The sequence below is a fragment of the Pongo abelii genome, chromosome 2 (assembly GCF_028885655.2).
Source record: "Pongo abelii isolate AG06213 chromosome 2, NHGRI_mPonAbe1-v2.0_pri, whole genome shotgun sequence".
NCBI classification, from domain to species: domain Eukaryota; kingdom Metazoa; phylum Chordata; class Mammalia; order Primates; family Hominidae; genus Pongo; species Pongo abelii.
This window is the reverse complement of record NC_085928.1, coordinates 196,753,770-196,824,323: the sequence shown is the minus strand read 5'-3', so window position 1 is coordinate 196,824,323 and position 70,554 is coordinate 196,753,770. Positions and strand designations below refer to the sequence as shown.

The window sequence follows — 70,554 nt, the reverse complement described above, 5'->3', positions numbered from 1 at the left end:
CAAGGCGGCAGCTCTTCTCCCAACATTTTAAATGGTCAAACTGTATTTTTGTTTTGGTTCCCTCTCTCGTTTAATGAGAAAGAAAGGTAAACATTGCATATGCAAATTTCAGGACCATTTCATTTTGACTGAAAGAGCTGGAGCTGCCTTAAAGAAACTTCCTGGGCCGGGCGCGGTGGCTCATACCTGTAACCCCAGCACTTTGGGAGGCCTAGGCGGGAGGATCACGAGGTCAGGAGATCGAGACCATCCTGGCTAACACGGTGAAACCCCATCTCTACTAAAAATACAAAAAATTAGCCAGGCGTGATGGTGGGCACCTGTATTCCCAGCTACTCAGGAGGCTGAGGCAGGAGAATGGCGTGAACCCGTGAGGCAGAGGTTGCAGTTAGCCGAGATTGGGCCACTGCACTCTAGCCTGGGTGACAGAGCAAGACTCCATCTCAAAAAATAAAAAATAAATAAAAATACAGAAAAGAACCTTCTTGGCCGGGCGTGGTGGCTCATGCCTGTAATCCCAGCACTTTGGGAAGCCGAGGCGGGCAGATCAGGGGGTCAGGAGATGGAGACAATCCTGGCTAACACCGGGAAACCCCGTCTCTACTAAAAAAAATACAAAAAATTAGCCGGGCGTGGTGGTGGGCACCTGTAGTCCCAGCTACTTGGGAGGCTGAGGCAGGAGAATGGTGTGAACCCAGGAAGCGGAGCTTGCAGTGAGCCAAGATCGCACCACTGCACTCCAGCCTGGGCGACAGAGCGAGACTCCGTCTCGAGGAAAAAAAAAAAAAAAATTTCTTATTCATTGTCTGAGGGGCTGAGTTCGGGCTTTATCCTTTAGAGAAAACTTGGCCAGTACCATTGTCCTAACATTAGTGAAACTTTACTCTGAGCCAGGTGCTGTGCTTCTCCCATCTCATTTACTCTTCATACAGAGACTAGAAGGTGTCACCTCCATTTTCTAAAACAAAAGATTAAATATTTGGCCAGGCGTGGTGGTTCACGCCTGTAATCCCAACCCTTTGGGAGGCCAAGGCAGGCAGATAGCTTGAGGCCAGGAGTTCGAGACCAGCCTAGGCAACATGGCAAAACCCCATCTCTACAAAAAATTAGCCAGGCATAGTGGCACACACCCGTGGCCCCAGCCACTCAGGAGGTTGAGGTGAGAGGACCACCTGAGCCTGGGAGGCAGACGTTGCAGTGAGCGGAAATCATGCCACTGCACTCCAGCTTGGGTGACAGAGAAAGACCCTGTCTCTAAATAAATAAATAAATAGTATTTAAGGCACTGAAATAAGGTAACTTATCTAAAGGGACAAAGCTGGTCTTGAGCCTGATCTGCAGGGTGTCAAGCACTTCACCACCATGCTACTGCTGCTGCTTCATGGGTGGTGAACTGCATGGCTAATTTCTGCCTAATCTGCCCCACTAGCAAACCAGGTCTCATGAAAGGAGGAGTCTCAAGATGAATCTAGGTTACTGGGCTACATCAGGACCTTTTGCAAAGTTTTGCTCTGTGAACCAGAGTTTAAACTTGTACATTTAGACTGGTGTATCTCTGGTGTATTTCTTTTCCAAACCAGTGTAGGGCCAAAAGGAATCAGAGTTGCTAGTAATCACTGAGAGAGAATAGTATCTTTCTTTTTTTGTTTTGTCTTGTTTTTTTTTGTTTGTTTTTGAGATGGAGTCTTACTCTGTCACCAGGCTGGAGTGCAGTGTTGCTATCTCGGCTCACTGAAACCTCCGCTTCCCGGGTTCAAGCAATTCCCCTGCCTCGGCCTCCCGAGTAGCTGGGACTACAGGTGTGCACCACCATGCCTGGCTAAGTTCTTGTATCTTAGTAGAGACAGGGTTTCACCGTGTTGGCCAGGATGGTCTCGATCTCCTGACCTTGTGATCTGCCTGCCTCGGCCTCCCAAAGTGCTGGGATTACAGGTACGAGCTACTGTGCCTGGCCAAGTATCTTTCTTATAAAAATAAAAAATACCAGCTGGGCGTGGTGGCTTGCACCTGTAATCCCAGCACTTTGGGAGGCTGAGGCAGGCAGATCACTTGAGCTCAGGAGTTTTAGACCAGCCTAGGCAACATGGAAAACCCCTGTCTTTACTAAAAATACAAAATTTAGCTGGGCATGGTGTAATCCCAGCTGCTTGGGTGGCTGAGGCAGGAGAGTCACTTGAACCTGAGAGGCAGAGGCTGCAGTGAGCCAAGATCGTGCCACTGCACTCCAGCCTGGGTGACAGAGTGAGACCCTTTCTCAAAAAGAAAAAAACTTAAATTAAGAAAAAATTAAAAATACCTTGTAGTAAGCGTAGAAAATCAGTAATCTGCATGAACTCGCAAAACATTTTGCTGAGGCAGGAGGATTGCTTGAGCTCAGGAGTTCAAGGCTGCAAGGCGCTATGATTGTATCACTGCACTCCAGCCTGGGCAACAGAGTAAGACCCTGTCTCTAAAATGTGTGTGTGTGTGTGCGCGTGTGTGTGTGTGTAGTGTCTACCCAAGCCAGCAATTTTTGCATGTTTCACACAGAGACTTATTTCAGGCTGAAAGGAAAAAAAAATCAGCACTCAAATGGAAAACAATTTTAACTTACTTTATATATACACCTATTTGAGTAAGCAAGTATTAAAGGGACTAGGCCACCACACACATAAAATACTGTTACCACGTATTTACATGTATATATTTGATCTTCTTTTCTCTTTCATAACATTCAGAAAAAGTTGCTTCAGTCCCTGGCTCACTTGGTCCTGGCATCCTCTCCCACTTCTCCAGCCCATCCTGCTGAGTTCCCTTCATGCCTTGATTAGAGTCCAACCAAGTTTTAACAGCCAGCTCTGTTCATATGGAGTTAAGCAGTATCAGTATGCCCACCAAATTCTCCAATCTTCTATGTGTTGCAAAGAGAACAGAAATGAGCCCAAACTGTGTAAGTTTGTGGAGGAAAACTCACACATCCCCAGGACAGTGATCATATTCTTTGTTCACGTGTTGTCTCAGGTCTGCAAAGAAAGCCATCTGTGAGCTCAGCCTCCAGGGACTCCGCATTGCCTACAACAGCACAAAAGCCAAACCCTTCAGCCCAATATTTGAGGCCTACCTACCTGCCCTCAGTCTTATTTCCTGCCACCCTATCCCTGACTCTCCCAGGCCAGGCTCAGATCATCACTGAATGTGCTCACTTCGAGGCAGCTCTGTGATTTTCAAGGTTCCTGGCCCCACTTTTTACTCCCGATGTGACTGCCACGTGTTGCCCCGTTGCTAGGATGGGACCGTGGCCTTGATTTCTGCCAGGACTGGGGCTTTGCCTTGTTCCCCACCCACCCTGCTGTCTGCCCCTGCACTCTTCTGGGTGGGGCCTTATCTTTCCCCGCAGTCTCCTTACACCTCCCGATCACAGGTAGTCATGCCACAGCCAAGGAGCTTGTCCCAAACCTCAGTGCCTGCCTCTCTCCTCGGCTTCTTGTGCTGCTGTGTCTCACCCATCAGTGACGCTCTTCTCTTCCCTGCCCAAGCCCTAGCTGACTCCATACATCTGGTACAATGTCCTCTTCTGCCTGGTTATCTCTGAAAGGGCCTCTCTCTACATCCCTCATTGGCTCCCAGTGTCCTTCCTCTCACCCATAGCCCTGAGGTCCCTGTATGCTTTGCCCAGTGTATAGGGTTATTATGCTTAAAAATTCCCAAAAGTTGATAGGTATTGTAGGGTGGTGTAAGAATGAACTGAGGTGATAATATTTATATGTTAGAGCTTTGTAAAGTGCTAGACAGATGTGAGGTACTGATATTTCCCAGTATTCCTGATCTTGGAATCTTGGACACCACTCTCCCACCATTGCCTGGACACCCCTGAGACTGCATTCTGCTCCTAGAGTCTCATCCCCTTTTAGGCACTGGCTCCTGCTCCCTCACCATCCACTGTGGATCCCTGCTGAATTCTTAGAGCCCTCGCTGTTTGCATCACTCACCATGACATATCATCAGACCCTGCTAGTGCACCAGGCACAGGAGACTCCGCTCTGCTGTCTACAAGTTGTATGAAATTGACCCCCCGCCTGCACTTCTGTAAAAGGAAGGGTCTGGGACAATACCTCTGGGCCTTTTAGTTACAATGATTTACATACAGTAGCCCCCTCTTATCCGCAGTTCACTTTCTGCAGTTTTAATTACCCTCAGTGAACCACAGTTCAAAAATGTTAAATGCGGCTGGGCGCGTTGGCTCATGCCTGTAATTCCAGCACTTTGGAAGGCCGAAGCGGGTGGATCACCTGAGGTCAGGAGTTCAAGACCAGCCTGGCGAACATGGTGAAACCCCGTCTCTACTAAAAATACAAAAATTAGCCTGGCATGGTAGTGCGCGCCTGTAATTCCAGCTTCTAGGGAGGCTGAGGCAGGAGAATTGCATGAACCTGTGAGGAGGACGTTGCAGTGAACCAAGATCACGCCATTGCACTCCAGCCTGGGCAACAGAGTGAAACTCTATCTCAAAACAAGCAAACAAACAAAAAATATTAACTGGACAGTACAGTACAGTAAGATATTTTGAGAGAGAGGCCACATTCACTGACCTTTTATTACAGGATGTTGTTATGATTGTTCTGTTTTATTATTATTGTTGTTAATCTGTTACTGTGCCTAATTTCTAAATTAAACCTTATCAGAGGTATGTACGTACAGGAAACAACATAGTATATGCAGTGTTCAGTGCTAGCCGTGGTTTCGGCATCCACTGTGGGTCTTGGAACACATCCACCAGAGACAAGGGGGGACTACCATATATCGATTTTTTTTTCCTCTTCATCTAAACTTCATGCTTTTGATTTCTACCCACAACCTAGAACACAATGCCAGGCTCACATGGGACCCTGTAAATGAGGTTCTCTATTGGTAAGTGAATAGTGGATTTGTCCAACTGATATAGTTTGGACATTTGTCCCTGCCCAAATCTTATGTTGAAATGTAATCGCCAGTGTCGGAGGTTGGGAAGTGTCTGGATCGTGGGGGCGGATTCCTCATGGCTTCGTGCTGTCCTCACAATAGTGAGTGAGTTCTCACAAAATCTAATTGTGTGGCACCTCCCCCACAACCCAACCCCCTTGCTGCTGCTTTCGCCACGTGAGATGCCAGCTCTCCCTTTGCCTTCTGCCACGAGTAAAATCTCCCTGAGGCTTCCCCAGAAGTGAAACGAATCCTGTTGCCATGCTTCCTGTATAGCCTGCAGAACCGTGAGCCAATTCACCTCTTTTCTTTATGAATTACTCCATCTCAGCTATTTCTTTATAGCAATGCAAGCATATCACCTACTGATATGGTAAGGTGATTTTTTTTTTTTTTTTTTTTTTTTGAGACAGAGTCTCCCTCTGTCACCCAGGCTGGAGTGCAGTGGCGCGATCTCAGCTCACTGCAAGCTCCGCCTCCCAGGTTCACGCCATTCTCCTGCCTCAGCCTCCTGAGTAGCTGGGACTACAGGCGCCCACCACCATGCCCGGCTAGTTTTTTGTATTTTTAGTAGAGATGGGGTTTCACCGTGTTAGCCAGGATGGTCTCAATCTCCTGGCAAGGTGATTTTTCAACACACCTACTGATATGGTAAGGTGATTTTTCCATTTGCATGTACCTAATTTATATTTTCATTTTCCATCTCATAACAACCGAATTGTTTTCTGGGAGAAATTTAGTTGGAATATTGAATCGTGTTGTGAAAGGCCACTCTCTTAGTCCATTTTGTGCTGCTATAAGAGAATACTTGAGACTGGGTAATTTATAGTGAACATAAATGTATTGGTTCACAGTTCTGGAGGCTGGAAAGTTGAGGATCAAGGAACCAGCATCTTTCAAGGGCCTTCTTGCTTAGTCATCACAGGATGGACGGGGGAAGGGCAAGTGTGCAAGAGCAAAACCACTCCCCAAAGCCCATTTTATTACAGCATTATCCATTCAGGAGGGCACAGCCCTCATGATGTAAACACCTCCCACTAAGCCCTACCTCCCAACACTGTTGCATTGGGAAGTAAGTTCCAACATGAGTTTTGGAGGGGACAAAAACATTTAAACCATAGTAACCACTAACTCAAAACCTCCACGTTGCATAAATACAGATTCCCAGACACCACACCTACAGATTCTGATTCATTATGCCTAGGTGGGGACTGGAAATCTGCACTTGTGACAAGCCCCATAAGTGATTCTGTTGCGGTGGCCCTAAACCATTCTTTGAGAAACACTAGGAAGTAAGGATTTTTTAAAACAATCCGGACAGCAGAATTTTGTTTTTGGAGGAAACAACTAAAATTTTCTTTCTGTCTGTGGAAAAGGTTGGTTGATCTCATTGAGGGGTGATGCCACAGGGGAGAGGGGTGGTCATCCCTGGCTTCTGTATATGTTAGGAATTGCAGCAGTGACAGTTCTTTTGTTTTTTGAGATGCTCTGTTGCCCAGGCTAGAGTTCAGCGGCGCGATCTCGGCTCACTGTGACGTCTATCTCCCGGGTTCACGTAATTCTCTTGCCTCAGCTTCCCCAGTGGCTGGGATTACAGGCGTGTGCTACCATGCCCAGCTAATTTTTTTTTTTTTTGAGATGGAGTTTCACTCTTGTTGCCCAGGCTGGAGGGTAATGACACGATCTCAGCTCACCGCAACCTTTGCCTCCCAGGTTCAAGCGATTCTCCTGCCTCAGCCTCCCAAGTAGCTGAGGGATTACAGGGGTATGCCACCATGCCTGGCTAATTTTGTATTTTTAGTAGGGACAGGGTTTCTCCATGTTGGTCAGGCTGGTCTCGAACACCCAACCTCAGGTGTTCCACCCGCCTCGGCCTTCCAAAGTGCTGGGATTATAGGCATGAGTCACTGCGCCTGACCATATTTTTGTATTTTTAGTAGAGACAGGGTTTCACCATGTTGGCCAGGCTGGTCTCAAACTCCTGACCTCAAGTGATCCACCCACCTCAGCCTCTCAAAGTTCTGGGATTACAGGTGTGAGCCACCATGCCCGGCTAGCAGTGAAAGTTCTAACATATACAGTCTAACCTTCTGTCAGGTTAGACTATCAGTAGTGCAGTAGCTATAACAATTCATGCTGTTGGATTCATGTATAGTGTCCATCTTTGCCACCATGACTACCATGTTCATGAAATTATTATGCCAACACTAGGGCAGCTGAGGGAAGAAGGTGGCTGAGAATAACTGGAAAAGCCATTCTGTTTCATTGCTTGATGAGTGCCTCCCCCATAGGAAATGCTGTCTGCTGGGTGTTAACATATGTTACAAAGATGTTCACATTCCATTCCCGCTGCCTTAGTGCACTTGCCACACATCTCTTCCCCAGACACCTTCATCCCTGATCTTCCAATCTTCCTCCTTTCAAGTCCCTGACCAACTGGCCAAGTTACTCACCCTGCCCATGAGTCTTCGGTATGACCTTGCCTCAGGCCCCTTCTCTGCCTTCACAAAGTGAATGAACAGATGCACTGTGTGCTGCTCTGTCATTAGGAGGACACTCCTTCACTGCTGCCCCTGAGGTCTACCCTTAAGTGAAGCTGTAGCACAGCAGCTGCCCATTTTTTTCTGATACCTACATACCAACAGACCCATCCATGAACCAGGCTTAGCCTTTTTCTCCTCTGTCAGCTGGTCGTAGGAATCCTCCAGGAGCCAGGCAGACTGTAGAGGAGCTCTCATGGTCCCTACCTCCAGGTGTTCACACTTGTGGGTAATCACCTCCCCTTCAGTGCTGGTGGAGTGGAGAAGAGGTTGAAATGATGGGGGATGAGGGGAGATATGTGTTGTCTTACAAGGCAGAAGCTTGTACATATATCCTTAAGAGAGGAGCATCAGCACTTAACAGACAGGAGTGGGCTACTTCTGTAGATCAATAGCATTCAGAGGAATCTGGAAATTTATGATTTTCAAATGCATTGACCCAGATGGCCCCATTGCAAGTCTCAGCGTCTCAGTTTTTTTTGTTTCCCACCAGGGTCCTGAACTTGGTATGGCAGATTTACTGGAGTTGAGAATTTAACCTTCTCTCAAACCCTGCCACTAATATAATTGATTTTTGGGGTCTGGCTCACAGATTGTTTTCCCCTCTGGTTGCAGGATATGTGAATAATTTTATATGCTGCCAAATAGACCTTCTGGCTTTTTTTTTTTTTTTTTTTTGAGATGGAGTTTTTCTCTTGTCGCCCAGGCTGGAGTGCAATGGCATGATCTCGGCTCACTACATCCTCCGCCTCCCAGGTTCTAGTGATCCTCATGCCTCAGCCTCCTGAGTAGCTGGAATTATAGGCACACACCACCACGCCCGGCTAATTTTTTTTTTTTTTTTTTGAGGTGGAGTCTCGTTCTGTCGCCCAGGCTGGAGTGCAGTGGCGCGATCTCGGCTCACTGCAAGTTCCGCTTCTCGGGTTCTGGACATTCTCCTGCCTCAGCCTCCCGAGTAGCTGGGACTACAGTTGCCTGCAACCACGCCCGGATAATTTTTTGTATTTTTAGTAGAGACGGGGTTTCACCTGTTAGCCAGGACCGTCTCGATCTCCTGACCTTGTGATCCGCCCGCCTCGGCCTCCCAAAGTGCTGGGATTACAGGCGTGAGCCACCGCACCCGGCAATTTTTGTATTTTTAGTAGAGACAGGGTTTCACCATGTTGGCCAGGGTGGTCTCAAACTCCTGACCTCAGGTGATCTGCCCACCTCAGCCTCCCAAAGTGCTGGAATTACAAGCATAAGCCACTGCTCCCGGCCAGACCCTCTGGTTTTCATCCTTGGTCTCATTGGCAATTGGTGACACTCGACCCTTCATTATCTTTAAGGAATTAATAACATCCCCCCAGCCATGTCCACCCAATTCCAAAGTTCTTATAATTACTCTTTCTTACAACCCCTGAGATATTACGTCTGCTATGCATTTCCTTCCACTGGCACTGATGAACGTTTTAACAATTGCCATAGGATGCCAGGGGCCATGGGAGCTCCACCACCACCAGTGATGGGGTTTCCATTACCAACAGGTTGGGAGGGGATACGGCTTCAAAATCCCATCTTAGAGCCTTTTTCAAGGACCACTTCTGGGTTGGATTCCTCGGGAAACAGATTTTGCGATTTGCCTGCAGGCTTTTAATGGTGTGGTACTCTAAGAAACAACACATGAGAGGGATGAGGGAGGCAGGACTGGGCAGAAGAAGTTGTATTGTGATGCAGGTGCAACGAAGATCTGGAGCTTGAATAACGCATAAGAACTGTGCCACCTTAAGACAAAGGGCTAAACCTTTATAGCCCTCTGTCTTTGTCCATTTTGTCACTATAACAGACTGTCAGGCCGGGTAATTTATTAAGAAAAGAGATTTCTTTAGCTCACAATTCTGGTAGCTGCAAAGTCCAAGAGCATGGCGCCAGGCTGTTCAGCTTCTGGTGAGGGCCTCATGCTGTCTTATAACATGGAGGAGAAACAGAAAGGTGAGCAGACATGTGCTGAGTAAGGGGACCAAGGAGGCTGACCCACTTCATAACAACTTGCTCTCTCAGGAGCTAATCCATTTCCATAAGAATGAATCCAATCTCCCAGGAACAAGAACTCACTATCTCGAGAATGACACCAGTCTATTCGTGAGGGATCCACCCCAGTGGGCCAAACACCTCACACTAGGCCCCACCTCCACACTGGCAATTAAACTTCAACATGAGTTTGGGCGAGAACAAACCACATCCAAACTATAGCATCCTCCTAGACTAGCCCTTGGAGGTGGGCTGCCTCCACAAAAGGAATGCAATTTTTGATAAAGTGGTTTTGTTGGCTGAAGACAGTTGCTGGACAGGTACTTGTTCAAGAGTTGGCCGGCAACCCTCCCAGCAGGTGGGGGAGTGAGTATCTCAGTCCTGAAAGGTAGCATACCAGAGCATCCACTACACCTGCATTTTCTGATTTTTTTTCTATTTTATTTATTTGTTATTTTTCTAAAGATGGGGGTCTCACCTGTGCTGCCCAGACTGGTCTCGAACTCCTGGGCTCAAGTGACCCTCCCACCTGGGCCTATCGAAGTGCTCGGGTTATAGGCATGAACTACTGCACTCAGCCTGCATTTTCTGATTTCAAAATGACACTATCATCCACTCTCTGATCTTTTCCACTCCTGACAGCTCTCTTTTTTCATTTGCTACCCAATTCTTTTCCTTTCCTAGTGACCTTATAAAATATCATCCAGGCCAGGCACAGTGGCTCACGCCTGTAATCCCAGCACTTTAGGAGGCTGAGGTGGGAGAATCGCTTGAGGTCAGGAGTTTGAGACCAGCCTGAACAACGTGGTAAAACCCTGTCTCCACTAAAAATACAAAAGTTAGCCAAGTTTGGCAGAATGTGTCTGTAATCGAGTGGCTGAGGCACAGGAATCACTTGAATCCAAAAAGTGGAGGTTGCAGTGACCTGAGTTAGTGCCACCGCACTCCAGCCTAAGCAACAGGGTGAGACTCTGTCTCAAAAAATTAAAAAAAAAAAAACATAATCCAGGGCCAGAGGCAGTGGCTAACACCTGTATTCCCAGCACTTTGGGAGGCTGAGGTGGGAGGATCCCTTGAGCCAAGGAGTTCAAGACTAAACATAGGAAGATCTCGCACTCTCTCTCTCTCTCTCTCTCTATATATATATACACACACATACACACACACACACACACACACACACACACACACCATGCAGGTACAGTTTTGTATCATCTGTTTCAAAGGGCAACGCACTAAATAAAGCTGTACTCAACTTTTGAAAGCCCTCTTTTAAGATTAAAAAACTTCACAGGGTTCAGGCACGGTGGCTCACACCTGTAATCCCAGCACTTTGGGAGGCCAAGATGGGCGGATGCCGAGGTGGGCGATCACGAGGTCAGGAGTTCGAGACCAGCCTGGCCAACATGGTGAAACCCCATCTCTAAAAAAAAAAATACAAAAATTAGCTGGGTGCAGTGGTGCACACCTGTAGTCCCAGCTACTTGGGAGGCTGAGGCAGGAGAATCACTTGAACCTGGGAAGCGGAGGTTGCAGTGAGCCAAGATCAAGGCACTGCACTCCAGCCTGGGTGACAGAGACTCTGTCTCAAAAAAAAAAAAAAACTTGCCGGGCGCAGTGGCTCATGCCTGTAATCCCAGCACTTTGGGAGGCTGAGGTGGGCGGATCACATGGTCAGGAGTTCGAGACCATCCTGGCTAACACGGTGAAACCCCATCTCTACTAAAAATACAAAAAAAATTAGCCGGGCATAGGTGATGCATGCCTATAGTCCCAGCTACTCGGGAGGCTGAGGCAGGAGAATGGCATAAAACCCGGGAGGCAGAGGCTGCAGTAAGCCGAGATCGTGCCACTGCACTCCAGCCTGGGAGACAGAGCGAGACTCATCTCAAAAAAAAAACCAAAAAAAAAAACTTTACAAATCTCCACGTAATAGTATCACAGTAGTAACTGAATGAATGCCCATTACAATAAATAATAAAAGCCATTATAAACTTGTTAAACTGGTTTAATCATGTGAACACCCATGTATGTATGACACAAAAAATGATACGTATTTATATAAGGACATTTCTTGTTCTGGTGAGAGAGACAATGCTTGGTGTGCACATAAATTCTTCAACTACCTGGATTAGGATGCTGCCTATAGTTGTGTACAATAACGGAGTAGTCAGCTGAGGGGGCAAGTGGAGATAGAAATCCAGCCCAATCTCTTATCACCAAGTCTTTCATCCTACCAAGGGCTGAATGTACCTGCAGAAAGGTGGCACTTTTTTTAAACCAATTGCCAGAACAAGACACCACTCAGGTCTCTCTTTTCTATTTAACATTAAGGCACCTCTATGCCAGCCCTGAACCTGCCCAGTGACTGATCACAAGCTTTGAGTCTGGAGTCAGACAGTCCAAGATGTGGATTATGGCTTTGCCACTTACTTGCTATTAACCTTTGTTGTAGTCTGAATGTTTGTCCCCACACCCCCAAATTATAGTTATTGAAATTATGACTCCCAAGGTGATGGTATCAGGAGGTGGGGCCTTTGGGACGTGACTGGGTCAATAGAGTGGAACCCTCATGAATGGGAGAAATGCCTTTATAAAGGAGATGGCTGGAGAAAACTAGTTAGCCCTTTCCACCAAGTGACGTTACAGCAGTACGACAGCTGTCAATGAGGAAGTGTACCCTCACCAGTCACTGAATCTTACGGTGCCTTGATCTTAGACTTCTCAGCCACTAAAACTGTGAGAAATAAATTTATGATGTTTATCAGCCACCCAATCTATGGTATTTTGCTATAGCAGCCAAAATGGACAAAGACCACTTATCCATCACCTTGTCTGTTTTGTTGTTTGTTTTTGAGACGGAGTCTGGCTCTGTCACCCAGGCTGGAATGCAATGATGCGATCTCGGCTCACTGCAACCTCCACCTACTGTGTTCAAGCGATTCTCCTGCCTCAGCCTCCCAAGTAGCTGGGATTACAGGCACCCGCCATCATACCTGGCTAATTTTTGTATTTTTGTAGAGATGGAGTTTAACCATGTTGGCCAGGCTGGTCTTGAACTCCTGACCTCAGGTGATCCGCCCGCCTCGGCCTCCCAAAGTGCTGTAATTACAGGTGTGAGCCACCACACCCAGCCCAGCTTGTCTGTTAAATGAGATCATAACATCCCCCTCTCTGTGGTTGTGCTGTTCCTTCAGGTAGCAAATGGATACCATCTATTTTCATAGATCTTTGTTTTATCAACTGTATTGTGGTATAATTTACATACAATAAAATGTACAAGCATTAAATATACAGTTTGATGAGTTATGGTAATGTAAACCAGTGACCAGATAAGTAACCTGTGTGTTTTTTATACTGTCCAGAGATTGTATCAGACCCTTTGGAAATTACAAAGTAGCATAAAGCATCCTTACTCTGGTTAAACCTTTGATTGGGTTAGGCCTGGGATGTAAGTTCTCACAGCCCCCTACTTCCTCTGCATAACCACACATCACATTGTCTGTCACTCTCCTAGTCTGTAAAGCTACTTGAGGGCATCTTCTAGCGTTTTCTCTGCTGTATCTGCAGGTATCTAGCACAGTGCGTGGACATTCCGTAAGCATTTGTTGCAAGATAAATGAAGAAAACGTACAAAGTTAACAATGGATATCATGCTGAGTTTGTGCCGAACAAAACAGTCATTTGAAGAAAACCCGGAACAACCTTATGGGTTAGTAATTAGTAAAGGCCTGTAGAGAAGGTGGCCCGTGGCCTTTGAGAAGGGTCAGGTTTCAATAGGATTAAGGAGCATTTCAGAGCTAAACCAAGTACTTGGAAGAGATAAAAGCAGTGGGCTCAGACACCAGCCTAGAACCCACAGTGCATGAACCTTGGTGGGGCTAAACATGATTATCAGTCCTTTAACTTTTATTGAACGCCTGCACTTCCAGATTTCTAAGTGGGGCTCAGAAATTATAACAGATGTCCACAGCTGCATGGTCTTCCCTCTCCACAACAGGCAGACACTATTAGAAGTAAAAGCCACGTGCCCTCAAGAGGGCAAGGCAAGGCATCTTCAGATGTCTCTTTCCTTAAAGCACACGCGTTCTGTTCTGCGACCAAGCAGGACAAGGAGGACATGGACCTGCACCTCCGGAGGCCCGCACCTACGAAGATAGCAGGCTCGGGACCTTCGGTGGACCAGCAGGGCTCCAGAGGCCCGCGCGCCGCCGCCCCGCACTCATTGCTGTGCCTGCCAAGTAAGCGGCCCCAGCGCCGTGCCCGCGCGACCTCTACTCCTTCGGGGAGGGTCGCGCTCACGTCTCAAGTGGGAGCAATGCACCGGGACAAGGACACCTCCCAGGCCATGCCTGTTCCCGTCCAGTTCTCCCTGAGAGTCCGGCTGGCTCATCACCTGCTTAAATAAAACCATACACATGTAAAGTTCCTCCGCCGGCAGCGCGCCCCAGGACCGGAAGTGACGCGTTACGTGCCCGCGTATTCCTACCGGCGTATTCCCGCCCTGCTTTTCGCCCGCCGTTCCGTGGCGGGAACTGAGGCGACTGTGGGGACATCAGTGACCGTAAGTCTCCTGGGCCCGTTATTCTCAGATTAGTAGACGGAGCTAAGACTTCGAGACCATCTCGTCCTTTTTGTGTCGCGGAAACCTGAGGAACGAGCCGGCGGCGGTGACCTGCACGAGAAGCCGGGCTAACTGGTAACCTGCTGGAGGAATTGCAGGCCCGCTTCGCCTTCCCTACTCCTGCCCTTGATGCCCTTGTGAGGTCTTCCACCTCCTTCGGGGCCCCAGCCTAGTCACCCTTTCATGCCCTGGCCGCGCCCTTTGGTGAAATGGTGGTTCCGGACAGCATCTTGCAGACCCCGGCTTTGGGCTGTATTAATGTTTAACAGCCCGAGGCAGGGATGGACTAATCCAATAACGTTATAAAAACCTTGGCTGCTAACAGATATTAAAAATTTATTTTATTTTATTGAGCATATCCCCATGTGCCAAGCAAGGAACTATGTATTTGCATACATTCTTTTATTTAACTCAGTTGTCCTGTGGAATAGGCCTTAGCTCCTTTAACAGAAACGGAAAGCGGGTATCATAGATGGTAATTCGTTCACCAAATATTATGGAGCATCTACCATGTACCAGGCACTGTTCTAGGCACCAGGGCATGTAGCAGTGAAAAAAATAGAATTAACTGTGGATTTTTCAGGCAAGCTAATGATGCTTTTTATCCCAGAAAACAGCCTAGAAGAATGTTCACGTGCATGTTAGAAATAGTTACTTTCTGGGTGGGATTTTGTATTACTTTTTTAAATCTCTCATGCTTTTCTGCATTGTTTTGATTTCTTCAAGTGAGTGTGTTATGAGAAAAACAGCTGTTTCTGTTTTAACAACAGAGTCCCCCACCTTCCCTTCCCCACAGAAAGTCTCTGAAGGTAGGTAGACATTGACTCTGCCATTAAAATAGGTCCCTGGCTAGGCGCGATGGCTCACACCTGTAATCCCAGCACTTTGGGAGGCCGGGGCAGGAGGATTACTTGAGCCCAGGAGTTCCAGACCAGCCTGGGCAACATGGTGAAACCCTGTCTCTACCAAAAATTTAAAAAATTAGCCAGGGGTGGTGGCATGCACCTGTCGTGCTAGCTACTGGGAAGGCTGAAGTGGGAAGATTACAGGAGCCTGGGACGTCAAGGCTGCAGTGAACAATGATTGTGCCACTGCACTCCATCCTAGGCAAAAGAGTGAGACCCCGTCTCAAAAAAAAAAAAAACCCAACAAAAAAAGGTCTTTGAGTTCTGACCCAAGGAAAGGAGTGAAGGTTCTCATTTGTGGTGCAAGCACAGCACTTTTAATTGCTGAAGAGTCCATTTCAGGGTCTGAGCTAAAGCTAGGCCCACGACTGTGAAAGAAACCATGGAGACCCGTGTGGTTTGGTCATTAGCAACATCATATTTATCAATGCATTTGGAACTCATTAAACATTTTTGTGACATATGATCTTTGTTCTATAACTCCTGCACTATAAATAGATTCTAAGTTCGTTAAGGACTTTGACCACTTTTCTGTCCTCGTGGCCCTCAGTACAGTGTATTCAGAGTGTCCTAGGTCATGGGGTGATGTCCTTTATTATGTAACATCTTTGCACAAGACTAAGTGTGTTTTCAGGCTGTACTTTCTCATAATGGTTCCCCCCCACCACCCCTGCTTTCCTATGGTGCTGATTCACAATAAAAGTTTCAGTAAAAGCTTTTTTTTTTTTTCTGTCTTGCACCTTACCAGGGTGAAGTAACCATGCAGGCATTTCTTAAAGGCACATCCATCAGTACTAAACCCCCGCTGACCAAGGATCGAGGAGTAGCTGCCACTGCGGGAAGTAGCGGAGAGAACAAGAAAGCCAAACCCGTTCCCTGGGTGGAAAAATAGTAAGAACACTTGTGTCTTTGTTAAAATAATTCATAAATTATCTCTCTAACCAGTTCTGATCACTTTTTGTTTTTTTTAACTTATGGAGGAATGCTTTGTTCTGTTTAGAAGTTGTCTTTGAAAAAATCACCCAGTTATATAAGTCATAGAACCCTGGAACTAAAGTTGCCTGAGAATAATCTAGTTTAATTCCCTTATTTTGTAGATAAACTGAGATCTCTACAAGCAGAGGCTTCCATTTTAGGGGCTGGAATACAGAAGTGAAGAAAACAAAAGTTCTGTAAACTGGCTATAAATACTAGGTCAGGAGTTCTACTTAAATCCAAATATGTAACCTGTTCCCCCTTCTTCTCATTACAATAGGTGGAAATTATTATTATTATTATTATTATTATTATTATTACTATTCTTGAGACAGAGTCTCACTCTGTTGCCCGGGCTGGCGTGCAGTGGCACGGTCTCGACTCACTGCAACCCCCGCCTCCTGGGTTCAGGTGATTATCCTGCCTCAGCCTCCCGATTAGCTGGGATTACAGGTGCCCACCACCACACTTGGCTAATTTTTTGTATTTTTAGTAGAGACGGGGTTTCACCATATTGGTCAGGTTGATCTCAAACTCCTGACCTCAAGTGACCCACCTGCCTTGGCCTCCCAAAGTGCTGGGATTACATGCATGAGCCACCGCGCCCAGTCCTGGAAATTCAGTTTTTTGGTTAGCTCATACATTTTTGTCCGAACAACACTTGAATTAGCATTTAAATTGTCAGTCACCACCTGGCATGGTGGATCATGCCTGTAATCCTGTAATCCCAGCAATTTGGCAGGCCAAGGTGGGAGGATCACTTGAGGCCAGGAGTTCCAGACCAGCCTGGCCAACATGTCGAAACCCCCTCTCTACTGAAAAAAAAAAACACAAAAATTAGCCAGGCGTGTTGGCGGGCACCTGTAATCCCAGCTACTTGGGAGGCTGAGGCACGAGAATCACTTGAACCTGGGAGGCAGAAATTGCAGTAAGCCGAGATCGCACCACTGCATTCCAGCCTGGGTGACAGAGCGAGACTCTGTCTCAAATAAATAAATAAATAAAATTGTCAGTCACCTAAGTGATATTACCACAAGTAATTGTAACTATTGGTTGAATGTAGCCTCAGTAATTACCAATGTTTACAGATTACTTATAGGCTGAGTAAGGCCCTCATATGTTTTTTGTGATTTTGGTTTTTGCTTGCTTTTTTGTTTGTTTGTTTTTTTGGGACAGATTCTCACTTTGTCACCCAGGCTGGAGTGCAGTGGCGCAATATCAGCTCACTGCAACCTCTGCCTCCCGGGTACAAGTGATTCTCCTGTCTCAGCCTCCCGAGTAGCTGGGATTACAGACATGCACCACCACACTCAGCTAATTTTTGTATTTTTAATAGAGACAAGGTTTCATCGTGTTGGCCAGGCTGGTCTTCAACTCCTGATCTCAAGTGATCTGCCTGCCTTGGCCTCCCAAAGTGCTGGGATTACAGGCGTGAGTCACTGCGCCCAGCCCCCTTATATGTTTTGTTTGGCACCAATAAACCTCATGAAAATCTAGATTTTTTTAATTATGTGGAGGAGGGTCTGGATTTTCAGCTTCTCAGGAGATCAGGCAACACTGGGGGCAGGTTCTCACATGACAAGAGTTATATGGACTTGTGTACTGCTTCTCCTTTTGGAAAGGTCGTGTGTTCCTCAATTTGCCATGGTCCCTATTATATCTTGCATCACACTCTGCCTTCCTCACTCTTGTTATCTGCGTAATCTCTGCAGGTATTTGAATATGAGTCCCTGCTTATAACATATACTGGATTCCCAAGAGAAGACATTTAAAAAAATTCATAATTCCTACCTAGTGTTAACCTGATTTATCGAAAAGTATGGATCAAAGAACTTTTGATTAGTTAACCAAACACAAAGCCTAAGCTTAGAGTTGGGAGTGTAACTTTGTTCTAGCTTCTCTTAAAAATCACTGGTGTAAGATGAAAATTATATATTATACTTAGTATTGGTTAAGCTTGTTGTTTTTGTTAGCCCTCAATGAAGTGAATAGGTCTTCATTTTTTTATGCAGTTAGATGATGGAAAAAATTGGCATTAACCAGTTAACACATACTAAGTATATATGTAACTACATTAACCAAAGTAGTTACCTATACTAAGATTACTAAATGGTTTTCCCTTTTCACCTTAGGTTCATGATCTTATTTTGTCAAAGTGTAACACTGCTTTCTTTTTTCTTTTGAGACAGAGTCTTGCTCTGTCGCCCAGACTGAAGTGCAGTGGTGCGATCTCGGTTCACTGCAACTTCTGCCTCCTGGGTTCAAATGAGACTACAGGCATGTGCCGCCACACCCACCTAATTTTTTTTGTATTTTTAGTACAGACGGGGTTTCACCATGTTGACCAGGCTGGTTTCGAACTCCTGACCTCAGGTGATCCGCCTCCCAAAGTGCTGGGATTATAGGCGTGAGCCACTGCATCCGGCCAATAATAATGCTTTCTAAGCAGGTGTTCACTTTAATTTTCTTTTTTTTTGAGATGAAGTTTTGCTCCTGTTGCCCAGGTTGGAGTGCAATGATATGATCTCGGCTCACCACAACTTCTGCCTCCAGGGTTCAAGCGATTCTCCTTCCTCAGCCTCCCGAGTAGCTGGCATTATAGGCATGCGCCACCATGCCTGGCTAATTTTGTATTTTTAGTAGAGACAGGGTTTCTCCATATTGGTCAGGCTGGTCTTGAACTCCTGACCTCAGGTGATCCACCTGCTTCAGCCTCCCTAAGTGCTGGGATTAGTGCAAGCCATCACACCCAGCCCCACTTTAATTTCTTTTCTTTTCTTTTTTCCTTTTTTTTTTTTTGAGACAGAGTCTCCCTCTGTCTCCCAGACTGGAGTGCAGTGGTGCGATCTCAGCTCACTGCAGACTTCGCCTCCCAGGTTCACGCCATTCTCCTGCCTCAGCCTCCCGAGTAGCTGGGACTACAGGCACCCGCCACCACGCCCGGCTAATATTTTGTATTTTTGGTAAAGACGGGGTTTCACCGTGTTAGCCAGGATGTTCTTGATCCCCCACTTTAATTTCTAATTAGTGTTTGTAGCATATAAAATAAAATCGTTTTGCTTAATTTTTGTGGGTATAACAGATTCAAGCAATGCAGATAGGAAGTAAAACATTATTTCACTCTTTCAGAATGTGTTTGGTTACGGTAAAAACAAGTGGGATTTCCACCTATTTACAATTATGAAAAAGTTTCTCATTTCATTGCTGATGTTTAAGAATGGTCATTGGTATTTTAGTAGAAGATACACTTGAGAGTTTTCTTGTGGCTGCTATAATATACTAAATAATCTCTTTCCTCCTCCCCACCCCACAAGTCGCCCAAAATGTGTGGATGAAGTTGCTTTCCAGGAAGAAGTGGTTGCAGTGCTGAAAAAGTCTTTAGAAGGAGCAGATGTGAGTTGCAAATGGTGTTTAATATCATTGGGATATTTAAGACTTAATTTATTCACCCTCTTTCTTCCTTTATAACTTCTAGCCCTCATTAAATATCATGCTCTGTGTACAGTAAGTCCTTGATAACTATGTACAGTGATAATTAGTTCAAATATTTATTGAGCATCTCCTATTTAATCTTACATAGCAGTGTTACCTAGTATTCAAGTAAAAGTCATAGTAATTAAGACAAACTGTGAAACATAGACATAGAACAAAACATAAAACATATAACAAGACAAACTATGCCCCTTTTCTCGTGGGTTTGTATTGGTAAGGAAAGATAGAATAAACAAGTAAACCAATAAATAATTACATGTAGTAATATGTGCTATAAAGAAGAGCCAGAGATTCCTCTAAAGTATAATTGCATACTAACTTTAGGATTTGGATTGACCTATAGTACAAAAAAAAAAATCGAGCTTTGAATTCTGCTTATAGCACTCTCTTCTGCTGTGATATGGGGGATAAAATATCCATGAATAACTTGCATTGTAAATCATTCTGAGATAAAATAAACCCATGTGAAGAATTAGCAACTTAAAGTTGTGTTATGATGAATGCCCAAAGTACTTTAACAGCTCAGTAAAGTGAAGTGGAATGTGGTTTTTGCTTTAGTTTCAAGATTTGCTTCCTTCCTCTCAATCTGGCTGCTTTTAATTAGAGGTTCTTTTGGGTTTTGCTGCTATCATTCTATTGCTGAAATTATATTACTACAGTACACATTTTGAAAGAAGTTAAATTTATAAAACTATTTAGAATCTTTTTCTTTACCAGTATGTGTTTTGATTTGACTCGTGTACTCTTATACCTTTTTGGCTGGGCACAGTGGCTCAAGCTTGTAATCCTAGCGTTTCGGAAGGCTGAGATGGGAAGATCACTTGAGGTCAGGAGTTCGAGACCAGCCTGCCAACATGGTGAAACCCCATCTCTACCAAAAATTAGAAAAAGTAGCCAGGCATGGTGGCACACACCTGTAGTCCCAGCTACTCAGGAGGCTAAAGCGAGAGAATCATTTGAACCTGGGAAGCAGAGATTGCAGTGAGCCAAGATAGTGCCACTGTACTCCAGCCTGGGTGACAGAGTGAGAATCTGGTCTCAAAAATAAATAAATAAGTAATAAAAAATAAATAACACAAATACTCTTACACCTTTTAATTTTATAATAGTATACCATTTTATTTTTTGATATATTCTGCTTGCATATCTTGGTAACAGTATATACCATTTTAATTGCAGTTGCATAGTAATTACACAGATTGCAGGACAATATCTAATTTAATTACTAGTATCTTCAGCAAATGTAGTGAGATTAAGATCCAGTTCTTTTTTTTTTTTTTTTAATTGAGACAGAGTCTTGCTCTGTCACCCAGGCTGGAGTGCAGTGGCGTGATATCAGCTCACTGCAACCTCTGCCTCCCAGGCTCAAGTGATCCTCCCACCTCAGCCTTCCAAGTAGCTGGGACTACAGGCATGCACCACCACACACAGCTCATTTGTGTATTTTTTGTAGAGATGGTGTTTAGCCATGTCAAGTTACCTGCCCGCTTTGTCCACCTAAAATGCTGGGATTACAGGCGTGAGCCATCATGCCCAGCCTAAGATCTAGTTCTTGACTTTATGCCACGTAATTTATGAGGCTGAAGTAAGAACTTCAGTTTAATATTTTGTGCATCTTTTCAGACTGAGTTTTGCAAAGAGGTGAAATAGTATTTTTAATTCAAAAGAATAAAGAAAATTCATTTAATTTACTTTGAAAGGTTTTAAAGAATTATAAGAAGATAATTTTTTCAGAAATTGATTTTAAGAACTGGTATTCCACATACAGTTCTTGAATGTACTCCATATATTAGACTAGTATATAATTAAGATTTAATAATTTTACCCTGTTTCAAAGAATTTAAATTATTGTATCTGATAGTTAACCTGGATGGATCGTTACATTATTAAGGGATGCACAAATCAAAATAATAGTTGTAGACCTTAATTACTAAGAAGCCCAGGAGGTTTTTAAGTTTTGAATCTCATAGTTTGTACTGTAAGCTATGTGTTATGAATGTAACAGTAATAGTCTTCTAATTAACATATTTGTCTATGTATTGGTTTATTCATTCATTTGGCCAACATTGACTGCTGTAGTAGATGCTAGAATACAGATGTGAATAGAACAAATAAGGTTCTTGGTCTTTTAATGAAGTAGACAGGCATTTTACAATTAAGCCCCACAGTTAAATAACAATAAACCAATACAAAATGCAACAAAGACTAATGAGAGAATAGGAGAGGAGACCTACTTTAGACTGAATGGTTTCTGATTTGTAATGCATTAGGAGTTGGCCAGGCATAAAGAAGAGGATCAGACTCCAGGTCATGGGAACAACGTATGTTCAGGCCAGAAAGTGCCAAGCTGTTAGAGGCCGTTGTAAGCTGGAGCCTGGAAGGTGAAGGAGGTGGTAGGCAGATCATGGAAGTCTTTTAGGCCATGGTAAAAAGCTGAGGGTTTTTTTGTTTGTTTGTTTTTGTTTTTCTAAGTGGAATAGTTTTAAGTAGCAAGCAGAGTGGTATCTGATTTAGGTGAAGAATGAATGGACAGGAAGAGGGAGGGTTAGGCAAGAGTGGAAACAAACTCTAATGCCTAGTTTCCTGTGTACACTGATTTCCTTATGTGAAAGGACATACTGAAGATTGCACAGTATCATAACAGAGCTCATTAGAATTTAGTTGACTTACTAATTTTCACCACAGATCAGTCGACTGCTTGATAGGAGCCAAACTAGCTAGATACAAGGTATAAAAGAAGGTAGCTAGTGATTTAATCTTATCCTTTCCTCTTCTAATGAATTCTTCCTGATACATGCAAGCATCCTTACAGAGTACATAATCATGATGTGGAACAGTGCCTAGCACTTAATATTAAATGTCTAGTTTTGGATTTTTTGTTAATATTTCTGTTCTTGGTACTTTTGCTCATCCAAAGCCCTAATTATGTCTTTTTTAGTCCTTTTTCCTCAGTTTTGGCCAAATCCCATTACTCTTTTGGTCTGCTTCCCCTTTGAAGCAGCTGACATTTTGTGTAATATAAAATCTTACCTAATCTTGAGCATAGAGGTGGGATAGGAAACTGAGATTCCCTTTAGAAATAAAAGGTTTCTCATTCCAGCTTTGAAAATTTCACCTAAATAGATTAGCTATAGAGCAAGCATAAATATTGGTTCAGCTTAAGAGATTAAAAAGACACTTGGGGAAAAAAGTGGTAGTATATGAAAAAGCAGGATTTAAATCTGTCAGTACTGTGATATCAGTTATATTAAGAAAACTTTATATTTAGAAATTACGTGCCCTATTAGAGAAGTCATTGCACTATTCCACAGACATTTTTTCGATCTTCCTTTTCATCCATTTGTGCCAGAATACCATTTATTAAAAACTAAAATTTAATTTCTACAGCTTCCTAATCTCTTATTTTACGGACCACCTGGAACTGGAAAAACATCCACTATTTTGGCAGCAGCTAGAGAACTCTTTGGGTACGTTGAAATCAGTCTATGTTTCTTTTTTTAAAGATTTGACACCAAAATTCTCTGATACTACTTTTTTTCCTTTAAAAATTTGCATTTCATTTTCTGTAGGATAGTTTTCTATTTCTGATTTTTAAAAATCCCATGAGCCATTTTGTTCCTCCCTCACTCCCCTGAAGAAATCAGCTTGCCTGCAGTCTTTTGTGACCTTCATTCTGAATCTTGTTCAAGTGTTTGAATGTACTACACCACTGGGAGCCTATGATTTTTTCCATCACTTTCTTTAAATTTTCTGTTATAACTTTGGAGTCCAGAGGGCCCAACTTAATGTCCAATTGTGCTGATAGTTTTATCACCCTCTTAATGATTGTGTTCACATCTGTGTGGCTGCATGACAGGATCTGCTGTTTCTGCTGGTATTATTTGCACCATCCATGCTTGAGTCCTGCTCTAGACTTCCTAGGCTCTGACTCTGGAGTGGCCAGGCCAGCTCCTTGCCTCAGGTCTCCTGAGCATAAGTGGTGGTTGATGTAGTATGATTCCAGGTACACCAGAAAATCTTCCTGTGAGTCACCTTCTTATGTTCCTCTTCCTAGATTGACCATCTTGGCTTAACCAGCCATTCTAGAGGAGCCCTTTACCTAGAGTTAAAAGATGTGTAGTGGGCTGGGTCTGATATACATGAAACATGCACCAACATAACAAAGGCTGTTTTGAGTTTATCCATTATTAATATCAGACATACAACTGATAGAAGTATCTGAAATCCTACATATGAAAATAGGCCGGGCGTGGTGGCTCACATCTGTAATCCCAGCACTTTGGGAGGCCAAGGCGGGTGGATCACCTGGGGTGAGGAGTTCGAAACCAGCCTGGCCAACATGGTGAAACGCCATCTCTACTAAAAATACAAAAATTTGCCAGGCATAGTGGCATGCACCTGTAGTCCCAGCTACTCAGCAGACTGAGGCAGGAGAATCACTTGAATCCGGGAGGCAGAGGTTGCAGTGAGCCGAGATCACGCCACTGCACTCCAGCCTGGGTGACAGAGCGAGACTCCATCTCAAAAAAAAAAAAAAAAAAAAAAGGTGCCACTGAAATCACCAAATGTGTAAGGATTATTAGTTATGTCAAAATGTAAAAGACAAAGGGAGAAGCTGCTATGTGCCTAATATTTTATTTGACAGCAACTTCTCATTCTCAGTAAAATTATAAAAGAACTTTTTTGATTATTCCACAACTCAATCAGATAGAACCAATCTGAATCAGCCTTAACAGTTGTTTATTATTACTTAGAGTAGGTCAGTCCAGATTATACAACTTTTTCTACATCCTTTATAAAATAATGTTTGTCTTTAAAGAACTTACTTAAACAGTGAATTTCATATTTAATATTGTGACTTTAAAATAGAAAATAGATGCATGTAAATGTTTATGTCCATAAATATGCTTAGGATACCATGCTGATCAGGAAAAATAGAGATGAAACTAAATCACAACTCTTGTTTTTTATTTAAGTGTGTGTGTGTGTGTGTGTGTGTGTAAAAGACTAGAGGGAAGTTTCAAAACAGTGCTTTGACAGTGTGCCCATTTTTTTCTGATTTCTCAAATTTCTCTACAGTAAACATATACTACTTTTAGTAATTTTTATTAAAACTCACTTTAAAACCTGCTCATGTTTTAATCAATTAATTTTCCTTAATCCAGTAGGTTTCCTTATAGCAAACTACCCTATGGAATTTATTTATTTATTTGTTTATTTATTTATTTTTGAGACAGTGTCTTGCTTTGTCACCTAAGCTGGAGAGTGCAGTGGTGCGATCTCGGCTCACTGCAAACTCCACATCCCGGGTTCAAGTGATTCTCCTGCCTCAGCCTCCTGAGTAGCTGGCACTACAGGCGCCTGTCACCACGCCCAGCTAATTTTTGTATTTTTAGTAGAGACAGGGTTTCAACACATTGATCAGGCTGGTCTCGAACTCTTGACCTCATGATCCACCTGCCTTGGCCTCCCAAAGTGCTGGGATTACAGGCATGAGCCACCACATCCGGCCAGAAATAAATTAAAATGTGCTGTATTGTAACATTATTTAAAATTACAATATTTAAAACTATCTAGATGTCTAACAGTAGAAGAATGTGAAGTAAATGATGGTACAGTCATAGGATGGAATATCATATGACTATTAAAATGTTATTTACAGTGGTTTTGATAATATGCCAAGATACTTATTATAAATGCAAAGTGGAAAATCGATTTAAAATTTTATATGTGGGGCCAGGTGTGGTGCCTCACACCTGTAATCCCAACATTTTGGGAGGCCAAGGTGGAAGGATCACTTGAGACCAGCCTGGCAACATAATGAGTCCCTGCCTCTACAAAAAGTAAACAAAATTAGCCAGGTGTGATGGCATGTGCCCTATAGTCCCAGCTAGTTGGGAAGCTAAGGTGGGAGGATCATTTAAGCCCAGGAGTTCAAGGCTGCAGTGAGCCATCATCATGCCACTGTTCTCCAGCCTGGGTGACAGAGCAAGACCTTGTCTCCAAAAAAATAAAAAGAAAAGAAATTGTAGATGTTATGTAATGTCTACACTTTTTTTAATGCATGGGAAAAAGCCAAAATGTTAACTGCAGCACTCTGCCGAAGAGAGAATACAAAAGTGATTGTGTGCCTTCTATCCATATTGTTTACTAGGTGGATTTTAAACATCCGCAAAGTGTGCAAATGTTAAAATGTGATTTAAGCCTACTTGTGCTCTGTGTTTCATATTTGTTTCATTTTGAGATAGGCCTGAACTTTTCCGATTAAGAGTTCTTGAGTTAAATGCATCTGATGAACGTGGAATACAAGTAGTTCGAGAGAAAGTGAAAAATTTTGCTCAATTAACTGTGTCAGGAAGTCGTTCAGAGTAAGTAAATTTGCCCTCTTTCCTCCTTGGCATGTATTATTTTAAATATGTATTTCTGCCATCACTTCTCAGCCTTTTGGCTAAGATCAAGTGTATTTCTACCAAATTGTCAATTATCCTGCCTGAGGTAAACAGGGATTTAATCAACTACTTATGCTCCTTAGGTGGCAAAGGTCCAGGATTACATTGGTGGTACCTAGACGTATGTAAATTTTACATGAGCACATTTCAAAATTTGTGAAACTGAATGACTAATTTTTGATATCCACCTTGAATTGATGGTGCAGTCAGTCACAACCGCTATAGCACCTAATTTATTTTTATGTGAAATGAAGACTGGGAAGTAGACTAAAAGACTCTGAGATCCCTTCTACCATTAATACTTGAAATCTGTTTTCTTGATATAATTTTCATACAATTATGTTAATGCCACTTTTGGTGGGAGAGAAACTTTAATGGCAGATTACCAAAAATCAATGTACAGAAGGTAATAACCCACAACATGGGAGAAAATATTTACAAATCATATATCTAAAAACGTACTTATATCTAGAACATATGAAGAACTTTAAACACTCAGTAATAAAAACAAATAACCCAATTAAAAAATGGGCAAAGGCTGGGCGCAGTGGTTCATGCTGTAATCCCAGCACTTTGGGAGGCCGAGGCGGGTGGATCACGAGGTCAGGAGATCGAGACCATCCTGGCTAACGTGGTGAAACCCCATCTCTACTAAAAATACAAAAAATTAGCTGGGCGTGGTGGCGGGCGCCTGTAGTCCCAGCTACTCGGGAGGCTGAGGCAGGAGAATGGCGTGAACCCAGGAGGTGGAGCTTGCAGTGAGCCGAGATTGCGCCACTGCACTGCAGCTTGGGCGACAGAGCAAGACTCCGCCTCAAAAAAAAAAAAAGGGCAAAGGATCTGCATAGACATTTCATGCATGTGTAATAAGCACATTAAAAGATGCTCATCAACATCATTATCCATTTGGGAAATGAAAATCAAAGCCACATTGAAATACCACGTAACTCCCACTAGGATGGCTATGATAAAAAATACAGAAAATAACTAGCGTTGACAAGAATGTGGAGAAATGATAAACCTCATACATTGCTGGTTGGAATGTAAAATGGTGCAGCCTCTTGGAAGACATATCTGCTCAAAAACATTTACACAAATGTTCATAGCAGCATTATTCTTAATAGCCAAAACATGGAAACAGCCCAAATGTCCAACTGATTAATGGATGAATAAATGTGGTATATCTAGTTGCCATAGTATTTGACAATACAAAGGAATGAAGCAAACGCATGCCACAACATGGATGAACCTTTAAAATATGTTAAGTGGAAGAAGTCAGCCATAAAAGACTGCATATTATATGGTTCCATTCGTATCATATCCAGAATAGGCAAATCTATAGAGATGAAAGTAGACTAATGATTGCCTAGAGCTGGGAATGATTGGGGGAAGAAGAGTGACTCATAATAGGTACAAAGTTTCTTTTAGGAGTGATAAAAATGTTCTAAAATTAGATTGTGGTAATGGTTGCACAACTTTGTGAACATACAGAAAAACACTGAATTGTACATTTTAAATGGGTGAATTGTATGGTATGTGTATATTTCAACAAAGCTGTTAAAACCAATATACATATTAATGTTCAACTCTTATGTGTTTCTCTGAATCAGTGGGAAGCCGTGTCCGCCTTTTAAGATTGTGATTCTGGATGAAGCAGATTCTATGACCTCAGCTGCTCAGGCAGCTTTAAGACGTACCATGGAGAAGGAGTCTAAAACCACCCGATTCTGTCTTATCTGTAACTATGTCAGTCGGTATGTATATTGCCCTGAAGACAGATGCTAGGCAGCCTTATTTTCATAACCCAATTAGGGAAAGGAAATTTAGAATTTTCAAGGCTACATTAATTTTTCCTCCAACAAATCTTGATTTGTTCTTGATAAAAATGAGTTCTTTGGGGGAAATTCTTTCTTTAGACACCAACTTGGTTTTTCTCATCTTCCACAGAATAATTGAACCCCTGACCTCTAGATGTTCAAAATTCCGCTTCAAGCCTCTGTCAGATAAAATTCAACAGCAGCGATTACTAGACATTGCCAAGAAGGAAAATGTCAAAATTAGTGATGAGGTAATTACTAATTATTACAATTATTAGAGTTACTAATTCCTTTGATGAATCCATATAAAGAGGCCCTGAAAGATTTAAATGTGTGTTGCCTCAATCCTGATGCCAGTTCTTCAGACAAACTTAAGCTAAAGGGACAATTGAAATGTGTAGGAATTACAAGGTTTAGCTTTTCTATTACTTTTTGAGTTAATTATCTTTTAATATATCAGAGACCCGAAACTGAGGTGGATTTCATACATATAATGCAAATTCTGCAACATAAATCTCTGCATGACAAGATTTTAGTCTTGTAGCTAATACTTCAGTACTTCCCTAAAATTGATAGAAACATAAGGCCCTTATTCATTATAACAATTTAACCATAATTTGAATTTGCTTTATGTGAGCAAGAAAATGGGATAAATATGGAACATTTTTTCATCTCTGCAAATTTATTTCAGAAGCAAGAGATCTTTATCCTTCCATTGTACCTGGCCCCTAGACTGATCATATTTTCTCCCAAAACAGAAATGTTTTTTCTCATTAACTCTAGACTAACACATAGGGCTTTTCACTTTTATTAAACATTTTAAAATTAAAGTTATAAATCCTTAATTGGCCATCATAGGTTAAAAACAACTCTTTTCTCTTCAGGGAATAGCTTATCTTGTTAAAGTGTCAGAAGGAGACTTAAGAAAAGCCATTACATTTCTTCAAAGTGCTACTCGATTAACAGGTGGAAAGGAGATCACAGAGAAAGTGATTACAGACATTGCTGGGGTAAGAGTACTGGATATTCTGAATTTCTTTTTAGTTGGCTTTTTTGTGGCTTTTAGGAAATTTTCATCCAACAAATACTGAATGTTTAGCAAATGCCAAGTACTGCACTAAGAAGTATAAGGGAATAACCTGGGAGTATCAGAGTGTTTCAGGTGAGGAGATAACACTGACTTTTCAGTTTGTCAGGCATGTAATAGACATTTCAGGAAAGGAAAGGACACTTTCAGTTCTTAGTTTTTTTTTTTTTTTTGAGACAGAGTCTTTCTGTGTCGCCCAGGCTGGAGTGCAGTGACGCAATACCGACTCACTGCAACCTCCGCCTCCCGCCTCACCCTCCCAATTAGCTGGGATTACAGGCACCTGCCACCATGCCCAGCTAATTTTTGTATTTTTAGTACAGATGGGGTTTCACGAGGTTGGTTGGCCAGGCTGGTCTGGAACGCCTGACCTCAGGTGATCTGCCCCCCGCTTAGCCTTCCAAAGTGCTGGGATTGTAGGTGGGAGCCACTGCACCCAGCCTTCAGTTTTTAGATTTTATAAGAGATGCCTTTGGCAGTTAAATCAATTTTAGCAGATGTTCTTATACATGAAAACTATTTTGCTAGTTGTATATAAACAAAAGGCATATCCAACTTACAGTAATCATTTATTAAAGAGAGTGGAGTACCCCACTAGTTTTTGGATACTCCCATGTCAAAATTCACTTCAGAATCACGTAAACTTTTGTTTCTATGACATTTTTCATCTGCGCAGTAGGCCTTCCATATGACAAGACTGATATCACTAATCCTCTTTAATTTTCTGGATATTGTGGACTTTTTAAACCAATCTCATTAGTGGCATCTTTACATGGAGAGATTTTTAGAGAAAGGGCACTTCCCCTTTAAGGAAATCAGTCTTTTTGGTTGATCTTGGCCACTGTTCTGAGGAATCGTTATAGCCGCTAGGGGAAAACTTAATCTTCATCCACTGACCAGAACAAGCTATAATCCATGTGTGCCCAAACGGCTTCAAAGAAGCCATTAAAGGGCTTTAAAAGCACAGCTGTTAACACCTTGGTTGCTTAGTGGTGACTGGAGTTACTCTGGCTTTCTCCCAAAGCCTTCCCAGAAAAGTATGGAACTTATGTGTGGAACAGAAAGGACTGGGGGCAGGGGAGTCAGCTGGCAGAGTGCACGTCTAGTCTCACCTAGAAACATCTTTAATACTGAACATCCAATTACCTAGGTAATACCAGCTGAGAAAATTGATGGAGTATTTGCTGCCTGTCAGAGTGGCTCTTTTGACAAACTAGAAGCTGTGGTCAAGGTAAAGTCAGCTTACTAACTTTGGGGAAAGGAATATAAAGTCATCATACCAAAAGTTTTTTTATTATAGGATTTAATTGATGAGGGTCATGCAGCAACTCAGCTCGTCAATCAACTCCATGATGTGGTTGTAGAAAATAACTTATCTGATAAACAGAAGTCCATTATTACAGAAAAACTTGCCGTAAGTAGGTACTTTGCACATGTCAGTGGAACATTTAACTACCTGAAGGATGCTAATTTCTTAAATTTTTCTTATAGGAGGTTGACAAATGCCTAGCAGATGGTGCTGATGAACATTTGCAACTCATCAGCCTTTGTGCAACTGTGATGCAGCAATTATCTCAAAATTGTTAAAGTGAATATATTTGGATGGGGGGTTTTGTAAATGATGGGGTTGTAATAAAAATAAAATGACCAAAAGCACCTTTAAAGTGAATATACAATTTATTTAACATTCAAACTTCATTAAGACATGTGCAATATGGCAATTTTACTGGGGATTAAACCCTACCTAGGATGATTGCTTGCTGGGGCTTAGCAACAGGGTCCAGTTCACACTTAGCACTAATTAAATACTTTATTGAATAAATACAATACCAAACAAAATGCATTCAAATGCTTTCTAAAAAAATTTTAAAGGCCTTTCTACTCAGGCTAATGACAACACAATAAAGGCAGATATGCTAGTTTAACATAATTGGCTGATTTTATACAGCACTTATATCTTTTAGTCCACAAGTATATTATTAAATGATAGAGAACATCTAATACAACCATTTCTACAGAACTAGGAAATAAATTTCTAAGAAAGAAAGATTTTACAGACCCCATCTTTTATACCCACCCCAACAGTCTAACTCTAAAGAGGATAAAGCCAATGACTTTCCTCACAAGAGCTCACGACTAATGTCGCTTTGCTATCAAAATCTGTATTTCTGATCCGTTATGAGCATTGAGACAAGATTCAAATTCCCAAAGAAAGAAGCACAATGCACGTTGTGATCGCCTATTCAGCAACAGCGAGCACTGCATCCAAAACTCTCATCCCAGGAATTAAATAAGGTCAGCCACATTCATGGGCATCTCCTCCACTGTAGTATTGTAGAAAGTCTCAATGTCACGAAGAATCCTCTTGTCTTCTTCAGTAACAAAGTTTATAGCCACACCTTTCCTCCCAAATCGACCCCCTCTGCCAATTCTGTGTAAGAAAAAGAAACAATCAGAATGTTACTTCTCACATAATGTATAAACTACTGAACATGACGATCCACTTGTTAACCATCAGCTGCTGTTTACTTATCAAGGTTATAGTTCGTGCTTCTAAACTGGAGCACTAGCTGCTAATGCATATCTAGAGAAAAAAATCTTCCTTTGCAGTTAGTGCCAAAAGGATTCAAGGCTTGTCTGGCTGCAAAATGAGATTTTTATCAGGCATCTTGAGCATTATTATAAAGCAGATGACAGTATCATGTTTGGGGTAGTGAAATTAAAGCCCATACCAAAGTGGGCCAGCCAAGAGCAGGTGTCAGCCTGGGACAGATGTGAACACCAGGAATAAAACAAAGAGCAGTTATGTAATCCATTTCGACGCACTTCTGGAACTGTAAACTGTAAACAAATGCTGCAAAGGTTAACTATTTTCTAAAACTTACTTTTTTCCAGTGGGAAAACAAATATTTGGTATGGTAACCCAAACTTATCACTGCTTTTTTGCTCAGTTTCACACGTTGTAACTCAAATTACTCAAAACGTGTTTAACTGCCAAACAGCTACCTTCATGTTAGAAACCAGACAATACAAACCACCTAATAAGAAAGGTTCCCTAGTAGAAATACTAATACAAAAAAAAAGCCTTAGCTGGAGCAACTTAAAAATAATCAAATAATCATGACAAAAGAAAAACAAATATAAATACCGACTCGCTCTTTATTCAAACAGTGTGCTGTTTCGCTTATGATTCCACGTCCTAAATTACGTCAACGCCGTTTCTGAGTGCCATCTCGTCATCAACTGCTGCTATCGACTCCTGTATTTTTTAAAAAGTCTTTTTTTACATCATATAACAAAGTACAATTCAATTTATTTAGGGATAAAGCCACTATAACTAAACCAGGGTTCACTCAAATTGCTACCAGCGACACCAAGAAAATCCCAACTATAGAAAAAATCACCAAGAAAAACACATGGACACAACATCACTAAAAGCTCAAGCATAAGCTAAGACCAACAATTGTGGAAAAAAAAACCTATGTCCACAATCTGGGCAATGTTTACAAGTTTTCCCACTTTGTTCTCATCAACCTTCCCTAGTACAAATTTAATTACATCATCTTACCGAACACTACTGACTTTACTGAATCTATTCCTTGATTTGATGTTACCTTTCATACAAATCACAGTAGAAAAACGTATGAATTTTTTCCATACAGCCAAGATGCTGGCTTCTCACCTGTGAATATAGTTTTCACGATTGGTAGGTAGATCATAATTTATAACCAAAGACACTTGTTGCACATCAATCCCGCGAGCCTGAAACACAATGGCATGTTTTAAAAATTCTGATTCAAAAAAACTTGACACCTGTCATGTAGGCCACAAAAGAGTAGCGAACTATACTAAGTGGTATAGCCCACTGTGGAGTGTGGTCTTCTTTTACTCTTCCAAATAGCCCAAGCTGGCAAAGGTTACTTAAAAACCTTCCCCCCAAAAAGCTAACTTTTGGTAGATTTTAAAAAAGCATTAAGAGACTTACCAACAAGTCAGTAGTGATCAGAACACGACTTGACCCTGACCGGAATTCCCTCATGATAACATCTCTCTCCTTCTGGTCCATGTCACCATGCTGCAAATTAATAAACCTTAATTCAAGAATCACCAGTCAGGTCAGTATTTAATTTTAATCAACATGTATGAGACCAAGCGTCCCTGGCTGCTACAGGAGACTAGCAGACAGGTATAGTTAAGAAACAACTTTATTTTGAGCAGGGGGAACGACAACACAGCACTTAACAGCTATATTGTAGTCTGAATCCTGCTTTAGTGGAAATTCAGACATTTTAGAACACCTCTTACCAGAGCAGAAACTGTGAAGTCTCTGGCATGCATTTTCTCAGTCAGCCAGTCCACCTTGCGCCTCGTATTGAGAAAAATAACAGCCTGCGTGATGGTCAGTGTCTCGTACAAGTCACAAAGTGTATCCAACTTCCACTCCTGTAATGTTTAGAAGAGAAAGTTAACAGTCATTTAGTTTTTCCAACTTTCTTCAGTTAAAAATTCATTCTGGGCCAGCCACAATGCTAATGCCTGTAATCCCAGCACTTTGGGATCCCAGCACTTGAGCCCAGAGTTCCAACCAGACCAGGGTTTCAAGATAGTGAAACCATCTCTACCCAAAATACCAAAATTGGCCAGTCTTAGCCAGTCTTATAACCCAGTCTCAAAATGTAGAAATTATAAAAATTAACTTCATTCTGTTAGGTCTAATGAGATATTGCACCAAATCTTAAGACAAAGGACACTGGACATTAAGAAAGAGGTCCACCCCAGTCTTTACAATCTAGTGCTGTTAGTTTTCTTCTTGTGTGTACTCTGCTAGCATTATTGCAAAAACCAAGACATTGTCCTAGTGTCTGCAATTTTAGCACAGTGCTTATACAAGAAGGTAAAATAATGTCTAACAATTAGACAGTTACCTCTCTCTCAACATTAATATAAAACTGTTTGATTCCTTCAAGGGTCAATTCTTCCTTTTTCACCAGAATTCGAATTGGATCTCTCATGAATTTTTTGGTCACTTCCAACACATCAGTTGGCATTGTGGCAGAAAGCAACACAACCTTAAAAAGAGAAAATTATGTTGTAGCACAACTTACACAGTAATACCCAAGGGAAAATGTTTGAAGCCAAGCGTCTCTGTCTTACTACGGAATGGAGTTAGACAGAGATAGTTATGCATCAAGTGCTTTAAGCAGGGGGAACGACAATAAAACACGTCAGTTGTATTGTAACAGTACCTGCATTAAACCATCTCTACCTTTAAGGGGGGTGAAGTAATGCTTACCTGGATACTTGTGTTTAGTTTTTGGAAAATCTCATAGATTTGATCCTTAAAACCACGGCTCAACATTTCATCTGCTTCATCCAAAACAAACATTTTGATCCATTTTGGAGCTGTTAGAAACAAAGTCATACTGTCATTTCTAGATCTACTCAGTGATACGATTTGACTTTTCAACTATGTTAACAGTAAAAAAGAAAAAAAAATAATCATCATCATACTCTCTTAAAGACAATACTTACAAAGGTATCTTCTGTTTAACATATCAAACACTCTCCCGGGTGTACCAACAACAATATGTGGTGCTTCAGCCTGCAGTTTTTGCATTTCATTTCGAACATTTGTTCCACCAATGCAGGCATGACAAGTGGCTCCCATATAGTCTCCAAGTGCCAGAATTACCTTTTGGATCTAAAAACCAAGCCTTAATTATTATCCTGCAGAACTCCAAGATTAATGACTAATTTTTAAAGCGTAATGGCAAATATAATCTGGTCTGCCAACAGCTTTTATGCATGCACAGCACAAAACTACTTCCAAACTTAAAATGCAGACGACCTAACTGCTGCAAGGTAAAATTCCCTTAATGCCTTTCTTATGCCTTGTCAAACTTGGGATGCTGCTGCTCCACGCATCAGCTGGACAATTCAAGAATAACGTTTCCTACATTATTCTTCACTGTAGGTAGGGAGTACGTAGTGAAATTTATGTTCTGTAATTGCAGCTAAGGCAAATGATTTTTTCCCCCAGAAGGTATTGTGCCTTATATAATCCTAACCTCAATAAAGCCTACAGCTTTATTAGGAAAGTTTACTTCAAAGCCAATATAGCAGTGAGCTTTGAAAACATAGCATGCAACAGATGCATCACAAACTACGGAGACAGTCAAATGGTAACATGTCACTGCAGTTTTCATGTTGCACAACTGCATTCAAACTTAAAAAATGGGGACAGATCTAGTACATCCAAGAGAGCGCTTCGGATTCTCAATCTATTAGTATACAACCCTACAAACCATACCTGCATACCCAGTTCTTTCAAAACTTTCAACAAAAACTCCCTGCATGCATGGACAATTAAAAGGAGGGATCTGGTAGGACCAATTTATACTAAGTTTTAAATTCTTCACAGTTGTGAAACCTGAAACCTATGCAACACGCAAGCAGTTTTTTTGAACTACACTATCAATACCTGTTGAGCCAGTTCTCTGGTGGGGGCCAATACTAGTGCTTGGGTCTCCTTGAACTCAATCTCCAACTGTTGCAGGATGGAAATAGCAAATGTGGCTGTCTTGCCAGTACCTGACTGAGCTTGAGCAATCACATCATACCCTAAAAAAAGTAGGATACATATTTACCGATCCCACATCAAATTGTCACTTCTACTTCACACCATGTATTCCATTTGGAACATGAATTATGCCCAAATAATCAAGTGATCAGCAATGAGTATTCTCTTCATTTCAGGTCAGTCCCGAAAGATGATTGCCATCATTTCACTTTAAGGAATACAAACAGGTGCTAGTCCCCCAGAGGTTACTTTCCCTTTTATGGTTCATGTCTATGTACAACAATTTCCTAAAAATGCCAGTTTCTTTTACCTTTAATACAGGGAATAATAGCTCTCTGCTGAATAGCGGAAGGCTTCTCAAAACCGTAAGCATAGATGCCACGAAGAAGAGACTCCTTTAAATTCATATCATCAAAGTTATCAACAATCTCATTCCAGTTGCTCTGTAAGTTAGAAAAAATAATGCACGCATAAATGAGATGAACACACTCACCTTTCCAAAGCTTCAAGATCCACAACCGTTTCTTACCTCGATGACACCATCGGGGTCCATTCCCTCTGGGCCGCCATGTTCTCTGCTGACAAGAATAGTGCAGTCAGACACCCCTTCCAAGCCACCTCAACTGCACCTTAAACGGATAGCCCTTTGCAACCCGTCTCAGCACGTTAGCCTCCTCTGCACAAGCTAAAAGCAGCAGCTGCAAGGCGAGTATCACACTGTGCGCCTTCCGTAAAGATTGGGGGCTGCGGATGCCCGGAAAAGCAGCCCTCCGGGCCAGAGCGCATGGCTATCCCGTTTCAGCTGCGGCCCGTCTCGCGAGAACTAGGAGAGCCGAACTCCGCCCCCAACAATGCGCAAGCCGGGTGATTGACGCGGGCGGAGCGGCCTGGCGAGGGCGATGCCAACGGTTCACCGGCACCGGCGCCGGTTCTGTCCCGTCGCCTCCGCGCCGTGGCCAAGTGGAGACCGCCGCCTCCAACCCTTCCCCAAGTAAAGCCTAGGACCACCCCCCAACTCGTGTGGTAGACCGAAAATAAAGCTTCGGGTCCTGCTTAACACCGTACCGAACGCGGACTGCGCCACGGCTTTTTACTGCATGTTTCCCGTGCTCCACACTGGGAAGGGAAGCAGCCGAAGTTTCGTAATGTCTTAGGGAGGAAAAAACGCCCTTTAGCTACTGCTTTCGCACCATCGTCCTGTCTCCCCACAATCCTGGCCCTACCCATCATGGAAGCTTCTGGAAGGGCACAGAGATGCTATACCCTAAGAAAACGTCCATTAATTTAGAGTTTTTGCTTCCGTGCCATCCACTATCATCTCCCCTGGCGCCCTATGACCTTCACTACAGACCGCGACCGCCGACAGAGCGCCATACCTGTTATAATCCGCGGAGCCACCAGACATGATCCGAAAAACCACTCAGCGCCCGACTGAAAAGACAGCAGCGCCCCGCCACCCGTTTTTTATAGGCTCGTGGCCGGAACCCGTTTCTTGCGGAGGAATTTTCTCGCCGTGCTTCGGTCAGCCACAAAATTGTGATCCTGGGGTCGTTACCTTGGATAAAATCCTAAGCAAGTCGGTAAGAAAATCCAAATGTGGTAATTTCTCGATATTACAGGGTCGCTGGAAATCCTAGGGCCCGGGGTTAGGTTGGGACTCTTTACCTCGCGGCGGAAGAATATCGCTGCGGCGTTAGTCAAACCTCGCTTTCCCCGCCCGCCCTGCTCCTACGGGGTTTCCGCGGCCCTGACGCAGAGGCGGGCCGGGGGAGCCGAGCCGGAGCCGGAGGCGGAAACCGGAGGCGGAAAGCGGAGGTGCTGCTCGTCCGGCGGCCGGGGCTTCCCGCGAGCGAGAGGTCCCGGTTCGGTTCGCTGCCGGCACTCAAGTGCGGGAGGGGAACTCGGTTATTCCGCTTGCTCCCACCGCTGTTTAATTTGACAATGAAGACCTGCCTGGCATTTAGCCCGACCGTTAACATCCATTCAGATCTTGGAAACGTAAAATTCCTGCTAGGGAAAATGTCGGCCACCCAGCGAGTCCCAGAAAGTCCGGTTTACCGGTACATTTTGCAGCGCGAGAAAAAAAAATGGATTTGCAGATGTCATTTGCAGATGTCTCTGGAGTGGCCAATTCTATTCTCATATCATTTCCGGTCTCTCGCTGTCTTTTTAAGAGTGTTACTGATTTTAACCTAACAGGTGTGAGGAATGCCTGAAAAAATCATAAACTTTTGCAAATGGGTAGAAGCTAAGGAGCAGTAATTTTCCTTGGAACGCACGAATTTAAATGGACACTTTGGCAGATACAGCTCTGTGCCGCTTTGGGACTACATCGGTTTTGATTCCGTCTATATTGGTCATTTTTTAAAGGCTGTAAACTTTGCCGATATATAGTGGAATGTTGATTTATTGAAATTCAGAGCAATGATATCCTTGCTGCGTAAACTGCACGGGTCTTTAAGCTCCAGACCTTTTCAATTAGCATCCCATCTCAGGTCCCTCGACAAAAACAAAAAACAATATATGTAGTCATTTAACTTTAAAATACAACTCTACCCATGGTGCAAAATATCATCGAGACTCTCAGGGAAACATTTTCTCATATTCAGAAGGCCAACTTAAAGAATCATTACTGGGAAAGCTGACTCAATTTTCTATATTATAGAAGATATTTGGTTCTAAATACTACTTTTTTTAATACAAAAATTATTTATTTATTTGAAAATTCTTACCGTGCCAGGAACTAGGACAAAGATTAAGAATACCAAGATGGCAAAGTGGGCCTGGCCCTCAGTCTAGTGGTACTGCTCCTCATTCATCCCTCTGTAATGTTCGAAATCCAGATTTGAGGTGATGCCAGACAATTTCTGAGAATGATGGTTGTCACAGATCCTTGTTGTCTCATCCAAAATCTACTAAAAATATCCTGAGATCTAAGAAATTGAAAAAATACTAAATCGAAAAAGTGACCAACCGTTTGGTTTCACTTGAGCCTTAGGGTGAAAACAATTGATCATAGGGTGATACCAATCAACAATTAACACTTAATCGTTGGTTGTTTTCTTTAGGATTAGCACTACACTAGATGGTGTAGGATTTTCAAGTCTCTTAAGAGGAAATAAGGGCTAAACTCTATGGTATAGGTTTACAAGTGCTAAGTAAGTTTCAAGGTAAGAAAACTTCAAATACAGTCAAAATCCACACCCACACTGCCTATAACCTTACAGTGTATTCCTAATAAATGCAGTGCTTACCACATTTGCGTGTGCTTACTAAATAGTAAATAACATTAGTAACTAATAAATGAATTAAAGATCAAAACGTATACTTTAACAAAGTTTTGCACATCAACACAGAGCATGCTCTTTTAAATTTAAGTGATTCTGCTTACCTGGAATCTGAAATTAGATAGCCTTCTCAGTGGACTATAAATGCTTCTTTGTCAACCTTCAGTGTTTGAACCATTTATACTGCAAATAATCCTAAAAGTCAGATTATTTCCCTATCTAAGCCAACTAAGGTAGTTTAGTTTTGCTCTTCAAGAGCCTCAGCTGACAATTCTAAAGCTATCTAGCAACCAGAGAAGCAAAGAATTAGTACAAATCTGTCAGTGCTATATGGAAAAACAATAACAAAACCTTGAAAGAATATGCTTTCAGCCGGGCGCGGTGGCTCATGCCTGTAATCGCAGCGCTTTGGGATGCCAAGATGGGCAGATCATGAGGTCAGGAGATCTAGACCATCCTGGCCAACATGGTGAAACCCTGTCTCTACCAAAAGTACAAAAATTAGCTGGGTGTGGTGGTGTGCGCCTGTAGTCGCAGCTACTCTGGAGGCTGAGGCAGGAAAATCGCTTGAATACGGGAGGCGGAGATTGCACTCCAGCCTGGGTGACAGAGCGAGACTCTGTCTAAAAATAAATAAATAAATAAATAAATAATATGCTTTGTGTTGATAGTGACATCTTCCTATAAGAAGTACCATGTACCCTCATCATTCAGGGAGCATTTGTATGCCATCTTGAGATTCTTACATTATTTTGAACCCATCAGTCGATTTTAAGTAATAGCTGCACATTTAAAGCGGTGTCTGGATAATCTATTGATATATAGACATTTGTTAAGGTATCTGTTTTGGATCTAATTATTACTTATTAATGTTGTTATTTAGTAATAATAAAGTATAAAGCACAAAGTATAGTACATGCTGTCCTTACATCTGTAATTTCAGTGTTTAAAAATAACTGGGCTGGGCATGGCGGCTCACGCCTCTAATCCCAGCACTTTGGGAAGCTAAGCCAGGTGGATCACGAGGTCAGCAGATTGAGACCATCCTCACTAACATGGTGAAAGCCCATCTCTACTAAAAATATAAAAAATTAGCCGGGCATGGTGGCACGCGCCTGTAGTCCCAGCTACTCAGGAGGCTGAGGCATGAGAATCACTTGAACCCGGGAGATGGAGGTTGCAGTAAACAGAGATCGCGCCGCTGCACTCCAGCCTGGGTGACAGAGTAAGACTCCACCTTAAAAAAACAAAAAAACAAACAAAAAAACTGCCTGGAGCTGGATAGAGATGGTGGTGCTACTCACCTCTTTTTTTTTCTTTTTCTTTTTCTTTTTTTCTTTTTTGGCAAACCCAGGATAATCTCTGTAACCTCTTTTTATTACACAGTTTCTGAGGAAATTAGAGGCTAGGTTCTGCTTGCCTGTGACCCCTGACACAATTTGGAGGGTTGCACTTACTGCCATGTTCTTACGCTGTAACTTAAAAAACATTTGTGGTTGGGCATGATGGCTCACATCTGTGATCCCAGCACTTTGGGAGGCTGAGGGGAGCCGAACAACTGACATTAGGAGTTCGAGACCAGCCTGGCAAACATGGAGAAATCCAGTCTCTACAAAAAATATAAAAATTAGGCTAGGCGTGGTGGCACATGCCTAATCCCAACACTTTGGGAGGTCGAGGCGGGCGGGTCACTTGAGGTCAGGAGTTCGTGACCAGCCTGGCCAACCTGGTGAAACTCCCTTTCTACTAAAAATACAAAAATCAGTCTGATGTGGTGGTGTGCGCCTGTAATCCCAGCTACTCGGGAGGCTGAGGCAGGAGAATTGCTTGAACCCGGGAGGCAGAGGTTGCAGTGAGCCGAGATCATGCCGGTGCACTCTAGCCTGGGTGACAGAGCAAGACTCTGTCTCGGGGCGGGGTGGGGGAATACAAAAATTAGCCGGTTGTGGTGGTGCACACCTGTGATCCCAGCTACTCAGGCAGGAGAATCACTTGAATTTGGGAGGCGGAGGTTGCAGTGAGCTGAGATCCAGCTACTGCACTCCAACCTAGGCGATGGAGAAAGATTATGTCTCAAAATAATAATAATAATAATTTGCATCAAGATAGATAAAGATATTAACAGAGTTGAAGAAAATGGGGAAAACTGAGGAGGACCACGGAAGGACTTTTAAACTAGCTAAGAACTAGTTTTGACTCTGCCGATCCAAGGTTATTAAACTTTTGTGTAGCCAAGATGCAGAAGTTTTTCTATGTTTATAGAGGAAGACTAAAATACAAGTACTTTGCTGTACTTCAAATCAGGTGATCAGAAACTGTGGTATGCATAAAAGTCAATGGGAACATCTATTTGAAATGCAGATACTTGTGGACTCTGCCCTCTCACCCAGATTCACTGGATCTCAGCTGAGGTGGGGCCAGCTTTTGATTTTGAAAAATAAGGCTGGGAGCAGTGGCTCATGCCTGTAATCCCAGCACTCTGGGAGGCCGAGGTGGGCGGATCACTTGAGATCAGTAGTTCGAGACCAGCCAGGCCAACATGGTGAAACCCCATCTCTACCAAAAATACAAAAATTAGCTGGGCATGGTGACGCACACCTGTGGTCCCAGCTACTCGGGAGGCTGAGGCAGGAAAGCAGGAGAATCGCTTGAATCTGGGAGGCAGAGGGTGCAGTGGCATGGTCGTGGCACTCCAGCCTGGACAACATCTTTATTTTACCTCAAAGATTCACTATTTTGGCCCGGCATGGTGACCCACATCTGTAATTCCAGCACTTTGGGAGGCCAAGGCCAGTGGATCACCTGAGGTCCGGAGTTTGAGACCAGCCTGGCCAACGTGGTGAAACCCTGTCTCTACTAAAAATACAAAAAATTAGCCAGGCGTGGTGGCGGGCGCCTGTAATCCCAGGTACTTGGAAGGCTGAGGCAGGAGAATTGCTTGAACTCAGGAGGTGGAGGTTGCAGTGAGCCAAGATCGCGCCACTGCACTCCAGCCTGGGTGACAGAGCAAGACTCTGTCTCAAAAAAAAAAAAAAAAAAAAAATCACTATTTTGCATCAATTTGCACGTCTCTTCTAGATTACATGAAGTCTCCAGAATTAGGATTGTCTTCAGGACAAACCTACATCTCTGTGAGGGATGGAAGAAAGACCGTGATTGGCAATCTCACCCCAAAAATGTGGGCCTGGTATCTGGAACCCTACTCCTATGCCCCATTACCTGGGGCTCTATACTGCCTTTTTTATGTGACACAACCAGCTCATCTTTCATGTTTGTTTGTTTGTTTGTTTTCTTTTTGAGACAGAGTTTCGCTCTTGTTGCCCAAGCTGGAGTGCAGTGATGCAATCTCGGCTCACCGCAGCCTCTGTCTCCCGGGTTCAAGCGATTCTCCTGCCTCAGCCTCCCGAGTAGCTGGGATTACAGGCATCCACCACCACGCCCGGCTAATTTTGTATTTTTAGTAGAGACGGGGTTTCTCCATGTTGGTCAGACTGGTCTCGAACTCCGAACCTCTCGAACTCCGAACCTCAGGTGATCCGCCCGCCTCCGCCTCCGCCTCCCAAAGTGCTGGGATTACAGGCGTGAGCCACCATGCCTGGCCAAGAATTTATCTCTTTTAATTCTCATAACACTCCCGGCCTCATCTTTCATCTTTATCATATATATGAGATAAAGTTCATATACATGTACATATAAACTATATATATATATACATATATTCCTATATAGTTCATTAAAAATAGTAGTTATATCATTTTTTGGAAATGACAGAAAAGAAAATAATCACCAACCCCAAGAATGTCTGTTTGTTGTTAAACATAATGGAAATCATAGTTTAGGTAAAAATTTTTTCCTCTATTTTTTCTTATTTATTTATTTATTTATTTATTCATTTATTTATTTTGGAGACAGAGTCTCACTCTGTCACCCAGGCTGGAGTACCTGTAGTGGCATGATCTTGGCTCACTGCAGCCTCCACCTCCCGGGTTCAAGCAATTCTCCTGCCTCAGCCTCCCCAGTAGCTGGGACTACAGGTACGCGCCACCACAATTGGCTAAGTTTTTGTATTTTTAGTAGAGACAGGGTTTCATCTTGTTGGCCAGGCTGGTTTCGAACTCCTGACCTCAAGTGATCCGCCTGCCTCGGCATCCCAAAGTGCTGGGATTACAGGCGTGAGCCACCGTGCCCAGCTCTTTTTTCTTTCTTTTCTGTTTGTTTGTTTGTTTTTGTTTTTTGAGACAGAGTCTCTCTCTGTTGCCCATGCTGGAGTGCAAACGGTGCAGTCTGGCTCACTGCAACCTCTACCTCCCAGATCCAAGTAGTTCTCCTGTTTCAGCCTCCCAAGTAGCTGGGATTACAGGTGCATGCCACTACACCCAGCTAATTTTTGTATTTGAGTAGAGATGGGGTTTCGCCATGTTGGCCAGGCTGGTCTCGAACTCCTGACTTCAGGCGATCCATCCGTCCCGGCCCCGCAATGTGCCGGGATTACAGGCATGAGCCACCGCACCCGGCCCTTCATTATTTTAATAGGAAAAAAATACTATTAAAATAATAAAACTATAAACAACCTAAATGGCTGTCAAAAGGGGATTGGTTAGTAAATTGTATGCTGTGTGTATTAGTCATTACAAACAATGAGGTCTACTTCTACTTCTAGAAAGGTGGAGTAGACAAAATTTTTCCTGTTCCTCCTACTAAGTGCAACTAAAAACCCTGGACGTTATATATAAAGCAAACACGAGAAGACTCTGGGAGGTGGGGAAAAGAAGGCAGACAGGTAGGAACCTCAAGATACACATGATAGTGAATTCCCTGGGTTTTCTTCTTCCTTCACACATCCTGAATTGAAACTGAAGAAGCTAGCAACCCAGAAAAGCCAACAGGCATAGACTAGAAAAGCTCCAGCAAAAGGCTGCTTTCTCTACCCAGGACAGAGGCATTCTAGGAAGATAGAAAAGTTTTAGACAGTAATTCCATTATTTCAGCCAAATACCACAGAAGCAGCTGTGGTCCTACCCAAACCCATGCCAGCAAAAGGCAACTGGGGAGCCCATGCTTCTACCCTTGGGAGGCTGGAATGAGGTTCTCTGACAACCTCCACCCCTAGACCCCCGCCACTACCACCACCACATTGCCAGAGGAGACCACGGAGCAGCTTCAACTTCCAGGCCCACCCACCAGGCAGGAACAAAGGTGATCCTTCAGATCCCACTAAGGTGGTGTCATAGGCCTGCTGGGAAATCAGGACTTGATGGCACAGTCGTCATGAGGCCACCTCATTGTAGTGTCGGTGGAGACCACATGAGGAACTCCAGCCCCCACCCAGCAGTAACAAGGATCATCCCCTCTGGTGTGTGTGAGAAATCCGGACTTCTACCTCCTGCTGGCAGTAGGAAGGCTGTGCTGTCCTTCCCTGGCCAGAGCGGCATCAGAGAAAGCCAGCCAGAGCCAGAGGTTGAAGTAAGATCTAATGAGCATGTGAAAAATGCTCAGCACCACTAATCACTAGAGGAATGCAAATCAAAACCTCAATGAGATACCACTTCACACCCATTAAGATGACTATTATTATTTTAAATAGCGAAGGGGGTGGGAAGGGTTGGGAGGCGAGTCTCAATTGTTGCTTAGGCTGGTCGAGAACTCCTAGGCTTAAGCGATCCTCCTGCCTCGGCTTCCCAAAGTGCTGGGATTACAGGTGTGAGCCAGCACGGCTGACCAAAATGACTATTAATTTTTTTAAAAAATAGAAAATAACAATTGTTGGTGTGGATGTGGAAAACCAAAATCCTTGTACATTGCTAGTAGAAATGTAAAATGGTGTAGCCACTGTGAACAGTATGGCAGTTACTCCAAAAATTAAAGAATTATCATATGATCCACCAATTCCACTTCTGAGTATATACCTAAAATAATTGATAGCAGGGATGCAAACAGATTATTTGTACACCAGTGTTCATAGCAGCATTATTCACAATAGCCAAAAGGTGACAGCAACCCAAGCAGCCATTGATGGATCAGTAGATAAAACAAGTGGTTCACGCCTGTAATTCCAGCACTCTGGGAGGCTCAGACATGAAGATCAGTTGAGTCCAGAAGTTTGAGACCAGCCTGGGCAATATAGGGAGACTCCATCTCTACAAAAAAATCAAATAATTAGCCAGGTGTGGTGGCACGTGCTTGTGGTCCCAGCTACTCAGGGAAGGCTGAGGCAGGAGGCTTGCTTGAGCCTGGGAGATGAAGGCAGCAGTGAGTCATGATCACGCCACTGCACTCCAGCCCGGGGGCAAAAGAACAAGACCCTGTCTCCAAAAAACAAACAACACAAAAAATCAAATTGTGCTTTATACATCAATGGAATATTATTCAGCCTTAAAAAGGAATGAAATTCCGATCCATGCTACAGTACGAATGCACCTTTGAAGACATTATGCTAAGTGAAATAAACCAGACACAGAAGGACAAGTAGTATATGATTCCACTTATAGGAGCATAGAAACAGAAAGTAGGAGGGTTATCAGGGACTAGGGGAGGGGAGAATGAGGAGTTACTGTTTGATGTGTACAGAGTTCCAATTTGGGGAGAAAGGTTTGCAGATGAATAGCCGTCATGGTTGTATCATATCATGAATATGCACAATGCTACTGAAGTATACACTTAAAAATGGTTAAAATGGTACTTTTTATTTTATGCCTATTTTACCAAAATAAAAATATATTCCTAGCCAGATAATCTAGTTAGAATGAAGTTAATCCATTAGAATGTTTTCCCACCTAATTGTAGTTGTTAGTCTACTGATTTAAAGAATAGGCCAGGCACGGTGGCTCATGCCTGTAATCCCAACACTTTGGGAGGCCAAGGCAGGTAGATCACTTGAGGTCAGGAGTTCGAGACCAGCCTGGCCAACATGGTGAAACCCCATCTCCACTAAAAATACAAAAATTATCCGGGTGTGGTGTCACGCACCTATAATCCCAGCTACTCGGGAGGCTGAGGCAGGAGAATCACTTGAACCTGGGAGGCGGAGGTTGCAGTGAGGTGAGGTCATGCCATTGCACTCCAGACTGGGCAACAGAGCGACACTCCGTCTCAAAGAAAAAGAAAGAAAGAAAGAAAAACACACAGAGAGAGAAAAAAAAGATCTTGAGTCACATAACAATACAGAAGTCTCCAGATTTCAACAGAAAATCACTTAAGCCGGCTGGGCGCGGTGGCTCACACCTGTAATCCCAGCACTTTGGGAGGCCGAGGCGGGTGGATCACAAGGTCAGGAGATCAAGACCATCCTGGCTAACACGGTGAAACCCCGTCTCTACTAAAAATACAAAAAATTAGCCAGTGCATGGTGGTGGGCACCTGTAGTCCCAGCTGCTGGGGAGGCTGAGGCAGGAGAATGGTGTGAGCCCGGGAGGCGGAGCTTGCAGTGAGCCTGGATTGCGCCACTGCACTCCAGCCTGAGGGACAGGGCGAGACTCCGTCTCAAAATAAAATAAAATAAAATAAAATAAAATCACTTAAGCCAAAAATCGTGGCCGGGCACGGTGGCTCACACCTGTAATCCCAGCCCTTTGGGAAACCAAAGTGGGAGGATCACCTGAGGTCAGGAGTTCAAGACCAGCCTAGCCAACATGGTGAAACCCCATCTCCACAAAAATAGCAAAAAAATTAGCCAGGCATGATGGCAGGTGCCTGTAATCCCAGCTACTCGGGAGGCTGAGGTGGGAGAATCGCTTGAACCCGGAAGGTGGAGGTTCCAGTGAGCAGAGATTGTGCCATTGCACTCCAGCCTCGGTGACAAAGGGAGACTCCGTCTCAAAAAAAAAAAAAAAAAAAAAAAAAAAAATCATGAAGATCTCAAACTGAAAGAAAAAGACAATGGATGCTGACTCTGAGATGACAGAAATGTTGGAATTATTATACTGGTCAATGTTGTAAAGCAGCCATGACGAAAATGCTTTGGTGACCAATTATGAACATGCTTGAGACAAATGAAAAAATAAAAAGGAAACATTGATAAATTGGACTTATCCTTAAAACCCTTTGCTCTCTTCTTCCCTCCTCCTCCTTCTCCATCTCCTCCTTTTCCTTCTTCTCCCAATGGCAAGTAGATTATATTGGCCTTGGGCTGGGACACTCGGGGGGAACCCACACCCATGCTGTGTGTGTGTGGGCAGGACAAGATTGAAGCTGTCTGATGGTCACTTGCAGCATGACAGGTTCTGGCTGTGTTGGATGACGAGTTGCTGAGGGCCTGGTTGGCTGGTAGCTGCAAAACCCAGACATTCCTGCCGGCTGCATCTTCGCGGAGAGCTGGGATTAGGCGAGGAGTCCAGGGCCTGGATGCAGAGCCTGGGGATGCGTGCGGGTCAGGGAGGGTGGACCAGGGAAACCTGTGTGCTGGTTAGCATGGTCTATCTGCGGTTTCAAAGACAGAGCACCACCAGAGGAGGAACCCTGTCTGGGTGTGCTGAAAGTGGCCCAGCAGAACATAAGGTTGTGGCTGGGACATGAATGCACCTCAGGGAGCACTAAACTGCTCTGAGCTGCTGATTAGGGCCATAGGCTAGCTATGTGGGCCCATATTGAGGTAGGGGCTGAGCAGTCCCAGCGGCACCGCCCAGGCTGCCTGCTCTGGGGTCCCTGCAAAAGCCGCCGCTGAGCCCACGGACTTCCGGGTCGCAAGCACGTGGGGTCTGAACATCTGCTTGGCTGGGTCAGCTGCTGTGACAATGCCTGGGGCGATCGTGCCCTCCAGCGCTGCCTGCATGCCGAGGAGGAGGCGAGTCCCCGCGTGAATAATCGGGCTCCGCCATCTCACAGCGGATGTCAGAAGGTCAGGTCGCTCTGCTCCTTTCGCCTCCGTTTTTCTTCCTCATGGAAACTTTCTTGAGCTGCAGAAAAAGCTGGTCCTTCTCTTTCTGCCGGGCCCACAGCTTCTCCTACAGCGTCAAAATTTGTTCCTTCGGTCTCCTCTGGTGACATTCTCTCTTCCATCTCCTTTCTCTTCCTTCGTCTGCTCTTCCTCCATCTTCTCGCCATCACCTTATCCGCCGCCTCCTCTCCCCTCTCGCCCCGCAGCCTGCGATCCCGCCGGGGGCGCTCCGGGCACACTGTCTGCGCGACCCCCCACGGGACCCAGCCCCCAGGCCAGCTCGCCCCGCCGGCCACAGGGGCTGGGGGCACCCGCCGCCAGCCCAGCTGGCAGCTATGGCTCCTCCGAGCGCACAGGAAAACCTTGGCTTTTGAAAGACCCTGTTAAAATAAGGATGAAAAGATAAGCTGTAGAGGAGAAAATATGTGCAAACCACATATCTGGCAAAGTACTCGTATGATAAAAACTCGCAAAAAACTCAACAGTAAAAAAACAACAGTTTTGGCCGGGTGCGGTGGCTCACGCCTGTAATCTCAGCACTTGGGGAGGCCGGGGCGGGCAGATCGTCTGAGGCTGGGAGTTCGAGACCAGCCTGGCCAGCATGGTGACATCCCGTCTCTAATGAAAATATAAAAATTAGCCGGGCATCGCGGCAGACGCCTGTAATCCCAGCTACTCGGGAAGCCGAGGCAGGAGAATCTCTTGAACCCGGGAGACGGAGGTTGCAATGAGCCCAGATCGAGCTACTGCACTCCTGCCTGGGCAACAGAGCGAGACTCCGTCTCAAAAACAAAAGCAAAAACAAAAGCAAAACAGTCCTAATACGGCATGAACAAAAGATTTGAAAAACATTCCGTGCTCACTTCTGTAGCACATATACTAAAAAATCGGAACGATACAGATTAGCATGGGCCCTGCGCAAAGATGACATGCAAATTCATGGAGTGTTGCGTATTTTTAAAAAATTAAACAAAACTTAAAGAAGAAAACAAACACTTCACTGAGGAGGATATACAGATGGCAAACAAGCATACGAAAAGAGTTTAACACTATTAGCCATTTGAGAAATGCAAATAAAAACCACAATGAAATATTGCTATACATCTATTAGAATGGCTAAAATAAAAAAGTGACAACAACAAATTCTGACAAGGATGCATAGAAACTGGATCTCTCATCCTCTGCTAGTGGAAATGTAAAGTGAGTTGTAGCCACCTGGAAAGCAGTAATAGTTTCTTTTCTTTTTTTTTTCTTTTCTTTTTTTTTTGATAAGGAGTCTCACTCTTTTGCCCAGGCTGGAGTGCAGTTTCATGGTCTCGGCTCACTGCAACCTCTGCCTCCCAGGCTCAAGCGATTCTCCTGCCTCAGCCTCCCAAGTAGCTGGGATTACAGGAACCCACCACCATGCCTGACTAATTTTTGTATTTTTATTAGAGACAGAGTTTCACCATGTTGGCCAGGCTGGTCTCGAACTCCTGACCTCAGGTGATCTGTCCGCCTTGGCCTCCCAGAGTGCTGGGATTACAGGGGTGAGCCGCTATGCCTGGTTGCAGTAATAGTTTCTTAAAAAGCTAAACAGGTAACCACCACCATACCATGTGATCCAGCAATTTCACTCTTGGGCTTTTAGCTGAGAGAAATGAAGAGTTACGTTCACACAAAGACTCTGATATGAATGTTCATAGCAGCTTTATTTATAACAGGCAGAAACTGAAAACAATCCAGATGTCTTTCAATGGATGAATGGTTAAACTGATATATTCATACTGTGGAATACTACTTGGTAATAAAAAGAAAGGGTCTATTTATTATTACATATCTGCATGAATCTCCAGATTATTATGCTGAATTTTAAGTCAATGCTAAAAAGTTACCCCCTGGCCGGGTGTGGTGGCTCACGCCTGTAATCCCAGCACTTTGGAGGCCTAGGCAGGTGGATCACTTGAGGTCAAGAGTTCGAGACCAGCCTGGCCAACATGGGGAAACCCCATTTCTACTAAAAATACAAAAAGTAGCTGGGCATGGTGGCACATGACTGTAATCTCAGCTACTCGGGAGGCTGAGGCAGGAGAATTGCTTGAACCCAGGAGGCGGAGGTTGCAGTGAGCTGAAATCATTCCACTGCACTCCAGCCGGGTGATAGAGTGAGACTCCGTCTCAAATAAATAAATAAATAAATAACTAAATAAATAAATAGTTACCTCCTGCATGATATAACATTTTTGAAAAGACAAAATTATAGAAATAGAAAATAGTAGTGGTTGTCGGGTGTTAAGGAGAGAATGGGGGAAGGAGACAGATGAACTGCGGCTATTAAAGGGCAACATGGGCCAGGCCTGGTGGCTCACGCCTGTAATCCCAATGCTTTGAGAGGCTGAGGCAGGTGGATCACCTGAGGTCAGGAGTTTGAGACCAGCCTGGCCAACATGGTGAAACCTGGTCTCTTGGAAAATACAATGATCTTTGAGCATTTACAATATATAAACATCTGTCTCAAATAAATAAATAAATAGTTACCTCCTGCAAGATATAACATTTTTGAAAACACAAAATTATAGAAATAGAAAACAATAGTGATTGTCAGGGGTTAAAAAATATAAAAATTAGCTGGGCATGGTGATGTGCACCTGTAATTCCAGCTACTCGGGAGGCTGAGGCAGGAGAGTCACTTGAACCCAGGAGGGGGAGTTTGCAGGGAGCCGAGATCACACCACTGTACTCCAGCCTGGGCGACAGAGCAAGACTCCATCTCAAAAATAAATAAATAAAAAATAATAAATAAAAGTTAATAAATAAAAATTTAAAAATAAATTATCTGGATATAGTAGTGCACGCCTGTAGTCCCAGCTTCTCAGGAAGCCAAAGTGGGAGGATTGATTGAACCCAGGAGTCCGAGGCCGCAGTGAGCTGTGATCGTGCCACTGCACTCCAGCCTGGGTGACAAAGTGAGACTCTGTCTCCAAAAAAATAAAATAAAGAGAGAGAATGATTGTTAAATGCAATATGACCTCCTAGAGTGAATACTGGTACAATAGAATTGCCAGAGGCGTTCTAACCTGACAGACTCCATCTTGAGTGAAGGCTAGGAAAATGAGGCTGGAACTTGCTGGGATGCTGTACCAGAAAGGTATTCCTAGCCTCTAGATGTTTAGTAAGGGAACAAATTGATAATGTTTTCTAAACAGACCCAGACTGGGGAGTGTCCTGATATCCCGATATCTTGAGAACGAAGGCATTCCTAATTTTGCTTTAAAGATAATAATATTGATTCTTGCAAAATATAGTAATTAAGAAAATTAATCCTTTATCACAAACCCTTGAGTACAGCACATCTTCCCATGATCTTTTTTTATTCTATATATACAAGTATTGTACCTACGGTGGACGCATTCTTCCTCTTACTTTCGGGAACGTTCTACTCTGTCTATGGAATAGCTGTACTTTCACTGCTTTACTTTCTTAATGAACTTGCTTCTACTTTGCAGTGTGAACTCACCCTGAATTCTTTCTTGTGCGAGATCCAAGAACCCTCTCTTGGGGTCTGGATTGGGACCCCCTTCCTGTAACAAAATGACGTTAGTGAAAAACAACAACAACAATGAAGTCTCTAGATCTCTGTGTACCAATATGCAAAGATGTTTATATATTGTAAATTCTCAAAGATCATTATGTTTTGCAAGGTCCTGTTTGTGTGAAAAAATGGAGGGGTAAGCCGGGTGCAGTGGCTCACGCCTGTAATCCCAGCACTTTGGGAGGCTGAGGCAGGTGGATCATCTGAGCTCAGGAATTCGAGACCAGCCTGGCTAACATGGCAAAACCCCGTCTCTACTAAAAATACAAAAATGAGCAAAATTACAAAAATACAAAAATGAGCCAGACATGGTGGCACACACCTGTCATCCCAGCTACTCAGGAGGCTGAGGTAGGAGAATCGCTTGAACCCGGGAGGTGGAGGATGCAGTGAGCCGAGATTGTGCCACTACAGTCTAGCCTGGGTGACAGAGCTAGACTCTGTCTCAAAAATAGTAATAATTTAAAAAATGGATGGATAAGCAGGGCCTGGTGGCTCACATCTGTAATCCCAGCACTTTGAGAGGCTGAGGTGGGAGGATTGCTTCAGCTCAGGAGTTTGAGACCAGCCTGGGCAACATAGTAAGATCCCATCTCTATATTTAAAAAAAAATGGATGGGTACATGCGCAGGTTTATGCAGAGAAACATGTATTATACATAATTATTTCAATCAAATTTTCTAGAAGGAAACAGTGATTTCCTCTAATAGGGAGTGCAAATGGGAAACAGACAGGAAAACCTTACTTTTTTTTGAGACAGACTTGCTCTGTCACTCAGGTTGGAGTGCACTGGCACGCTCTCGGCTCACTGCAATCTCTGCCTCCCAGGTTCCAGCTATTCTCCTGCCTCAGCCTCCCAAGTAGCTGGAATTACAAGCGTGTGCCACCATGCCTGGCTGATTTTTGTATTTTTAGTAGAGACAGGGTTTCGCCATGTTGGCCAGGCTGGTGTTGAACTCCTGACCTCAGGTGATCCGCCCCCGATTGGCCTCCCAAAGTGTTGGGATTACAGACGTGAGCCACCGCACCTGGCCAGAAAACTTACTTTTTGCTTGACACACTACTGTTCAGTTTATATTTTTTTAGTATCATGAGCATATATTACAGCTATAATTTTTTTTTTTTTTTTTTTAGACGGGGTCGCCCTCTGTTGCCAGGCTGAAGTACAGTGGCTCAAACATAGCTCACTGCAACCTCAAATTCCTGGGCTCAAACCATCCTTCCACCGTAGCTTCCCAAGTAGCTGGGACTACAGGCAGGTGCCACCATGCCCAGTGATTTTTTAATTTTTATTTTTGTAGAGATAGGGCCTTGCTCTGTCGCCCAGGTTGGTCTTGAACTCTTGGCCTCAAGTAATCCTCTCACCTCAGCCTCCCAAAGTGCTGGGATTACAGGCATGAGCCACCGGACCCAGTGACATTTATAATTTTTAAAACTATAATTACAATGCTGTCATTATTTAGGTTCGAGCAAATCTAATTGTGTCTTCCTTAAATAGGGCATGATTGTTTTTTATTATAGGAGTATTTCCTTTATCAAATGACTAATAATAGGTTTATTTAAAAATGCCTTATATTGTGATTTAATTTGTAAAAGTGTGCCACTTTCTCCACCTTTTTTTATTCATCTCTTAAAATTTACTTATCCTGGCAGGGCGCAGTGGCTCATGCCTGTAATCCCAGCACTTTGGGAGGCTGAGGCAGGATCACTAGGTCACGAGATCGAGACCATCCTGGCCAACATGGTGAAACCCTGTCTCTACTAAAAATACAAAAATTAGCTGGGCATGGTGGTGCATGCCTGTAGTCCCAGCTACTCAGGAGGCTGAAGCAGAAGAATCGCTTGAACCCAGGAGGCGGAGGTTGCAGTGAGCCGAGATGGCGCCACTTTGCTCCAGCCTGGGCGACAGAGACTCCATCTAAAAAAAAAAAAAAAAAAAAATTTACTTATCTCACCTGGGTGCGGTGTGCAGTGGCTCACACTTGTAGTCCAAACCTCTCAGGAGGCTGAGGTGGGTGTATAACTTGAGCCCAAGAGGCAGAGGCTGCAGTGAGCTGAGATCTGGGTGGATAACTTGAGTCCAGGAGATGGAGGCTGGAGTGAGCTGAAATCGCACCACTGCACTTCAGCTTGGGTGACAGAGCAAGACCATGTCTCCAAAAAGAAAAAGAAAATCTACATTATCCTTTTAAGATCAGCTCAAAAACCTCCTCCTCCAGTATGAATAACCCTAGAAACAGAGTGGTTTCTTTCCTTTGGACTCCCATAGCCGTTCTTTCTGCTGCTTTTATGATATGTTCTAGCATATTTAGTAATGTGTTTCATCTCTTCTACTAAATTGTATCCACCTTGAGAGGGTAGATTATGTTTTATTAATCTTTGTATCTCCCATAATATAAAACCCAGTGCCTTGGTGCTTGTATTAGTTTTCTGCTGCTGCTGTAACTAAAACTGCTAAGTTAGTGACTTAAAAACAACACAAATTTAGTATTTTCTTTTTGAGATGGAGTTTCACTCTGTTGCCCAGGCTGGAGTGCAGTGGCGTGATCTCAGCTCACTGCAACCTCTGCCTCCCCGGTTCAAGTGATTCTTCTGCCTCAGCCTCCCAAGTAGCTGGGATTACAGGTGCCCGCCACCACAGCCGACTAATTTTTGTATTTTTAGTAGAGACGGGGTTTCACCATGTTGGTCAGGCTGGTCTCAAACTCCTGACCTCAGGTGATCCACCCGCTTTAGCCTCCCAAAGTGCTGGGATTATAGGCATGAGTCAATGCGCCCAGCCGCAAATTTAGCATCTTACAGCTTTGGAGGTTAAAAATCTGAAATGGTCTCCTTGAAGTCTGGATATTTAGTTAAAGAAACAAAAAACAAAAAGCAAAAAACACAAAAATCTGAAATGGGTCTCACAGGGTTAAAATCAAGCAGTAGGCAGAGATGTGTGCCTTCTGGAGGCTCCAGGGCAGGCCTTTTTCATTATCTAGAGACTGCTTACATTCCTTGGCTCATAGCCACATCACTCTGACCTCTGCTTTCATCATTGTCACACCTTCTTTGACTCTGACCCTCCTGCCTCCCTCTTCTTTTTTTTTTTTTTTTTTGAGACAGAATCTTGCTCTGTTGCCCAGGCTGGAGTGCAGTGGTGCGATCTCAGCTCACTGCAAGCTCTGCCTCCCGGGTTCACGCCATTCTCCTGCCTCAGCCTCACAAGTAGCCAGGACTACAGGCACCCGCCACAACTCCCGGCTAATTTTTTGTATTTTTAGTAGAGACGGGGTTTCTCCATGTTAGCCAGACTGCTCTCAATCTCCTGACCTCATCATCCTCTTGCCTCGGCCTCCCAATGTCCTGCCTCCCTCTTATAAGGACTTTGTGATTCCATTGGACCCACCTGAATAATCCAAGATAATCTCTCCATCTCAAGATTTTTTTTTTTTTTTTTTTTTTTTGAGACAGGGTCTCACTCTCTACCCAGGCTGGAGTTCACTGGCACCGTCTTGGCTCACTGCAACCTCTGCATTCTGGGCTCAAGTGATCCTCCTGCCTCAGCCCCACAAGTAGCTGGGAGTACAGGCACAAGCCACCATGCCTGGCTAATTTTTGTACTTTTAGTAGAGATGGGGTTTCACCATGTTGGCCAGGCTGGTCTCAAACTCCTGACCTCAAGCAATCCACCTACCTCAGACTCCCAAAGTGCTGGGATTACAGGTGTGAGCCACTGTGCCCAGTCTTTTTTTTTTTTTTTTTTTTTTTTTTTTTTTTTTGAGACAGGGTCTTGCTCTGTCGCCCAGGCTGGAGTGCAGTGGCATCATCTCCACTCACTGCAACCTCTGCCTCCTACTACATTAAGGAACCAAGCTCAGAGTGACAGAATAGTTCCTCCTATTTACTCCCACATTCGTTGTTTTGTGTTGTTACTTCTGCTGATATTATTTGTAGACTTTGTATGGTGTTTGCCCAAATTCAAAGCTGAGCCTACATCATGGGTTGGTAAGGGTGCCCTTTAAATGTAGTCCCTGCATCTAAGGCTGAGGCGCAGTCAACTCAGAAGCAAAGCAGCAGTTTACAGACCTTATTTTTTTGGTATAAATCCAGTCATTCTTCAGTTATTCAGGCTTCATAATTTTTGCTATACCTGAGTACTCTTTGACATATTTACCTAATTTTTCTTTTTCTTTTTTTTTTTTTTTTTTTAAGAGATGAGGTCTTGCTCTGTTACCCAGGCTGGTCTCAAACTCCTGGCCTCAAGCAATCCTCCCAGTTCAGCCTCCCAAAGTGCTGGGATGCCTAGTTTTTCTTAACAAATTTTTGTAACTATAGGTTACAATTTGCATTTACTTAGCTTCAGTGAAATCACAGGTTAAATTTGTTATATTTTTTCCAATGCTGATTAAAATAATCACATAACTACCAAAATAAATACTCCATCTGAAATCTTCTGACTGTTTGGGATATGCTGGTACTGACAGATTGTAGCCTACTGGAATCTGTAGCCATTAGCCGAATCATGGCAGAGGCAAATGTAGATTTTTTTTTTTTTTTTTTTTTGAGACAGAGCCTAGCTGTGTCTCCTAGGCTGGAGTGCAATGGCACGATCTCGGCTCACTGCAGCCTCCACCTCCCGGGTTCAAGCAATTCTTCTGCCTCAGCCTCCCAAGTAGCTGAGATTACAGGCACCCACCACCATGCCCGGCTAATTTTTTGTATTTTTAGTAGAGACAGAGTTTCGCCATGTTAGCCAGGCTGGTCTCAAACTCCCGACCTCAGGTGATCTGCCTGCCTCGGCCTCCCAAAGTGTTGGGATTACAGGCGTGAGCCACCTCACCCAGCTAGATCTTGTTTTCGGTGTAAAATTCTAAATAGTGGGACTGCTGAAGTCTATGACTAGCCACATAAGTATTTTCAGTTGTTGCTGGTGAAGATTTTTTTTGATTAACCACTAGGATTTGGGGGAAAAAATGTCTCCTAGAACCACCACTATGCCACTTTCCTGTCTGTCCCCACTGAAACACTTGAAGTGATGCATAAGTCGCTGGTACTTTCTGATACTATCTCCTAGAAGGTCTTTGAGTCTTCCCTAAAGAGAGAAAAGAGTCAAGGGGTAGTGCCCTTTCATTTTTATTTTCCTTTAAAATTTTGGGCTTAGCCTTGATCTAAATGAAAGAAACTATAAATTACAATATCATTTAATATGCTTTGTAAGAAAGCTATTATATCAAGTACTTCAAATTTTCAAAGTATTCACCATTACTTTGTTATCCTCCACTGCACTCCAGCCTGGGTGACAGAGTGAGACCCTGTCTCAAAAAATAAAATACAATAAAACAGAATAAAATAAATAAAAAGAAGGGGTGAGGAATATGTACAGTCTGGTGACATCAGGATTAAAGGAAACGGATTGGTGAAGAAAAACTTCATTATAACTTATCAGGCTCGTGATTTTTTTTCTTTCAACATCTTATTTTTTAGTTTCCGAAATACAAATCAAAATACATTTTTGTTACATATCATTTTAACAAGCTTAACATTCTTTTCAACACAAGATGACTCAATATAGGTATTTTAAAACTTCTTTTTAAAAAAGCCATATATTTTATTTTAGAGTAAACAGCTCATCAAAAAAAATACATGGGTACATGGGCTATTGTTGTTTATTATTTTAGAGCACACCCTCCAACTTAAAATTTGGTCCACTAAAATATGTAAATGTCCGTCTGGGCACAGTGGCTCACGCCTGTAATCCCAGCACTTTGGGAGACCAAGGCAGGTGGATCACCTGAAGTCAGGAGTTCAAGACCAGCATGGCCAACATGGTGAAACCCCGTCTCTACTAAAAATACAAAAAAAAATTAGCCAGGCGTGGTGGCACACGCCTGTAGTCCCAGCTACCCAGGAGGCTGAGGCAGGAGAATCACTTGAACCCGGGAGGCAGAGGTTGCAGTGAGCTGAGATCATGCCATTGCATTCCAGCCTGGATGACAAGAGTGAAACACCGTCTCAAAAAAAAAAAAAAGAAATGTTCCTCCTATCACAAAAATAAATTAAATCTCATGGCTGAACAAAACAGAAATGTGGCTGGGCGTGGTGGCTCACATCTGTAATTCCAGCACTTTGGGAGGCCGAGGCTGGCAGATCACCAGGTCAGGAGTTCAAGACCAGCCTGACCAACGTGGTGAAAAATCGTCTCTACTAAAAATACAAAAATTAGCCAGACGTGGTGGCATGCGCCTATAATTCCAGCTACTCAGGAAGTTGAGCAAGATAATTGCTTGAAGCCGGGAGGCAGAGGTTGCAGTGAGCTGAGATTGCGTCACTGCACTCCTGCCTGGGTGACAGAGCGAGACTCCGTCTCAAAAAAAAAAAAAAAACAACCAAACAACAACAACAACAACAATTTTTAGGCCGGGCACAGTGGCTCACGCCTGTAATCCCAGCACTTTGGGAGGCCAAGGGGGGTGGATCACCTGAGGTCAGGAGTTTGAGACCAGCCTGACCAATGTGATGAAACCCCGTCTCTACTAAAAATACAAAAATTAGCCAGGCGTGGTGGCATGCATCTGTAATCCCAGCTACTCAGGAGGCTGAGACAGGAGAATTGCTTGAACCCGGGAGGCAGAGGTTGCAATGGGCTGAGATCGTGCCATCGCACTCTAGCCTGGGCAACAAAAGTGAAAATCCATCTCAAAAACAAAACAAAACAAAAGAAAACAAAACCAAACCAAAACAAACAACCAACAACAACAAAAAAAACCCAGAAATGTTGGCATAGGCCTGAGGAAGCTTGAAAAACAAGTTAGGATGTTTTAACTATATGAAAGCACATTACAGAATCCACATAGAAACATCTGGCAGAACAACTGGCTTATTTCTATTGGAGCGGTTCTGTTTCAGAAAGGGATATAAGGTACATGGGAGGGTGCTGAAAACTCACAACAGCTACAGAATTAGTTATTCAAAATTAACCAGAATTCAATATACAAGAATATATGACAGCAGTAGAACAATCTCAACAGTTATTTGATGCCTGGAAAGCAAAGCTGTAAGCTTAGAACAAGTAACTCAGCAGGAACAATGGTCAACATGTTTATACGACTTTGAAGGTGAGAAAAATTTATCATTCATAGATGATGTCTTGTGCACAAATACATTAGTTTCCAGGACACTGGGAACAACAACACAACATACAAAGTAAGAATAGGGCCGGGCATGGTGGCTCATTCCTGTAATCCCAGCACTTTCGGAGGCCGAGGTGGCCGGATCACTTGAGGTCAGGAGTTCGAGACCAGCCTGGCCAAGATGGTGAAAGCCCGCCTCTACTGAAAATACAAAAAGTAGCCGGGCATGGTGGCACATGCCTGTAATCCCAGCTACTCGGAGGGCTGAGGCAGGAGAATTGCTTGAACCCAGGAGGCAGAGGTTGCAGTGAGCCAAGATTGCGCCATTGTACTCCAGCCTGGGTGACAGAGCGAGACTCAGTCTCAAAAAAAAAAAAAAAAAAAAAGGTAAGAGTAAATCCAAGCTGTTTAACCTTTCACCATTCTCTTCAGTATTAAACCCAGGCCACCTCTGGCCATTTGCAGGCGTGTCTTTTCTTCTTTATTCTCAATGTAAATCCTTGCTCCTTGGGACACTTGCTCCTTCTTCCACTCTCTCCTCATCACAGGCTAAGTGTAGAGGAGTGTTACCCTCAGTGTCTTGGATGTTCGTGGATGTTCTGTAGTACAGAAGTATAGGAATCATCTTCAAGTGACCTTTGGCTGCTGCCCGGTGCATTGCCATAGCCTCACAATGGTCCTCAGCATGTGGATCAGCCCTGCCTTCTAGTAACATGACAGCAATCTCATGTCTGTTTTTGGAAACTGTATAATGTAGGGGAGTACAGCCATTTTGACTGACAGCATTTATTTGAGCACATTTTACCAGAAGGGCTTTTACAATCTCATCCCGCCCAGCGGAAGCTGCAGTATGAAGAGGAGACCAACCTGCATTGCCTTTATCACTCACTGGCACTCCAAGTTGCAACAAAAATTCAACAATTTCTGCATGTCTGGCTGAGCATGCCCAGTGCAATGCAGTTCTGCTGTTCTAGTCAGTTCTACTAGACAGGAATTTATCGGCCAGAATACTCTCCTTCAACTCTTCCAGCTTCCTCTGTAGGCCAGGTTGCAGACCATTAGGTTAGACACACACCCCTCCATTTTGCTTTCCCAGGAACTTGTGATATTATTTTATATGTGTGTGTGTGTGTGTGTGTGTGTGTGTGTGTGTTTTATTTATTTATTTATTTATTTATTTATTTATTTTTTAGAGATGAGGGCTCACTATGTTACCCAGGCTGGTCTAGAACTCCTGAGCTCAAGTGATCCTCCCACTTCAGCCTCCCAAAGTGCTATAGGATTATAGTCGTGAGCCACAGCACCTGGCCAATATATGTGTTTTCATCCATGGTTCGTGACTCATAACTCCCATAGCCCACGTCACAGTAAACAGAATCTCTCTCTTTGACCTTCTCTTGCCCTTCTTTCACCTGCCTGATGCAGGATTCTAATCTAATTGTGACTCATAAAACTCTCCACTCCAGAGGAAGTTCTGCCTCATTACCTGGAGGTAAGAATGCTGCACTGAAGAGCCAAGAAGAATCTGAACAGACAGGACTAGCTGGGTTTAGATCATTCCCTTTTTGTCCAGTCACATTTCAACATGGTTGTCCATGCTTCAGTCATGCCTATCCAAGAAGTCTTCATAAAAGGCCCAAGAGGACAGGGTTCAGGAAGTTTTGGAGACCTGAACACATGGAGGCCGACAGGAAGGTGAATAAGAACTCATTCAACAGCCAGGCGCGGTGGCTCATGCCTGTAATCCCAGCACTTTCGGAGGCCCAGGCGGGTGGATCCCCTGAGGTGGGGGTTCGAGACCAGCCTGACCAACATGGAGAAACCCCCTCTCTACTAAAAATACAAAATTAGCTGGGCATGGTGGCAGGCGCCTGTAATCCCAGCTACTCAGGAGACTGAGGCAGGAGAATCGCTTGAACCTGGGAGGCGGAGGTTGCAGTGAGCCGAGATTGTGCCATTGCACTCCATCCTGGACAACAAGAGCAAAACTCCATCTCAAAAAAAAAAAAAAAGAACTCATTCAACCAACTCCTCGGGCACAGAAGTTCCTGGGCTCGGGACCCTTCCAGACCTCTCACTATGTATCTATGTACCTCTCTCTCTCTCTCTTCATCTGTTTATTCATACTTTTAAAAATACCCTTTATAATAAGCCAGTAAACGTAAATGTTTCCTTGAGTTGTGTGAGCCACTTTAGCAAATTAATCAGACCCAAAGAGGAGTTTGTGGGAACCCCAACCTGAAGCCTGTTGGTCAGAAGTTCCCAAGGCATAGACTTGTGAATGGTGAGAAGGGGCGGGGCAGACTTGCAGGACTGAGCCCTCGAGCTGTGGTTTCTGAGGCTATCCAGGAAGATAACGTCAGAATTGAATTAAACTGGAAGACACTCAGCTGGTGTCCTCTGCTTGGTGTGTGGGGGGACATCTCCACATGTCTGGTGACAGAAGTCTTTTGTGTTGATTGTTGTAGTGAGACATTAGAGAAAAAAAAGTTTTTTTTTTTTTTTTTTTTTTTTTTTTGCTTGTTTGTTTTCTAACACAAGGCTCTGTCTCTCATTATATATAATAAGAAATACCGAAACTTTTACTGAGACGTTCCCTCTGCCCTCCGGACTTAAGTGATCCTCCCACATCAGCCTCCCAAGTAGTTGGGATTACAGGCACACGCCACCATGCCCGGTCTTTTTTTTTTTTTTTTTTTTTGAAGACAGGGTCTCACTCTGTGGCCGAGGCTGGAGTGCAGTGGCATGATCGTGGCTCACTGTAGCCTCAACCTCCTGGGCTCAAGCCATCCTCCTGCCTCAGCACCCCTGCCCTCAACCCCAAGTAGCTGGGACTACAGGTGCGCACTTCCACACCCAGCTAATTTTGGTATTTTGTCTAGAGACAGGGTTTTGCCACGTTGTCCAGGCTGGTCTCAAACTCCTGGTCTCAAGCTGCCTGGCCCAGAGTGCTTCTAATACGAACACAGCTCAAAACTTGGTTTTGGGACAAGGTGGTGCTGTGATAAACTCAGTTGGCAAACTCCCTGCAGAAAGCAAAGGAGATGCTCCCTGGCTGAACTCCCTCATTCCAGAATGAGTAAAAGGCAAAAGATCCTTTGGAGTTCTTCAACAGGAACTTCATCATTTTCCTGCCTTCTTGAATTTTGAATTAACTGTTGAATCTGTTAGACTCACTGAAGTAGATATGGAAAGGAAAATCTATTGAAAGTGAACTAAGTATGGCCGGGCACGGTGGCTCACACCTGTAATCCCAGCACTTTGGGAGGCCGAGGTGGGCGGATCACCTGAGGTAAGGAGTTCAAGACCAGCCTGACCAACATGGAGAAACACTGTCTCTACCAAAAATACAAAAAATTAGCCGGGCATGGTGGTGCATGCCTGTAATCCCAGCTACTCAGGAGGCTGAGGCAGAAGAATCGCTTAAACCCAGGAGGCGGAGGTTGTGGTGAGCCAGGATCGCTCCATTGCACTCCAGCCTGGGCAACAAGAGTGGAACCCCGTCTCAAAAAAATAAAAAAAAATAAAGTGAACTAAGTAGGCCAGGAGTGGTGGCTCACGCCTATAATCCCAGCACTTTGGGAGTCTGAGGCTGGTGGATCACTGGAGGCCAGGAGTTCAAGACCAGCCTGGCCAACATAGCGAAACCCTGGCTCTACTAAAAATACAAAAAAGTTAGCCAGGTGTGGTGGCAAGCGCTTGTAATCCTAGCTACTCTGGAGGCTGAGGTACAAAAATTGCTTGAATCCGGGAGCTGGAGGTTGCAGTGAACTGAGATCACAGCATTGCACTCCAGCTTGGGCAACAGAGTGAAACCCTGTTTCAAAAAAAAAGAAAGTGAACCTAGTGATGTTCCAAGTTTCAAAGGCAGAGTCAGGGCATGCATTTCTATAAGTATATGGGAATTTAGATTAATCAGATCTAAGTCAGTCTGATAAAATAGAGGTATGCAATCTCTATCTGATCTCTCAGTTGTGTTTGTAGACAGTGAGGAATCATTAGGAATGGATGTTCAACAGGGTACACGCTGAGGCATAATTACTAAATATGCCTGCGGGGCACCTATTTTCCAACTTTGGCTGTTTTCCTTGCAGTGCCCTTGGTTCTTATAGGGCCTGGAAGGGGTTGGATTGTATGAAGATTAAAGGATTTATTCAAGATAGTTGCTTAAGTGCTCTGCTGGAGCGAACTGAGATGTGAGTTCCCCAGGGCAATCCTGTCGGCTAATTAGTGTGAATTGAGGTTTCAGGGCTTCCCAGGGAACTCTGAATAGTGTGTGGATCTAGGTGGATTTTGAGGCTCTCAGGGGCTCCCATGGCCCTACCTGGGCTTCTCCTTGCCCTCCTCTTCAAACGGGATTTCGTCTCTATGGATTACAGTCTTGATTTTTGGTTAAAATCGGAAGATTGCTCTTTAGCTTCTACTCTCTCCTGAAAGCTCACTAAAGTACAGTAAAAAGTGTTATTAAAAAAGACTTAAAGGCTGGGCGCGGTGGCTTACATCTGTAATCCTGGCACTTTGGGAGGCTGAGGCAGGCGGATGCCTTGAGCCCAGGAGTTTGGAACTAGCCTAGGCAACATGACGAAACCCTGCCTCTACAAAAAAATACAAAAAATGAGTTGGGTGTGGTGTTGCAAGTGGGAAGATCACCTGAGCCGGGAGAGGTGGAGGCTGCTGTCAGTCAAGATCATGCCACTGCTCTCCAGCCTGGATGACAGAGAAAAACCCTGTCTCAAAAAAAAAAAAAAAAAAAAGTACTTAAACACTAAAGAAAATTGGAAAAGAGACAACAGCCCACAAAGCTGCTTAAATTGGAAAGCAAATGGGAAAACGATGACGAAATTAGCAGATGGGAGAAAGCTTAGTCCTAAAAGGGAAGTGAGGTAAGCTGATAAGCAAACTCATCTAAGCTGCGGAAAGACCCAAAGACAAGGAACTGGCGGCACCATGTGCCTTTGGACACGGGGACGTGAGAGTAAAACATGGACGCTGGTTGAAAATCTGTTGAAAACGCAGTGGAACTTCAGGAATTTCTTCCCCTGCCACAGGTAATTAGGCAGCTTTCCCTCCTCCACTCTGGCTAGAGGTTTATCCTCCGGGAATAGTGAATAAAAAGACCTCTGGATCGAGGGCCCTCGTGAAGGTACACCTGACATTTGGTGATCATGTAGAGAAATGTTTTCTTCCGTGTCATACTGTTAGACTTGGGAAGGGCCATGTGTGCACTCAAAATCCTACCTAGTATCCCATAAAGAGGTTTTTGCTATGCCATAGTGATTTACTTTTCTGTTCTGTTTGCTACTATTGTTGACACCAAACTGAGAATTTTGTTTGGGTCATATTAAGCCTGACATTCAAACGGGGATGTTGAGTGGGAGTTATATAAAGTTGTATATATAAGCCTGCAACAGGGGTCGGGCATTAGAAATCAGGTTGGAAGATCTCAATATGGGAGTCATTGACATATATATGGCACTGAAAATCACTGGACTGGATGGCATCACCTAGAGAATGAGCATAGAGTTATGAGACTAGATAGAGGACTAAGTTCAGAAATATTCAACATTTATTTTTATTTAATTTTTTTGAGATGGAGTTTCACTCTTGTTGCCCAGGCTGGAGTGCAATGGCAAGGTCTTGGCTCACTGCAACCTCCACCTCCCGAGTTCAAGCAATTCTCTTGCTTCAGCCTCCTGAGTAGCTGAGATTACAGGTGCCCATGACCAGGCCCAGCTAATTTTTGTGTTTTTAGTAGAGATGGGGTTTCACCATGTTGGCCAGGCTGGTCTCAAACTCCTGACCTCAGGTGATCCACCCATCTCGGCCTCCCAAAGTGCAGGGATTACAGGCATGAGCCACCGTGCCCAGCCATATTCAACATTTAAAGGTCAGCAAAGGAGTAGGAGAAGACTGAGGAGAGGTAGGAAAAAGAAGAGAGTGCGACAAACCAAGAGAATATGGAGTTTCAAGGGGGATTTCTTGAAGGTTTAAATGCTGATGAAAGCTTAATATGACTACTAAGAAATGACCACTGGATTTGCAAAATGGAGGCTATTGGTAATGTTGACTAGAACAAATTCAGTGGGGATGAAAGCTTGATTAGTGCGGGTTAAAGAGAAAATGTGGAATTAAGGCTATGTGTAGTGAATTCATATGACCTGATAACGTTCACAAATACTAGATAAATTATGACACAATTTTTCTTTTTCAGAGACAGGGTCTCGGCCTGTTGCCCAGGTTGGAGTGCAGTGGTGCAATCGTAGCTCACCACAGCCTCAAACTCTTGGGCTCAAGCTATAGTTTCACCTTAGTCTCCTGAGTAGCTGGGAACACAGGCGTGTGCCATCACGACTGGCTAATTTTTTAAGAAATGGGGATCTTGCTATATTGCCTAGGCTGGTCTTGAATTCCTCCTCTCAAGCAATCCTCCTGTCTCAGCCTCCTGAGTCGCTGGGATTACAGATGTGAGCCACTGAACATGGTGAACACAAATTATTCTAAATTCATAGCTGAGCTTGCAAGCGAAAAGGACTATCTGCAGATATATCAAATGAGGAGGAAAGTGAAGACCAGTAAGGATATAAGCTGACTCTGACTACTATAAGCCAAAAGGTATCTGAGACAGGTCTCAATCAATTTAGAAAGTTTATTTTGCCAAGGTTAAGGATGTACCCGTGACACAGCCTCAGGACGTCCTGATAACAGGTGCCCCAAGGTGGCTGGGGCACAGTTTGGCTTTATACATTTTAGGGAGGCATGAGACATGTCAGATGTACATTGTAAGATGTACATTGGTTCAGTCCGGAAAGGTGGGACAACTCGAAGCAGGGAGGAGGTTTTCAGGTCATAGGTAGATAAGAGACAAATGGTTTATTTTGAGTTTCTGAGTAGCCTTTCACTGAATGCACAATTTACAGGAATCGTCACTTATGTCTTAGTCTGGCTTAGTGATACAGCAGGGCATAGGAAGCAATCCGATATGCATTTGTCTCATGTGAGCAGAGCGATGACTTTGAGTTCAGCCTGTACTTTGTCCACAGAGAATTTCCTGGTGGGCAGATTGTGAGGGAGGTATGTAGCTTTTTAAACTCTTTGTAGCTATCTTATTTAGGAATAGAATGGGAGGCAGGTTTGCCCTACGCAGTTCCCAGCTTGACTTTGATTTTGGGGAGATTTATTTTCCTTCCAGACTACCTAAGGGTTGAATTGGCTTTAGTAATCTAGGGGCTTCATTAAAAAAAAAAAAAAAAAAAATATATATATATATATATATATATATGAGACAGAGTTTCGCTTTGTTGCCCAAGCTGAAGTGCAGTGGCACAATCTCGGCTCACTGCAACCTTTGCCTCCCAGGTTCAAGCAATTGTCCTGCCTCAGCCTCCCGAGTAGCTGGGATTACAGGTATGTGCCATCACACCCGGCTAATTTTTGTATTTTTAGTAGAGACGGGGTTTCACCATGGTGGCCAGGCTGGTCTCAAACTCCTGATCTCAAGTGATTCACCCTCCTTGGCCTCCCAAAGTGCTGGGATTACAGGCATGAGTCACTGTGCCTGGCCTAAAAAATACTTTTTATTTTGGAATAACTGTAAGTTTGCAGAAAAATTGCCAGGTAGTACACAGAGTTTCTCCATATTCCTTTCACCCATGTTCCCTCACTGTTAACATCTCAGAGTTTAGTTTCTCCTAGGGGTTTAGAGTTTGAATTTTTTTACCTCTGTGTTACCCCAAACTCTAATATGGGAACTTATCGAAACGTGTACAAGCCCAGTGATGTTCCAAGACTCTCGGCAGAAGTCAACAGAGAACAGACGTGCCAAGACTCTTTCTCACAATGAATTCTCTCAGGAAAAAGCAAGCCCTGCTACTGATGAACTTATACTGCAGACATACATGGAAACGACTTACCATGCCTGCGAGTCACCAACAACAAACAGCCGTGTTCATGGTCGTGAATTTCGGATTATGGAAAGACTATCTAAAAGAGAACACGAAATGAGCACATTTAAAATGACTAAAATACGCCGGGCACAGTGGCTCATGCCTGTAATCCCAGCACTTTGGGAGGCTGAGGCAGGAGGATTTCTTGAGCTCAGGAGTTCGAGACCAGCCTGAGCAATACAGCAAAAACCCCATCTCGATTAAAAAAAAAAAAAAAAGACGAAGACAGACGAATTGAATCCCTAAAATAATAATAGCATACTACACAAAAAAGAAAAATTGGGCCAGGCGCAGTGGCTCATGCCTATAATCCCAACATCTTGGGAGGCCAAGGCGGGCAGATCACCTGAGGTTGGGCGTTCAAGACCAGCCTGACCAACATGGAGAAACCCCATCTCTACTAAAAATACAAAATTAGCCAGGTGTGGTGGCACATGCCGGTAATTGCAGCTACTCAGGAGGCTGAGGCAGGAGAATCGCTTGAACCCGGGAGGCAGAGCTTGCAGTGAGCCAAGATAGCGCCACTGCACTCCAGCCTGGGGGACAGAGGGAGACTCCGTCTAAAAAAAAAAGAAAACTCTTAGATAAACTGAAATTACACAGAAACCCTGTAAGAACAAGAAAAAGAAAGGAGGGAAATGCATTCATCAAGAAGAGAAACACATTCTCCCAGTGGTCACGGGCTTCCCATTAAGACCTTCACCTGCGCGTTTATCCTCTGGGAGGCAGCAGTTCCCTGCAAAGGACAAAAGCTAAACTTGGGAAGGGGGTTCTGCGTGGAGTCCCTCCATTTCCTATTTTACTAGCAACGAGGAAAATCACTCTACCAGCGCTCCAAGTTCACAAAGAATCCTTACTCACTCGAACAAGATTAAAAATGTAAGTTGAATCACCTCTCAAATGTAGAAACACCTTTTCAGAGAGTAAACACTGTTGGTTCCTCTTGAGTCAGCTACTAATGACTCACAGGTGAGTCTCCACCTATTTTATGGATACACACTTCATGACAGCAGCCACAGGACAGCACAATAATAGCAATGACAAATACCATACTGACTGACTTTTCTTACCCACTGCAGTTTTCCGGCAGTGCGTCATTATTAAAAGGTATTCACATATTTATAATTATAAAATAATTTATAGGAGTCAAATCTAAAGACTTAAAAAAGATCGCAATATATATCAAGTGAAAAATAGAGATTACATATTGTATTTACAGCCTGATTCTGTTTTTGGAATACATGCATACACTTGGAGAAAACATTTCTGGAAAGTCATAACCAAAATTTCTTTTTAATTTAGTTTTTAAATTTAAAAATTTTTTTCTTTTTTTTTGAGATGGAGTTTCACTCTTGGTGCCCAGGCTGGAGTGCAATGGCATGAACTCCGCTCACTGCAACCTCTGCCTTCCGGGTTCAAACAATTCTCATGCCTCTGCCTCCTGAGTAGCTGGGATTATAGGCGCTCACCCACCACACCCAGCTAATTTTTGTATTTTTAGTAGAAACGGGGTTTCACCATGTCGGCCAGGCTGGTCTTGAACTCCTGACCTCAGTTGATCCACATGCCTCAGCCTCCCAAAGTGCTGGGATTACAGGCGTGAGCCACCACGCCTGGCCTTATTTATTTATTTATTTATTTAAATTAGTGGTGAGGTCTCACTGTGTTGCCCAGGCTGGTGTTGAACTCTTGAGCTCAAGCGATCCTCTCACCTCAGCCTCCCAAAGTGCTAGGATTATAGCCATGAGCCACCACACCCAGCCCAAAATTTCAACAGTAGTTTCCTTTGGCCAGTGAGATTACAATAGTTTTTATTTCCTTCTTTGCATTATTCTGTATTTTCTAAATTTTTCACATTAAACACTAAAGTATATAATATAAACTAGCATATGAAAAGAAAGAATACACATATCAGGAAACTTGGAGAAAAATTAATCATGGATTTTAACACTTAAATGAATAAATATGGATAGCCTCCGCCCTACATTTTCCTGGCGCTTATCTGTGCATATTTATAGAGCATGATAACTAGCATAAAGTTGTTTTCGGACGGATAAGATTTCAGGACCAAGCAGTAGATGTTCGAAAAAGAACTAAATGCTGTAAATGAGCATACGCTCATTATTCTTTCAGGGCAACTCTGAGCAAATGTCAGTGCTCCTATTTTTCTCCTTTTCCTCTTGGTCCCGTGTTAGGTTTCTACAAATAAAGCAGCCGTCAGGTTCTAGATTGCCTCATTCTACAATTCTAGGCTCTTGGAGGAAGGTAGGCCACAGTGATCATCTCCTCCTAACCTCCTACCTAGCTCAGAAATCCTTCCTAGTATACCTCTAACTTCCTGCTGCCTCTCCTTCAGCATCTCCAGAAGTGTGGAGCTCAGTATTTAAATGCTTTTCCTCCTTTGCCTGCCTGGAGAACTTCTACTCAACATTCAATATTCAAATCAGGGGCAGTTCAGGGGCAGTGTTTCTGTGAGGCCCATGTGGTGCTGACATCCGATGGTTATAAGCATGGACTCTGTTGTCAGAGATACCTCGGTTCAATCCCATCTCCCCTACTAACACGTGCTTATATGAATTTTTGTTGTTGTTGTTGTTTTTGTTGTTGTTTTTGAGATGGAGTCTCGCTCTGTCGCCCAGGAGGGAGTGCAGTGGCACGATCTCGGCTCACTGCAACCTCTGCCTCCCAGGTTCAAGCAATTCTCACCCTTTTGAGTAGCTGGGACTACAAGGCACCCGCCATCAGGCCCGGCTAATTTTTTGTATTTTTAGTAGAGACGGGGTTTCACCGTGTTAGCCAGGATGGTCTCGATCTCCTGACCTCGTGATCCGCCCGCCTCGGCCTCCCAAAGTGCTGGGATTACAGGCGTAAGCCACTGCGCCCGGCCTATGATTTTTTTTTTTTTTTTTTTTTTTTTGAGACGGAGTCTTGCTCTGTCGCCCAGGCTGGAGTGCAGTGGCGTGATCTTGGCTCACTGCAAGCTCCGCCTCCCGGGCTCAAGCGATTCTCCTGCCTCAGCCGCCCAGCTGATTTTTTATATTTTAGTAGAGACGGGGATTTACCGTGTTAGCCAGGATGGTCTCGATCTCCTGACCTCATGATCTGCCCGCCTCGGCCTCCCAAAGTGCTGGGATTACAAGCATGAGCCACTGCGCCTGTGCCTGGGCGTTTTTTTTTTTTTTTTAAATAGGGTCTTGCTCTGTCACTCAGGCTAGAGCGCAGTAGTGCAATCAAGGCTCACTATTGCCTCAACCTCCTGGGCTCAAGCAATCTTCTCACTTCAGCCTCCCGAGTAGCTGGGACTACAGGCACACACCTGTACTATATTGTACATCATGCCTGGCTAATTTTTTTTTTTTTTTTTTTTTATTGAGACAGGGTCTCACTCTGTTGCCCACATCTTAGTGCAGTGACACGCTCTTGGCTCACTGCAACCTCTGCCTCCCAGGCTCAACTGATCCTCCCACCTCAGCCTCCCAAGTAGCTGGGACCACAGGCACGCACCACCATGCCTGGCTAATTTTTTGTATTTTTTAGTAGAAATAGGTTTAAAAAAAAAAAAAACTCGACATTTTTTTAGTAGAGATGTTGCCCAGGCTTGTCTCGAACTCCTGAGTTCAGACGATCTACCTGCCTTGGCCTCCCAAAGTACTGGGATTACAGGCGTGAGCCACTGCACCCAACCAGCACCTGGCTAGTTGATTTTTTTTTTTTTTTTTTTTTTTGTAGAGACAGGGTCTCCCTATATTGCCCAGGCTGGTCTTGAACTCCTGAGCTCAAGTGATCCTTCCACCTTGTCCTCCCAAAATACTGGGATTACAGGTGTGACCCACTGTGCTGGCCTTATATGATCTTAGCCAGTTTATCTCACTTCTCTGAGCCTCAGTTTTCTCACCTGTAAAATGGGGTTCATAAATGTCATAATATGTATTAGATCTTCAAGTGGTGTCTGTTACATAGCAAGCAAGCAAATAATATTAACTACTCCTATTTGTCATATCAGTGGTTTCAATGCTGACCTGCACATTAAAATTACCTTTAATAGGTCTGGGCTGATGCTCCTAGCAAGGTATTTTTTAAGGTTAGGCAAGTGATTCCAATGTGTAGCCAGGGTTGAGAACTATTGCACTTGACCAGTAGCCTGAAAGTATGCAACCCAGACCAATAGCAGCAACATCTCCTGGGAAGCTGTCAGAAATACCAATTCTAGGGCCCCACCACAGACCTGCTGAATGAGAAACTCTGAAAATGGGCTCCAGCAATTGGGGTTTTAATAAGTTTTCTTTTTTTCTTTTTTGAGACAGAGTTTTGCTCTTGTTGCCCAGGCTGGAGTGCAATTCGCAATCTTGGCT

The 70,554-nt window shown here is 43.6% G+C and overlaps 2 protein-coding genes, 6 non-coding genes and 1 pseudogene across 17 annotated transcripts; 2 read left to right on the top strand and 7 right to left on the bottom strand.

Moving 5' to 3' along the window:
• Positions 1-13,948: 13,948 nt before the first annotated feature.
• On the top strand, positions 13,949-30,493 carry RFC4 (replication factor C subunit 4). Of its 6 annotated transcripts, none has more exons than XM_002814392.6 (11): positions 13,949-14,052; positions 15,766-15,908; positions 19,307-19,385; positions 22,872-22,951; positions 25,733-25,852; positions 27,544-27,687; positions 27,881-28,001; positions 28,635-28,760; positions 29,988-30,068; positions 30,138-30,251; positions 30,329-30,493. In XM_002814392.6, the coding sequence occupies exons 2-11, from the start codon at positions 15,778-15,780 to the stop codon at positions 30,422-30,424; spliced, it is 1,092 nt and encodes a 363-aa protein (XP_002814438.1). In that variant the 5' UTR covers positions 13,949-14,052; positions 15,766-15,777; the 3' UTR covers positions 30,425-30,493. The 6 variants fall into 6 exon arrangements, with proteins under 6 accessions (XP_002814438.1, XP_054409084.1, XP_054409086.1 ...); XM_002814391.6 differs by having other exon boundaries at positions 13,981-14,187; XM_054553109.2 differs by lacking the exon at positions 29,988-30,068.
• A 2-nt stretch (positions 30,494-30,495) lies between these two features.
• Positions 30,496-36,985, bottom strand: EIF4A2 (eukaryotic translation initiation factor 4A2). Of its 5 annotated transcripts, none has more exons than XM_009239632.4 (11): positions 36,794-36,985; positions 35,947-35,992; positions 35,728-35,860; positions 35,319-35,458; positions 34,370-34,538; positions 34,131-34,240; positions 33,763-33,906; positions 33,143-33,280; positions 32,823-32,912; positions 32,520-32,599; positions 30,496-31,268 (listed from the first exon to the last, which is right to left on the bottom strand). In XM_009239632.4, exons 1-11 carry the CDS (start codon positions 36,820-36,822, stop codon positions 31,124-31,126), a joined length of 1,224 nt encoding a protein of 407 aa, XP_009237907.1. In that variant the 5' UTR covers positions 36,823-36,985; the 3' UTR covers positions 30,496-31,123.
• LOC112132895 (small nucleolar RNA SNORA4) lies at positions 32,655-32,795 on the bottom strand. The gene has a single exon (XR_002914597.2). It is a non-coding gene; the product is annotated as a small nucleolar RNA SNORA4 (small nucleolar RNA).
• Positions 32,976-33,107, bottom strand: LOC112132881 (small nucleolar RNA SNORA63). Its single transcript, XR_002914584.1, has one exon. It is a non-coding gene; the product is annotated as a small nucleolar RNA SNORA63 (small nucleolar RNA).
• On the bottom strand, positions 33,556-33,733 carry LOC112132948 (small nucleolar RNA SNORA81). The gene has a single exon (XR_002914647.2). It is a non-coding gene; the product is annotated as a small nucleolar RNA SNORA81 (small nucleolar RNA).
• Positions 33,963-34,089, bottom strand: LOC112132883 (small nucleolar RNA SNORA63). Its single transcript, XR_002914585.1, has one exon. It is a non-coding gene; the product is annotated as a small nucleolar RNA SNORA63 (small nucleolar RNA).
• On the bottom strand, positions 35,560-35,628 carry LOC112132951 (small nucleolar RNA SNORD2). The gene has a single exon (XR_002914650.1). It is a non-coding gene; the product is annotated as a small nucleolar RNA SNORD2 (small nucleolar RNA).
• An 11,446-nt stretch (positions 36,986-48,431) lies between the features above and the next one.
• Positions 48,432-48,535, top strand: LOC112132839 (U6 spliceosomal RNA). Its single transcript, XR_002914559.3, has one exon. It is a non-coding gene; the product is annotated as a U6 spliceosomal RNA (small nuclear RNA).
• A 10,132-nt stretch (positions 48,536-58,667) lies between these two features.
• LOC100435976 (26S proteasome non-ATPase regulatory subunit 10-like) lies at positions 58,668-59,405 on the bottom strand (annotated as a pseudogene).
• Positions 59,406-70,554: the final 11,149 nt, after the last annotated feature.

Bases quoted from the DNA above. Each gene is read 5' to 3' on its own strand.
- EIF4A2 (XM_009239631.3), bottom strand. From the start codon at position 36,822: ATGTCTGGTGGCTCCGCGGATTATAACAG. The intron at 34,241-34,369 runs GTAAGTATTGTC...TGTTTCTAACAG, and splicing joins GTTAAACAGAAGATACCTTT to CTCCAAAATGGATCAAAATG. The intron at 32,600-32,822 runs GTAAGTCTCTTA...ATTGTGTTTCAG, and splicing joins TGATCACTACTGACTTGTTG to GCTCGCGGGATTGATGTGCA.
- RFC4 (XM_002814392.6), top strand. From the start codon at position 15,778: ATGCAGGCATTTCTTAAAGGCACATCCATCAGTACTAAACCCCCGCTG. The intron at 19,386-22,871 runs GTGAGTTGCAAA...TAATTTCTACAG, and splicing joins AGTCTTTAGAAGGAGCAGAT to CTTCCTAATCTCTTATTTTA. The intron at 30,069-30,137 runs GTAAAGTCAGCT...TTTTTATTATAG, and splicing joins AACTAGAAGCTGTGGTCAAG to GATTTAATTGATGAGGGTCA.